At 36.2% G+C, this 72,089-nt stretch overlaps 6 protein-coding genes and 1 non-coding gene across 7 annotated transcripts; 2 read left to right on the top strand and 5 right to left on the bottom strand.

Moving 5' to 3' along the window:
- Positions 1 to 23,486: 23,486 nt before the first annotated feature.
- On the bottom strand, positions 23,487 to 26,047 carry LOC141691189 (uncharacterized). The gene is made up of 5 exons (XM_074495928.1): positions 25,591 to 26,047; positions 25,202 to 25,454; positions 25,060 to 25,070; positions 24,591 to 24,743; positions 23,487 to 23,974 (listed from the first exon to the last, which is right to left on the bottom strand). Exons 1-5 carry the CDS (start codon positions 26,045 to 26,047, stop codon positions 23,487 to 23,489), a joined length of 1,362 nt encoding a protein of 453 aa, XP_074352029.1.
- Positions 26,048 to 29,539: 3,492 nt separating this feature from the next.
- On the bottom strand, positions 29,540 to 29,611 carry TRNAP-AGG (transfer RNA proline (anticodon AGG)). The gene has a single exon. It is a non-coding gene; the product is annotated as a tRNA-Pro (tRNA).
- Positions 29,612 to 29,646: 35 nt separating this feature from the next.
- LOC141693711 (uncharacterized) lies at positions 29,647 to 32,875 on the top strand. Its single transcript, XM_074498871.1, has 2 exons — positions 29,647 to 29,802; positions 31,963 to 32,875. The coding sequence occupies exons 1-2, from the start codon at positions 29,727 to 29,729 to the stop codon at positions 32,610 to 32,612; spliced, it is 726 nt and encodes a 241-aa protein (XP_074354972.1). The 5' UTR covers positions 29,647 to 29,726; the 3' UTR covers positions 32,613 to 32,875.
- A 348-nt stretch (positions 32,876 to 33,223) lies between these two features.
- On the bottom strand, positions 33,224 to 36,351 carry LOC141692574 (elongation factor 1-alpha-like). The gene is made up of 3 exons (XM_074497456.1): positions 36,221 to 36,351; positions 34,474 to 34,956; positions 33,224 to 34,373 (listed from the first exon to the last, which is right to left on the bottom strand). The coding sequence occupies exons 2-3, from the start codon at positions 34,933 to 34,935 to the stop codon at positions 33,492 to 33,494; spliced, it is 1,344 nt and encodes a 447-aa protein (XP_074353557.1). The 5' UTR covers positions 34,936 to 34,956; positions 36,221 to 36,351; the 3' UTR covers positions 33,224 to 33,491.
- A 1,562-nt stretch (positions 36,352 to 37,913) lies between these two features.
- Positions 37,914 to 40,764, bottom strand: LOC141690161 (elongation factor 1-alpha-like). The gene is made up of 3 exons (XM_074494822.1): positions 40,625 to 40,764; positions 39,231 to 39,714; positions 37,914 to 39,098 (listed from the first exon to the last, which is right to left on the bottom strand). Exons 2-3 carry the CDS (start codon positions 39,690 to 39,692, stop codon positions 38,217 to 38,219), a joined length of 1,344 nt encoding a protein of 447 aa, XP_074350923.1. The 5' UTR covers positions 39,693 to 39,714; positions 40,625 to 40,764; the 3' UTR covers positions 37,914 to 38,216.
- A 1,480-nt stretch (positions 40,765 to 42,244) lies between these two features.
- LOC141693374 (elongation factor 1-alpha-like) lies at positions 42,245 to 45,369 on the bottom strand. Its single transcript, XM_074498455.1, has 3 exons — positions 45,216 to 45,369; positions 43,610 to 44,087; positions 42,245 to 43,411 (listed from the first exon to the last, which is right to left on the bottom strand). The coding sequence occupies exons 2-3, from the start codon at positions 44,069 to 44,071 to the stop codon at positions 42,530 to 42,532; spliced, it is 1,344 nt and encodes a 447-aa protein (XP_074354556.1). The 5' UTR covers positions 44,072 to 44,087; positions 45,216 to 45,369; the 3' UTR covers positions 42,245 to 42,529.
- Positions 45,370 to 47,820: 2,451 nt separating this feature from the next.
- Positions 47,821 to 49,426, top strand: LOC141693715 (chlorophyll a-b binding protein 6, chloroplastic-like). Its single transcript, XM_074498875.1, has 4 exons — positions 47,821 to 48,105; positions 48,409 to 48,511; positions 48,602 to 48,890; positions 49,047 to 49,426. Exons 1-4 carry the CDS (start codon positions 47,909 to 47,911, stop codon positions 49,190 to 49,192), a joined length of 735 nt encoding a protein of 244 aa, XP_074354976.1. The 5' UTR covers positions 47,821 to 47,908; the 3' UTR covers positions 49,193 to 49,426.
- Positions 49,427 to 72,089: the final 22,663 nt, after the last annotated feature.

The raw sequence follows: 72,089 nt of genomic DNA, 5'->3' as shown, positions 1-72,089 counted from the left end.
GAAACCGATGTACTCCAGGCAATGAGGATGACCCGGAATGGGGGGTCCAGGAGTAAGAACACTGATGACCGGCCGAAAGGGGGTTACCATCAGGAAAAGAAGTTCAAGCAAAACCAACAAAGCCGAGAAAGACAAAATACTCCAATTTTCCAGAGACTTGGTCCTAAGCAGGAGTTAAACAGCGATCCAGGACCCGCGAAGCAGCCCCGGGAGCCGAAGTAGGAGCCGGACTGGACTCCTCTCAACATGAGCCGGGAGGAAATCTTGAAGTAGGTAAAAGACAAACCCTTCTATTATCCTCTGAAGCTAATACAAACTCCTACGGAGAGCAGGCCTTACAATAGACAGTGCGATTATCATGAGACCCATGGTTATCATGAGACCCATGGCCACAAGACCGAGAACTGCTTATCACTCAAGTACTTCATTGAGGACCAAGTGAAGAAAGGAAATATGAACAAGTACTTAGTCCGGGACAGCAACAACAGAGGGGAAGCGCAGAAGAGAGGGAAGAATATAGTCAATGTAGTCCTAGGAGGCTCCCACTCCCCACCTCGGAGCCCAGAATTTGGCGAAGAAGTGCTCTCAATCCAATCACTCCCAGATCTGGTGATATCCTTCAGCAGTAAGGACTATGAAGGAGTCAACCCTCATCACAATGCAGCTTTGGTTGTCACTTTGGACATCTTTGATAATGAAGTAAGAAGAATGCTCATAGATAATGGTTTCTCAGTAAATATTCTCTTCAAGCACACAGTGGATCGAATGCAGTTAGGAAGCGTCTGCTCAAACGAGTACCGGGAGGACCCACTCTATAGGTTCAGCCACAACTTAGTCCCGATCCAAGGAACTTTATATCTGCCAGTCATTTTTGGAACCGCTCCTAACCAAGTGACTCATGTCATCAAGTTTTATGTGATAAATGCTCATTCGTCATACAACGGAATCATTGGCAGATCAGCTCTAACCATGATGCAAGCAATAAATTCAATCTCCCATCTCAAGATCAAGTTCCCAACCCCAACTGGATTCGGGGAAATAAAAGGAGATTATGGAGTTGCTGAAACATGCTACACCCAGGGGTTAGTCATGGCGGAAACCCACCAAGACAACAAAAGGAAAGCAACAGTCCTTTGCAAGCAACAAAGTATGAAGAAGCACAGACCCCAGACAAGGGAAGAAGCAACAAAGGAAGTACAACTTGTTGAATCAAGTCCGGAGCAAGAAGGAACCATAACAAGTCCGGAAGGACCGGCAAGCAACCAAGTCATGATAGTCGAAAAAGCAAATCAGGTCCCAGACCAAGCTAGTCCTACCATGAAAGCAACCGAAGAATCTGAACAAGTAAACTTATATCTGAAGAAGAATTTTGAAGCCCGAAATCAAATGGTTTCAAACAAAGAACATGCAAAAATTGAAGCTGCAGTAGAAACAGAGGAAGTCTAGGTTGATGAGAGCAGTCCTAACAAAAAAGTGAAAGTTGGGTCAAGACTCGAGGAGTCCTTCAACGAAAGATTAGCGTCCCTTCTCCGGGAGTACAAAGATGTTTTTGCCTGGAGCCCAAGAGACATGCTAGGACTACATGAGTCCATAGCAATACACAGCTTGAATGTCAACCCCAACAGAAAACCAGTCAAACAGAAGAGAAGAAATTTTGCCCCGGAGAGGCAAAAAGCCATTGATGAAGAAGTGGAGAAACTACTCAAAGCATGAATCATCAAAGATATCGAATATCCGAAGTGGCTAGCTAATGTTATTATGGTAAAGAAGTCTAACGACAAATGAAGAATGTGTGTGGACTACACTGATCTGAATGATGCATGCCCGAAGGACCCATACCCTCTCCCAAATATTGATCAGCTGATAGATGCCACCTCCAGACACATCATGCTTAGTTTCATGGACGCCTTCTCCGGATACAACCAAATCAAAATGAACCCGAAGGACATACCTAAAATAATATTCATAACTCACAGAGCAGTCTATGCTTATGTGATGCTACCCTTCAGACTTACAAGCGCATGATCCATTTACCAAAGAGCCATGAACAAGATATTCAAGTCCCATATTGGGAGGAACTTGGAGTGCTATGTCGATGACATGATTTCCAAATCAACAACTATACCAGGACATGTGGAAGATCTGAAGGAATACTTTGACAACCTAAGGAAGAACCAACTCAAGCTTAACCTGGAGAAATGCACCTTTGGAGTAGGAGCAGGTAAGTTCCTAGGATTCATGATCAGCAACAGAGGCATAGAAGCCAATCCGGAGAAAATAAAAGCAATCCTGGAGATGAAGGCTCCCAGGATCCAAAAAGATGTTCAAAAGCTAGCAGGATCCCTAGCAGCACTCAGGAGATTTGTCTCAAAGCTAGCAGAGAGGTGCCTACCATTCTTTGATTTACTCAAAGTAGCAAGCAACAAAAAAGAGGTCAACTGGAGTGCGGAGTGCCAAAAGGTATTTGAGGAAATTAAGTCTTACCTCTCAGCCACCAGTCCTAACCAAAGCTCATCCAGGAGAGCCTATCTACTTATACTTGTTAGCAGGAGCACAAGCCGTAGGAGCTGCCCTAATTAGGGAAGAAAATGGAAAACATCAACCAGTTTACTATGTAAGCCAAGTCCTCAAAGACGCAGAAACAAGATACCCAAGATTGGAGAATTTTGCCTTTGCCTTAGTCACAACTTCAAGAAAACTAAGGCACTACTTCCAAGGAAGATAAATCAGAGTGGTGACAAATCAGCCCCTTAGGAAAATAATTCACAAGCCAGACGTCTTGGGAAGACTTATCAATTGGGCTGTGGAGTTAAGCCAGTTCAATTTAAGCTTCATTCCCAGGACTACCATTAAAGCTCAAGCACTTGCAGACTTCATAATAGAATGCAACTTCCCAGAAGAAGAGCCAGAACCCATGGACATGGATCCGGAGCCAGAAAAATATGCAAGTCCGGGAGCCTGGACCTTAAAAGTAGATGGTTCTTCAACAAGCGAAAGGTCTGGAGCCGGACTCATACTCAAAAGTCCTGAAGGATTCATGGTTCAAACAGCTATATCTTTCGGCTTCCCCGCAACAAACAATCAAGCAGAATATGAGGCATTGATCGCAGGACTAAAGCTCTCCAGGACTCTGAGGGTCCAGGACTTAAAAATCTACAGCGACTCCCAGATAGTGGTCAAGCAAACAAATGGAGAATACATAGCAAAGGACCCTACTCTGGCGAAGTACCAAGCACTGGTTCAGAGCTACTTAGCCTCGATACCAAACCATCAAGTCCTTCAAATATGTCGAGAAGAAAATGAAGAAGCGGATATCCAATCCAAATTAATCCGGAACTCATCAGATCTGGACAGCTCAGTTTACTTCGAAGAACTCCACAAACCATCTATCGAATCCGGAGAGATCCTGGAGATCGAAAGAAGCCAGAACTGGATGACTCCCTTCATCAACTACTTGGAGAAAGGGGAGCTCCCAGAAGATAAAGGAAAAGCTCAAAGACTAAAAGCAAAAGCAGCCAAGTTCTTCCTCGAAGAAGGACTACTCTACAGCAGGACTTTCTCATCTCCTATCCTGTAATGTGTTGGCCCGGAAGAAGCAAGGTACTGTTTGTCCGAAGTGCATGAAGGGATATGCAGAGATCATATATCCACAAAGGCCCTAGCTCATAAGATAATAAGACAAGGCTACTACTGGCCAACTATTCATCAGGATGCAATGGAGTTCGTGAAAAAATGCAAGGAATGCCAACTCTTCAGCAATATGTCCCGGATCAGCCCAGCCCTACCCTCCTCAGTCCTGTCACCTATCCCCTTCGCTGTCTGGGGTATTGACATCATGGGACCCTTTTCCCGGGCCAAAGGAGATCTCAGGTACTTGTTAGTCTCAATTGACTACATGACCAAATGGGTTAAAGCGAAAGTAATGAGAACAATCAATCAGCAAGACTGCATAAAGTTTATGGATAACATTTTGATGAGGTTCGGGATACCACGAGTCCTAGTATCAGACAATGGACCCCAATTCATCGGATCAGAATTCGAGTCCTACCTTCAAGAGCGCGGGATCAAGCACAAAAAGTCATCAGTAGCATATCCCCAAGGAAACGGCCAAGTAGAAGTCACCAATAGAATCCTGCTCCGAGGTATTGAAAAAAGACTCAAAGAGAGCAAAAGCAAGTGGCCAGAAGAACTGTCGAGTGTACTTTGGTCCTACAGGACAAGCCCCAGGACAAGCACTGGAGAAACTCCATTCAAACTAGCGTATGGAACAGAAGCAATGCTTCTTATTGAAGTGGGATCTCCTTCTCATAGAGCAATAAACTTTAAAGAAGAAGCAAATGAAGAAGGACTCAGAACAAACATGGAGCTAATTGATGAAGTCCGGGACCAAGCTATAGAAAGGATGGAATAATACAAGGAGAAAACAAGAGAGCACTTCAGTAAGAAGTCTAGAGTTAAAAACTTCCAAGTTGGAGAATTAGTCCTTTGAGACACAGAAGCATCAGATCCCACAAATACTGGAAAGCTAATGGCCAAATGGGAAGGACCATACAAGGTTAAAGAAGTCCTGAGGCCAGGAACCTACAAGCTCCTGAACATGGATATCTCAGAAGTCCCAAATACTTGGCATGGACTAAGGCTAAGAAAATTCTATCAGTAGGAGAACAAACAAAGCAACCAAAAATCTTGTAGCCAATATGGCAAGCAACCAATTTGTTTCTCCTTATATTTTGTATGAATGATTAATGAAAAGCATTTCCTCTTTACATGTATCAAAGCTAACCACTAGTCCGGACAAGCCATTAGATAGGACTAGTGCAACCATTCTTACGTAGAATTAATTTTCTAACTAAAAAGCCACCACTATCCCGGACAAGCCATTAGTCAGGACTAGTGCAACCATTCTTACTTAGAATTAGTTTTCTAACTAAAAAGCCACCACTAGTTCGGACAAGCCATTAGTTAGGACTAGTGCAACCATTCTTACTTAAAATTAATTTTCTAACTAAAAAGCCACCACTAGTCCGGACAAGCCATTAGTCAGGACTAGTGCAACCATTTTTACTTAGAATTAATTTTCTAACTAAAAAGCCACCACTAGTCCGGACAAGCCATTAGTCAGGACTAGTGCAACCATTTTTACTTAGAATTAATTTTCTAACTAAAAAGCCACCACTAGTCCGGACAAGCCATTAGTCAGGACTAGTGCAACCATTTTTACTTAGAATCAATTTTCTAACTAAAAAGCAACCACTAGTCCGGACAAGCTACTAGTCAGGACTAGAGCAACCATTTGTACTTAGAATTAATTTTCTAACTAAAAAGAAACCACTAGTCCGGGCAAGCTAATAGTCAGGACTAGAACAACCATTTGTACTTAGAATTAATTTTCTAACTAAAAAGCCACCACTAGTCCGGACAAGCTACTAGTCAGGACTAGTGCAACCATTTTTACTTAGAATTAATTTTCTAACTAAAAAATTCACCACTAGTCCGGACAAGCTATCAGTCAGGACTAGAGCAAACTACAACTTAGAAAAAATTTCTAAGGCAAAAAGAAACTAAAATAGTAAAGCAGAATAACACCGATAAAGGCAAACATTCAAAACAGAACCGGACTAAAAGTCATCCCGGAGCAAAGTACGAAAATTACAAACAATAAATGGTTAAAAGTCTCATAACAACATCAAATTACAATTCAGACGAAATTAGGACTCCGGAGCATTGGGAGGAAGGAAGCTAGGGCAAGGACCATCGAAGGGCTCCGGATCACCGAGTCCAGCCTCAATGTTCTGCTTAGCCTTAATGAACTCTTCAACAAAGCTGTCCCTATTCACCTCCAGATCAGTCTTGATGTGCCTCTCCGCGATCACCCAGCAACGACCAATCTCCGGAGCACCGGCATTGGCCAGGGCCTTATCATACTCCTCAGATCTCTTAAACTTTTCGATGACCTCGGCTTCCGGCCTCACAACAGACATCTATCTCCGGAGCTCAGCTAGTTCGGCCTTAAGATCAGAAACCTCCTTCTCAGCACTCTCAGCCCGGGTAGTGACATCACTGAGGTGTTTGTTCAGTCCGGACAGAGAAGTGTCCTTCACAATAATTTGATCCCTAAGGTTACTGATTTCAGCATCCTTCTCAGTGATATCAGTCCGGACATCCTTGAGCTCATTATAAGCTAGAGAAGCAGACCCTACCATATAACAACCAAGCTGAAAAGCAATAAAGGAATTTCTTAGAGAAATAATCCAAGGCAAAAGAATAAAAGCAAAACAAAAGCAGAGGAAAAGTTTACCTGGCCCCAGACCCGGGAGAACTCTTTCATAGTTGCATCGAATCCGGCCTGGTTCATCCTCCTCCAATCAGCTTGAGTAGGAATCCCGGCCATAAAACGAGCAATTTTATCTTCAAGCTCCGGACTACCTACATCCGGACTCTCATCATTCAGAGCTTTTTCTTTACCAGGTCCAGACCCAACACCAACTTCAAAATTCTGAGCCCGGGGAGGCTTCGACCCAAGAGTACGGAGTCTTTTCTTCTTTCTTCCGGACTCAACATCCGGAACCTCCCAAAGAGGCTCCAAATCCTCCAAGTTGGCATACTCATCACCAATCTCCACATCAATATTCTGCTCCGGAGCAGCCTCATTTACATCAGCCCCGGGCCTCGAAACCGCATTGCTCTGCGAGCCCTCCTCCACCGAAGCATTCGACCCGGACCCCCCAACAGTAGCTTTCTTCGGCAGCTTAAAGGCCTTTCCCAAACCCTTAAGTGCATCACTGTATGCCGAAGATGACATATCCGGATTATAATGCGGTAAGCCTGCAAAAGAACAAAGCAAAAACACAAGTAAAAAATAATGAAGAACAACAACAGAAGAAAGCAGACGACAAGTCTGGACAAGAAAACAAATAAGCAGTCCGGAGAGGAAAAAAACCATATAACTTACACCCTATCCTATGCATAGTCCTGTGCATCATAAAAGTATCCCGGGTCATATGGAAGCCCAAACATTCACCAAAGGCAAAAATCATCCGGATAGCGTCTCCCAGGAGAATATCTCTTCGGAACCGAGTCCGGACTCCTTCAGCCGCAACATGGGGAATGTAATACAAGTCCAAACCCCTCAGCATAATAAGCTCCCCGTTCCAATGCTTTAGGGAAGACTGCTGAATAACAGGCCTATAGGATGCACCATAACCACACTCCGAAGCGCGGAACCAAATCTCATGTAGAGGCATCTGGCTGGACCGGACCAGGTGGAAAATATGATGCCATAACTTAAAGGTGGGCTGCATTTTAAACTGGTTGCAGGAAGCAATAAACCAGCTCATCCTTTTGATACCATTCAGAGTTATTTACATCGGAGACCGCCTATACTCATATTTACACAAATGTTTGAGGAACAAATGCCAGTGCGGATTCCACCCGGACCGAAGATGCTCCAACCAAACCGGAACAAACCCATCAGCCGGCCTATGATAAATCCGCTCGTCTGGCTCCGGCCACCTCCACTCGATCCGGGGGTCCAACTGAAAAGCAGCCCGGACCGACGAGTCCTGCGCCGCATGATCTAAAGCAGCATACTCATCCTTCAGCTCATAGTGCTCCTTGGCCACTATACTACCAACGAACTTCCTATCAAATTCTTCCTTATTATAAGGCCCCAGACCCGCGTTGGGTTGTCTAGCATAACCGGACCTAATACTCCTATAGTAGAAGTTATTATCTATCTCATCGCTCTTCGTGACGAAGTAGCCCGGGGTATCAACCCATAAGCCCTCCGGAGTGCAAGGTACTTTCCTAGAGGAAATCCTAGCTACAGAAAGCTTGGTTATAGCTTCAGAATCTGAGGTGGATGCCTTCTTCCCCATATCAATCCGCTCAGAATCACCGGAAGACTCTAAATCAGAACTTGACGGCCCCGGATAGCAAGCTATGTAGGCCTTGGCACGAGCTTTAGTCCGGACCATAAACCTAAAATAAGTGATAAAGGTTAGTCTAAATCCTTACAGTTTATTTAACTTCAAAGCTACATGGTCCGAACTACCCTATGTTCAATTTTATCTCAAGTCAAAACCAATTAGTCCGGAGACCCACAACTCAAAAGCCAAAACAAATACCCAAAGAATAATAACCACTCCGGACTGCAAACCCCTAAAACTAGCCTATTACTCCGAACACAAAGTCCACAATAACACAAATAACAAAAACCAAAAACATCAGTCCGGACTAGGTAACCTAATCCAGACCCAAACAAAAAACCCTAAACCCAAAAACACTATCAACCAAAATCAAAAAAGTAAATCATGCCCAAAAACCATATACATACAAATATATACAAGCATTCAACCAAAAACTAAATACAAAAACACCCAAACACTATAGCAGCAACACAAAACACAAACTAGACAGCAAACTAAAAGAAAGAAACAGCGACTTACAAAGACGAGGAATATAGAGAACTTGGGGATGACCAACAAGAGCAAGATGGAAAAACTACGAGACCTCTGCGACGAACACCGGAAAAGCTCCAGAGAAAGAGAGAAAAAGAGAAGAGAAAGTAGAGAAGCAATAAAAAGCAAAAGGAAGACCCAAGGGTGCCTTTTATAGGCACGGTGAAACAATAACACCTCGCCACGTGGCAAGATCTGGACGACCCATCAAAATCGTAATTAATAAAACTAATGATGAGGCACGTCTCTCCACATTCTTACAGCTGTAATAATTCAAATAATTGGGAGGAAATCCCCAAAACCGTTTCAACTTCCAAGTCCGGACTCCAGAACTCAAAGCAATCCGGACTGGGGGTAAGAAAATCTCAACTCCTTCTACAGACAAGCACTTTAGTCCTGATTCGCCGAACTCGACGCAATCCGGACTGGGGGGAAAGAAAAGCTCAACTCCTCCTAAAGACAACCACTTTAGTCCTGATTCGCCGAACTCGACGCAATCCAGACAGGGGGTAAGAAAAGCTCAACTCCTTCTAAAGACAAGCACTTTAGTCCTGATTCGCCGAACTCAACGCAATCCGGACTGGGGGGCAAGAAAAGCTCAACTCCTTCCAAAGACAACCACTTTAGTCCTGATTCACCGAACTCAACGCAATCCGGACTGGGAGACAAGAAAAGCTCAACTTCTTTCAAAGACAACCACTTTAGTCCTGATTCGCCGAACTCAACGCAATCCGGACTGGGGGCAAAAAAGATCAACTCCTTCCAAAGACAACCACTTTAGTCCTGATTCACCGAACTCAACGCAATTCGGACTGGGGGGCAAGAAAAGCTCAACTCCTTCCAAAGATAACCACTTTAGTCCTGATTCGCCGAACTTAATGTAATCCGGATTGGGGGGCAAGAAAAGATCAACTCCTTACAAAGACAACCACTTTAGTCCTGATTCGCCGAACTCAACGCAATCCAGACTGAGGGGCGGAAGAAAAACTCAACTCCTTCCAAAGACAACCACTTTAGTCCTGATTCACCGAACTCAACACAATCCGGACTGGGGGCAAGAAAAGCACAAATTCTTCTAAACAAAACAATCAAAAGCTCATGTTCTACAAACAAGCCCAAATTTACTCCCCCATCCAGAAAATATGTATAAGGGAGTGGGGGGCACATGATAGTACATACAGCTCCTGCAAGGCCTTGCCCCAGACTCCTAACTATATAGCTCCTGGAAGGACTAGTCCTAGACTCCTAACTCTATATAGCTCCTGAAAGGACTGGTCATAGACTCTTAACTCCATACAGCTCCTGGAAGGACTAGTCCGGGACTCCTAACTCCACACAGCTTTGGGAAGGACTAGTCCTGCACACTACCAGTCCTGGCTGGTCCAGTCCCGCAAGTCCAACCTTGATAAATCCCAGCACGTGAAATACTGGCCCAAGCACATGTTGGGGACAACTATCACACATTAATCATGGGAATAATCAGGGCACGTGTCAGAGGATCCTCAGAATATTCCTCAGCCAGTCCCGCACTGACACGTGTAAAGCATCTGCTCCAGCCAGGTGTCCTCCGCTCCCAGAACTAATGGCTACGATTTAAGAGTACCAACCCCAAAACCCTACCCTTGGGCTATAAATAGCCCAAGAAGGTGAGGTTTTGGGGTTAATCACTCTCTCACACTCATATACACACACAACAACCCTTCATTCATATTTATCTTCATCTTCCCCAAAAGCGAGTTCTTACTCTCACATCGGAGGCGCCGCGGGACCCAAACCCCCCTTCCGGTGTTGTTTTGTAGGAACCCACCATAGCTACACCTCCACAGCGGCGAAGGATCCAGGCACGGCGTCGAAGGAGCGGCCCCGCCACCAGGAGTTATAAAACAACAGTCTAGATTCTTTCATTTTTGGTACGCCCCTACTTGAGAATAGTGTATGACCATAATGAATGTGACAAATGTTAATGTAATTTTCCTGAAGTTTGTCATGTATGTCTCCGTGCATACACAACTGAACTATGGACTAATTTGTTGAAAATTGAACATATGATAAAAGCAGCAACAAAATGGACTGGCCAAAACGATACGACATAATAAATGGAATTGCTAGGGGATTTTTGTATCTTCATCAAGATTCAAAGCTAAGGATCATACATAGAGATCTCAAAGCCAGTAACATTCTACTTGATCATGAGATGAACCCAAAGATTTCAGACTTTGGAATGGCGAGAAGTTTTGGAGGAAATCAAACTGAAGCAAATACAGCAAGAGTTGTTGGGACATAGTAAGAATATCTATAACACTAAAATTTATTGTGCGTTTTCCATTACATTTGATATTGACTTCTTACACCTTATTATCTCCTACAGTGGTTACATGTCCCCCGAGTATGCTATTGACGGGCAATTCTCAGTTAAATCTGATGTATATAGCTTTGGTGTTCTACTGATAGAGATAGTTAGTGGAATGAAAAACAGATTATTCAGTCATCCTGGTCACAACTTAAACCTTCTAGGTCATGTAAGTACAGATGTATTATGATACTTATGATACTATAGCCTTATTTGCTACTGACAATTTGTACGGTTAAATATTAGGCCTGAATATGCTACAAAGAAGACAAACTTTGGCAATTAATAGATGGGATGATCTTGGAGTCAAGTAATAAGAGTGAAGCTTATCGACTCATCGAAATCGATTTATTGTGTGTTCAACATGATCCAAAGGACAGGCCAGATATTGCACAGGTGATTTTAATAGTAAGATGAAATTGCCTCAACCTAAGCAACCTGGATTTTTCATGGAGAAATATTTGCTTGAAACAGATCACATTTCAAGAAACCCAAATTTGTCATCATCCAATAAATTAACGATTACTGCTCTCCTACCTCGACTATAGTCCAATTGTTTATAGGATTGTTGGGACATAGTAAGAATCATTTGACTTTATAATTTAATGTTTCCATTTTGTAATTAGTAAGGATATTGTGGGATGTTTATATATTATAGTAGGTCATTTTTTGAGATTGAAGTGACCATACCTGGATATCCCATGGTGTCATTGTTGGCATGAGCATAAATATCCTTTGCTATTCTGATAAATATCCGAAGGCATGCAGTTGTGCATAAATACAAACTAACTTAGCCTGAAAACTTGTTGAATTTTTGCCTCAGCAGCCGCTGGTCTAGATCTGATGTGGCAGACATGTGGCAACACATGTGGAATTAATTTCTATTTCAGTAAAATAAAATTCAAACTGCAGTACATGTTCTGTTGGTTTGACCAAGTTTTTAGGATTTCCAGTTATTTCCTGATAAGGTTAGTAGCTGTTAGTAGCATTATTTTAGGATACATGTTATCCATGTAACCACGTTCATTTTAGTTGCTTCATTTTCTGAAGGGTAGTTCATATTTTTTATGTATTTAAGAACTTGTTGCTGATATAATAAATTACTTCTTCGGCCAATACATTTCTACTGTTTCTTTACCTTTACAAATATAACCAACAAATTGGTATCAGAGCTTTTATTTCTTATGGGGCCTGTGAGAAAACCTGAGTGACTTCCACACACCAAAACAATATTTATCTTCTACGAAATTATCACACAAATGGATTCTCAAACATCATTCACCGCCATTGCACCACCTGTGTTCAATGGTGATTCTTTTCACCTTTGGTCAGTGAGAATGGAAGCTTACTTGGATGCTATTGATCTATGGAGTGCTGTCGAGGAAGACTACGAAGTTCTTCCACTTGCTGACAACCCAACAATGGCATAAATTAAATTTCATTCGGAGAAGAAGGCAAGGAAGGCGAAAGAAAGAGCTTGTTATTTCACTTCCGTGTCACCGTCAATCTTTACCAGAATTATGAACCTGAAATCAGCATTGGTAATCTGGAAATTTCTCAAAGAAGAATACGAAGGAGATGAGAGGATCAAAGGAATGCAAGTGATGAACTTGGTCAGGGAGTTTGAAATACATAAGATGAAGGAGTCAGAAACAATCAAAGAGTATACTGACAGACTTTTGAGCATTGTCAACAAGGTAAGATTGCTTGGTACAGAGTTTACGGATTCTAGAATTGTACAAAAGGTTCTTGTTATAATTCCAGAACAGTTTGAAGCAACTATTTCTTCTCTGGAAAACACTAAAGATCTGTCAAAACTTGGCTTGGTGGAACTTCTAAATGCTCTACAGGCGTAAGAACAAAGGAGATTGATGAGGTCTAAAGATTCCATGGAGGGAGCATTGCAAGCAAAACTCCAAATCAACCATGTAGGAAAGGGAAGATTTGGGAAAGGCGGAAAAAAGAATCATGCAACATCAGACTCAACTAAGAGCGGCACTGCTGAAAGCAAAAGCTCAAATTATCCTCCTTGTAAATATTGTGGAAAGAAAGGACATCCTCCTTTCAAGTGTTGGAAGAGACCTGATGTGCAATGTGTTAAATGTAAGAAGATGGGACATCATGAAGGATATGCAGAAGCAACTTCCAGCAGAAATCAGAGGCACAAGTAGCAAGCCAGCACGAGGAAGAACAATTATTTGTTGCAAGTTGTTTTTCTGCTAGTGGCTCGAGTGAAAGTTGATTAATAGACAGTGGATGCACCAACCATATGACCTACGATGAGGAGCTCTTCAAGGAGTTGGATAGATCAAAGGTGTCAAAGGTCAAAATAGGCAATGGTGAACATATCGATGTCAAAGGAAAAGGTATTGTCGCGATCGAAAGTTGCACATGTACTAAATTAATCACTGATGTGTTATTTGCACCTGAGATTGACCAGAATTTACTGAGTGTGGGACAGCTAATGGAGAAGGGCTTCAAGGTGATTTTTGAAGACAATCATTGACAAATCAGAGATGCTTATGATCAGGAGGTGTTCAAAATCAGAATGAGAGGGAAAAACTTCTCTCTTAATCCCATGGAGAAAGAGCAAGCAACATATTTTGTACCGATGAAAAATGCTGAAATTTGGCACAAGAGACTTGGTCATTATCATCATGCTGCATTACAAATGATGCAAAAGAAGGAGATGGTTCTGGACTTACCACGATTAGAGACAGAATTACCAAGTTGCGGGGCTTGTCAATTTGGAAAGCAATCAAGACTTCCCTTCTCACACTCATCTTGGAGAGCAACTGAAAAATTACAACTCATACATACTGACCTTGCTGGACCTCAGAGAATTCCATCACTTAAAGGAAGTAAGTATTTTATAGCTTTCATTGATGACTTTACTCGAATGTGTTGGATCTATTGCATTAGGTTCAAATCAGAGGTTACAAGTGTGTTTTGGAAATTCAAGCAATGGATTGAAAACCAAAGTGGCTGTAAAATTCAAATTCTAAGATCCGACAATGGCAAGGAGTATAATTCCAAGCAATTTAACCAGTTCTGTGAGAAGGCTGGCATTGAGCATCAACTCACCGCACCTTATACTCCGCAACAGAACGGAGTTAGTGAAAGAAAAAATCAGACTATTGTAGAGATGGTCAGATGCATGCTACACGAGAAAGAATTGCCTAAGGAGTACTGGGCATGCAGAGGCTGCGAATACCGCAGTATACTTGCTAAACAGACTCCCTACAAAAGCACTGGACGAAATGACACCTTTCGAGGCATGGTATGGCTACAAACCTTCTTTGATGGATCTTAAAATCTTTGGTTGTTTGTGCTTTACCCATGTACCGCAGATTAAAAGAGATAAGCTTAACAAAAAGGCTGAACCTGGCATCTTTATCGGATATACCACGACTCCAAAAACTTACAGAATTTTCCAACCCAACACAAAGAAAATTCTGGTAAGCAGAGACATGCATTTTTTGGAGTGTGAACAGTGGAGCTGGAGTGATGTCGGAAGGAATCAGATTGTTGATTTCTTACAAGATCATGATGAGTCAATCGATCACTATCCCGAAAAAGGCACTAGATTGCTATCTGACATATATAACAGATGCAATGTAGCAATTTTCGAGCCTGCAGGTTATAGTGAAGCAACAAAAGACCCGAGATGGAGGGCGACAATGGAGGAGGAGCTCAGCATGATACAAAAAAATCAAACATGGGAGCTTGTTGATAGGCCTGAGCACTGAAACGTGATTGGCGTTAAGTGGGTGTTCAGGATAAAATACAATACAGATGGTTCAATTAACAAACTCAAAGCAAGGCTCGTCGTGAAAGGGTACGCCCAAATTTATGGAGTAGATTTTTCAGACACGTTTGCTCCTGTTGCAAGGCTGGATACAATCAGATTGCTTTTAGTAATTGCGGCACAAAAGGTGTAACACCCCCAAATCTGGGGTCGGGGATCCGGGTTGTCACGAGTTCCATTTCCCTTAATAACACCCAATCTTAATAAACAATCAACTACTCTGTACTATGACCCCATAATAAACACACACACCACAAGTTATAGTCTCAGAGATGAAAATCCAAAAATAACACGAGTCATTTTATTCCACATGTTGGGGTCTTCAGTTGCCGCTCCCCCAAAAGAAACAGAATTCTGCACCATCTGAATAGTGCCCGGCTTGATTTCAAAGGTGTTAGCTTGAATAGCCGGATGAAGGATGCTTGACTGAATATCATCAATTTTAGGCCGAGAAAAATCCATAAGAGCTGGATCAGCTTGAACAATACGATCTCCCATGTTTACTGGTTCTTTCTGCTCAGCGCCTGAATCCGAATCCTCAAAATCTAACTTCTCCGGAATATCAAGAACTTCGTTTGTCTCCTCAGTTGTATCTAAAGTCCTCTTGCGAGCACGAGAACGAGTTTGCATAAACGCTTGCTAAAGTACCTGAAACACAATCGAAAAGAGTAAGTAACTACTACGTCCTAATCACTGAGTCCTAATAACCAATGATGGTAAGTACATAAACTAAACAAATATGCCGAGTCCCCGGCAGCGGCGCCAAAAACTTGTTAGGGCGAAAACACGCACTAATATTCACGCAAGTATACGCGTTCGCAAGTAATATAGAATACTTTCGAGTTCGTTCCCTCAGAGACTCAGACTAAATTATTGTCTAATTAAACTTACTCACCAATGTACGATTACTTCTCAATGTTAAGATAATAACACTTTAAATTGTTAATCAAATATTAACTATAATTAACTACTTAATTAACCACTTAACTAACACTTCAAATTATCAATAATAAAACACTCATGAGATCACAACTTCATTATTACTTCCTTCTATAGCCATTATTATTACATTTAGCATGTGACAGTGATGACATTAATCGAATAACACGAAACTGATAAAAGCCAACTTTCATTGTACTAATACCATTCTACCAAGCATCCACAATTAAGATAGAAGTTGAATAGTCATCAATTATGTTGAGTTCCTATATGTCTACAGAAATTGACAACACAACGATTTAAGCACAAGTTATTCCTTTTGATTACATAGGGCAAATAAAACTGTTAGAGTTACCCACTAATCATGCACAACGTACATGAACCTATGCTAGCATGGCAAGTTCTAAATCTCAAGATCCACCGTCGCTTCACAAGAGATTAACACCCTATCTTATATGTTCGTGACGCACATAAGACGAATACGCGCAACCAATACTAGATATCATGCAATCATCACACACTAAAGTATTAAACAATTAACTAAAGAATTCCATAATAAATACGTTGTAACCCCATGATCACGATTAGCCCATAATAGAACTCATCGCCATCATGGGTTCATATGAAATCATGATAAACAAACACAAGAAAATAATAACTAAACTAATTATATTAAAACAGAGTACGTCACAAGAGTAAATAAGTCAAAGCAAGAAAACTAGCATCCAACGTTACAACGAAACAAGAATCACAAGAATATATGCTTCCTCTTCGTTGCGGTGTGCTAAATTGGTCTTCTTCCTTATCTCCTTCGCTTCTTGCATAAAACACAATCTAAAACATAATCTCCTTAATTCTCTCTATAAAAACGTCTCAAATCTACCTATATAATAGTCCCATAAAACTCAGATTACATAGAAGTTGGAAGCCACACAGAAGTAGAAGTCTAAAATAATTCAGCTTTTTCCCCGACCTTGCGCGGCCGCTCAGCATTTCTGCGCGGGCGCGCAGGCTGCTGCGCGGCCGCTCAGCATTACTGCGCGGGCGCGCAGGACCATACTGGAAAAATTCCAAGCTTGCTCCGTTTCTTCGCCGTAATCTGCCCATTCCTTTCCTCTCGCAATGGTGAACACATGCCAAGGCTTATTCTTGATGATTCCTCCCCCGAAATGCAACTAATACCCTGAAATGCATAAACACTAGAAAAACGCATTAAATACACAAAATACTTGATTTCAAGACACCAATTTAAGCCATTTTAAGACGTTCTAAGTGGTATAAAATGCCACTTATCAATATGCTCATCATCAATATGGGATACATTTTGAGAGCTTTTTTTAACTTTTCCTTTTTTCCTGACTGAGGCTTCTTCCTTTTCTGCTTAGTATTATAATTTTCCACAATACAACAATCCATGTCCTGCAAGAACAGAGTCACCAATTCCAATTATTGTACTAAAATTTAATATATAATGTGGTAATTAATAATTACAAAAAATATAATATTGAGAACTTCTTACAGCTATATTTACATTCTCCTCGCTATAAGCTTCAACATCAATATTAACTTTGCTATCACCAATAGCTTCATAGCCTTTACATATAACACATGCTTCATACACCATGCTGGCACCTATCAAATTCTCTTCCCTTAAAGACAATGTAACCGTATACTCATTTCCTTCCAGAACTCTTATAGATGAAGGTAAATTCCCCTCCAACGGTTCCTATAATAATGGAGAAAATTTTTGAAGCTAATAATAACAAACACTTAACTTCGGAATTTTGCGGAATTTATTTTTGAATTAAAATTAGCATAAGTTAAATGTAAAAAAATATTGTACATATTTCCGTTTCATCCAACATTACTTCAAAGATAATTTTTTCGGTTAATTTCTTCAATTCCGCATCTTTCAGGACTATTGCAATAACACCGGTGCAATCGGAAAATAAAGCACAAATCTGAAATCTGCAATCAAGAATGCAAGTTCATTATCATGACTGATGTAACTTTTTGTACACTAGCACTTCCCTTAACAACGGTATAACAATCTTATACCTCTTTTCAGGATACGGATAGTGTCTTTTACAATTATCATTAGGACATATATAACGTTTATCTTCACAAACCAAATCAAGATTACATTTCCAGCAAACATAAACAAACCAGTTCAATTCTTTCTGCACCCTTTTTAAGGTTACCTGACAGCTAACAAGTTTCTGCATTATAAGGTAATTAGAAAAAAAATGATAACATCAGCGCAGATCAAAATAAAAATTCCAACATCAACTTGAAAAATATATTTGAAATAATATACCCCTTTCCAACTTTTGTTCATCCTGATAATCTCTTCAATCTTCTTAAAACCAACAGTTTCAATATCTTCCAAATCTGGTGCTATATTGTCAAATTTAGTATCCATTATTCTGTTTTTTACCATAATCGTATGCAAGTGAAAATGTTAGATACTTAATAAAATTAGATCATTTTTAGTATAAAGTTATCATCATTAATTTGACATATTTCGGTAAAATTATATTATTTCTTCCTAAAATCCTTCACAGATGGGTGACTAATGTTCATATAGAACCTCGTTGCAGGATAATTAGTTATATATAATTCACCTATATATCATTACAAATGAAAAAATGTCAACAAAATTAAAAGCAAAAATGATAAATATATGTTATAAACATTACATCATATTATACCATATGACACTACCTTCGTATTTATTGACCTTAGCACTTGCAATAATAATTACAATAGATTCATCCTGTTGTGCATTCAATTGAGCATCCACGTATTTAGCAAACTTGTCAAAAAATGTCACATTCCTAAGACAACTGAGGCAAATCACATTAAGAATTAGCTAAATGGCAATTAAAAAGCAAATTCCTGATTAAGAGAGACTAAGCATTCATACCTCCCATCTGTTAAGGTAAATTTCACTTGATGTTTCTTCTCATTATTTTCTGATGTATACTCATATTTTGAATGTTTTCCATTCAACACATCGATAACATCTACATAAAGAATTATAATAGTCAAAATTAAATAAGATCTTAATAAAAAAAATTTACTAAAAAATTACATTAATTACCACAAAGATAACGTTTATCAGAATCCAATTTATCGGTATCAACTAACTTCCGAAGATCAAAACTATATTCTGGAATTTTTAGGCCATCTTCATAGTCTTTCACAAGTGTGGTGAACTCAGAGAAATAAATATGTTTCTCATTTCGAACGCATCTGTTGAATTCATCACCAATATATTCTTTAACAACAAAATTCGAAACTTTATAGATTTCACCCTCTTCCGGATCCTTTTCAAACAATTTAAAGATTTTAGCACTAACAAAGGCATGAATCCGAGTACACTGCAGTTGTAATAATTGAAGGTGATTTCAGCTCGGTGTGATGTATAACTAACGTATGCTACAATTATAAATACTTATAGATGAAGAGTATAAGTGTATCTTACACAATCATCAATGAGAATAATATTAACTCCACGAAATTCTTTAGTTTCTCTTGTAATCCAATGCCATAAAGCTTGAACATGAACTCGAATGCACCATTTGATTGTGGATGTATTGATATTCAAGATAGGGCTGTATGCCTTGAAAGTCATTATGCTCTATAAATTCGGACAGGACGGCAGACATTTACATTATATAGTTTTAAAAATCCTAAAATAATTTTACCAACATGGACGCAAGTTACATTGCAAAAATCTAATTTTGTCCTAAAAAAATAAATGTAAATATTAAAAACATTTTATATGTGAAAAAGGAACCAAAAGTAACAAAATGAAAAACCCCAAAAAATTAAAATACCTATCATGAAACATTAATTCAAATTTTATTTTGTAATTCTATATTTATTTTTGCCATTTTATCCAATAAATAATTAATACCAAATTCTTTTCAAAATCTCAATCCTATCATTTTTACCTATAGTCATTCTTTGAACGTTTTTTTAACAGTTAACCTCTTTTACATATAGCATAAAAAACAATTGTTCAAACGGTAACATGATGATCATTATTATGTATGTTTTCTTCCAAACATCATTATATCTATTATATCTATTATATGGGAACATATGCCCCTTTAATTTAAGTCAAATAAAAAAAATAAAGTTTTTGATTGGAATTGAACCCAAGACCACAAGCATTTAGATAGACTTAAGATCACATCCACAACCATTGCACCAATAAAACAATTAATGAATTTCTTAAAATCATTAACTACATTTCTAGATAGCTCCTTTAGAATTGAACTCATGACCATCCATTATGAAATGATTATATTCACATCTCCAACCATTATACCAAATATATTTATGATGCTTTTTTAAAAATCATTAACAACGTGCACAGAAAAATCACTAACTACATTCAATTTAATAAATATAAAATAATCATAATAATTTCTCCACTAATAAATAATATTCTATTTAAATGAATTATATTGCCTATATATTATATGTATTACAAGCCAACATATTTTTTATCAGCTATGAAAATACTATTATACTAGCAACTTTAATGTTCAATTTAGATAAAACGATAATAGATTATATACAATGCACAAATAATAATAATCGATAATTTAAATTTACATAGAAGTAAATTAATTGTACTTTAAAAAGATAAATTCTAAAATAACCAATTAATTTTATTTATAATTTTCAAGATTTTAGGTTAATATAAGTAAATTTTGAATCTAAGACTATATGAAATATATATTTACACACATATATATAATTATTATAGAGTTTTAGGAAAAAAGAATTATATGTAAGTTATATATAACACATAGTATTATTCATTATTATATAATAAAAAATTATATATAAGTTGAGTAATATATTTGTAAATTATTTTTTGCGAATATAGCGATATCACCACCCCTTTCACCAGGACTATCATACGATCACTACCAAGCAGCACTACCAAAATTGTCAAAATCAAATTCCAATCGTTAAATATTTTTATTAAAACGACATCAACACCACCAAAATGAAAGTAGAAGCACTAAAATCTGAACTCAAGTACCTAAAATTTGAAAAACAAATTACCACATTTTTTTATATTTGGAGGTGTTGGTTATAATGACACTGATGGTAGAGGAGGAGAAAAATAACAATCATAGGGTTTTTAACTTATATATATTATTGGAGTACGAACAATGATATAAATGTGCTTACGAAAGTGTGGTCTGGAATGAAGCTGAAATTTGGTGATAAATTTGTCCGTAAGTAGTGGTCGGAATGGTGGTCGATTCCGTGATATGAAGGAATGATTAAGGGAAGATGGTGTACACACATAATATATATAGGTGTGTATGAAGCCGAAACGATAATGACGATGAGGATGTACAAGTTGATGATATGTAATGATAATGTCACTGGTACGGAAAATGGTATAAAATTTGGAGGATGCGCGAGGATGAAGGTGAAACATATATAAGATTTGAATATGTCATTATGACTAAATATATTTATAAAGAATAAGAGCATATGATTAGTTCTTAATTCTACTTTAAACATTTAGACACACCAAGACACGTTAGTCTACTAACTAAGGATATGTCATGAGTTTTTAAAAGATTGTGTTATTTTGTCTTTATAAGTTATATTTTTTAAATGATGTATAAGATTCCTTAAAAAATCTTATATTAGAGTATATCGTTATGATTACATATAAAATTCAGATAACAAATTCAAGTTAGTATTACTTTTTATAAAAGAAATTTTTACCAAATATATCAAACTAATAACGTATAATATTTCAAAAATTACAAATCATCTATTTCAAAAATAAAAATGATCAAATTATAAGATTTAAATGGATCCCGTGCTTTGCACGGGCTATCATGCTAGTTAATATTAATATTCGTACATATAAAATTTCTGTTAATTTTATTTAAAAATAATTAAAATAACAAATAATGAAACTTAAATCACTTCTGTATGCCAAAAGTACATTTGCATACCAAACCAAAAAAGCTGGATTATCATGTCAAAGGGAGTGCACTTAACAGTACGCATAGTAGACGGCTTCCCATACTCCTTTTGGTGAAACATATAACCTACTCTGTACTCATCACATCTAACATTTTACTTTAGCCGTCTTCAACAGTTCAACTTCAAAAAGGCTGTACACCTACGAACAATAATGAGATAGTTGGCATTCATTGATTTATGTGTATACATTCACACCAAAAATAAAGAGGATGTAACTTTAACAAATGATATTTTCTAAACAGGTTGAATTTTTTTTCAACTGAAATTTTTCCCAAGTGTGATAAGATACTTGTTATATTTAAACAATTTATTCACAAAAAATTTTCAATAACAAAGATGATAGCACAAATTTATTCCCCTTAATTTTTCCGGATGAGCGTCTTTAACATTTATAATTGACTTTACCAAGAAAATATTAGAACTGTTATTAATATTTTCTATAAATGATTATGTTTTAAATAATAACGTGAAAACGTATTTCATACCTTTAAAATGTAACCATATAGCCTGTACAAAAATGTTGGTTAGTAGAGAGTTTCTTAACATCTGACTTGCATTTATAAAATCACATGAATATTGAATATTGTTTTGCTACTTAACCACATAACGTAAGATTTAACATTGGTGGAAATTGACAATTTTGAAAGGTACCGATTAACAAAATTTGAAAGTGAATTTAATTCAAATTAGTTACATTGAAGCAAAAACTATATTACATTTTACCAAAAATACATATCAGCCTTGTCAAACAGATGGCAAATTGTAGAATACTTCCTTGAATACAACATTCTGAGTAAATGTCGTGCACTCGCCACTCTCATCATCAATAAAAAATTTCAAACCACCGGGAGATGTGACTCTACTTATAGCAACATAAAGTTGGCCATGAGTAAAAACAGATTTAGGTAAGAATAATCCAACTCTGTCAAGAGATTGACCTTGAGATTTATTTATAGTCATAGCATAGCAAACTTGCAGTGGCATCTGCTTCCGGATTAACTTGAATGGTAGTTTCGAATCACTTGGAACCCATTCCATTCTAGGAATAAAATGGCGTGTACCAACAAAACTACCACTTATAACTTCGCACTACACACAAAATTTAAAGCACTTAGTCACAATCATCCTTATACCATTGCAAAAGTTTAACGTCTGATTCAAATTTCTCATAAGCATTACGACAACTCCTTCTTTAAGCTTCAAATCATGGTTGGAAATCCTGGTACTATAAGTGAATTTAAGTACTCTGTAGGGAATGCCAGATCAAGCTCTCCATCAGTTCCACCGAAATCAGCAGCTTGGTCAACACTCAAGTAATGAAATGCTTCGCCGGGAATGAGATCGACCATTTATGAATTGATTTGCGCAACCGTCTGATTAGTAGTTGTTAAAATTGCCCTCTCACTTATATACTCATGATTCTTAAATTTATCAAGGAAATCAGGAAAAATGTCAGCATTCATATTCTATACAGAATTGGAGAGTTCCAAGTTACAGAATTCAGATGGAATGTTTATACCAAAGTTAATGCATTATGCCGTACCACAATTAGATAAATGAATATTACCATTGCCAACATCAAGTACCCACGCAGCAAAATTCTTCAGAATCTCATTTTCTTCATCAGAAGTACCACTATTTAACCGCATATTCTGCTTAAGAATGAAAACATTACCAAGTTTCCACAACTTTGATCTTGTAATGCATGCCCCAGCAATATCACTTCGTGAACCATAATTAATCACAGGCAATATTTGCCTAAAATCGCCACCAAATATTACAGTAATTCCTCCAAATGGCATGTTTGCAAACTTGATATCAATTGACTTATCAGATCTTGTAAAGATCGGTCAAGACATTCAAACGCAAATCGATGTTGCATTGGGGCCTCGTCTCATATGATTAACTTAGTACTACGAAGAAGATAAGCAATATCATTGTCATGACCAATATTACAAAAGGAATGCTCATCAAGCATAATTGGAATTTTAAAATGTGAATGGGCAGTACATCCATCAGGTAGAAGAGTCGCGGCAATTCCAGAAGAGGCAACTGGAAGAACTATTTTACCTTCAAATTGCAGTTTGCAAATTAAAGTTCTCCAGAGGTAAGTCTTCCCACAACCACCACTACCATAAGCAAAAAAGACTCCACCTTGATGATTCTCAACAGAGTTCATAATAGCCTCAAAAATTTCTTTCGGCTCAAGATTACAACTACTATAAAGCACGTTGAATTCAGCCAACATTGCCTCACGAACATATGAGGTTTCTTCCAGAATTAGATTAGTGAATCCATGCTCCAAATACTCAGCCGGAGGCTGAGGAAGTTGTGGGAAATCCTTTAAGGATTTACCAATGGATCGTAACATAGTATTGATCTCTACAAAAATAAAGAAATACGACATAAAGATTAAAATTTGAAAACTTTCAGAAGTTAAGTATACAAATTAATTGAACTAACCAGCAAGGCAAAGATACTGTATGCTTTCATCATCAAGAATCAGTTCCGTATTTTATTTTTCTTTTGTCGTTGAATGTAAAGTATATCATCAGACATTTGTTTCCAATGTGCAAACCAAACATTCCTCAAGTCTGAAACCTGACAATTGACCAATATATGGACAAATAACTGACGTATTTGTCCAGGAAATCCACATTTAGAGCAATCCTCTAAAACTTCATGTCATTCCTTATCATCGTCTAACAAACCGAGCGCCCGACATGCATCCTGGAAGGTAGAATAAATGATATTGTTGACAGTACGAATATCCTCAAAAGAAGTAGGTCCAGCTACTTTCGATAGCAACATTCGGAGGTACCATAGTTCACCAGAACTATGATGGGTATATGTTAGGCAACCAATATATAATCCCCTCTTCCGTACAGACCAAATACCTTCTCGTCCATTCCAAACATAGTATTTAGGAATCACGTCATATGTGTACTTTCGAGCATGGTGGTCAACACAATTTAAGTGAAAAAAGCCTCCAACTTACTATTTCTGTTTTTTTCACGGTTAACAACTGTACACAGAGATTCATTTGAACGAAAAGTACAATTCTTCGCACCTGGAAGATGGTATGACAAACATTCAACAGAGATGGACCTATGATGCACCTCGAATCCAAAGATGCGATATGCAGCCTCAGCTGCACAGATGTAACGACAGTAAAAAAACATTGGATTTCATCAACACCTTCAAGGGTCGATCCCAATGAATTATGCCTCCTGCTTCTTACTTCAACAGTGGCTCTGTCATGCCCTTTAAGACAGTACTTAAACAGATATTTTAAACTCCTAGCATGACAACATACCTCAAGATTCATATGGCATTGATATTTTACCAACAAATTTCTATTATAAGGTACAACATACTGATTATCAAGCTCACAATTTCTGAATTTGATTGTCACGCCAGTCTTTTCCGCTTATAAATAGGGAAGTCGGATTCATCGAACAATGTACGGGAGTTATACCTGCACAACAACACATAGATTATTGAAAATTTCAAATTTTAAACCCATAACATAAATTCTGAATATAACAAAAAGGATTTATTAACAATATAAATTCTGTTTTAAAAAATTTGTATAGACGTATCATTTACTTTTTTGGAAAATATCGGCTGCACTTGTAGTCTTTCATGCAAGGAGATTTCATGTTATCAGAACCACAAGGACCATGTATCATGTAAGACTTCACGACTTCGTAACCAACTGGATCTAATAATGGGTCCAGAATTTCTGCTGAAACAAAATCATCGACATTTGTTTTCAACCTCTTCTTTGATTTCGAATCAATCCAAATAAGCATATGTACGTGGGGAAGACCACGTTTCTGAAATTCAATTACATACATAACTGCAAGAGGATGATTGAGAAAATAAAGAAAATGTCAAACATCAAACAACAGTAAAATAAAATTCAGGCTTCTAAAAAAATGCAGTCGCATAATTGGACAATTAGGACTACTTGAAATAATGCAATTAAACAGTACCCCCTAGACATGTTCCAAAGTACGATTTCTTCTTTATATCATCCACCAATTGTTGAAGCTTAAGACGGAAAACACGGGCAATAATATCCGGACTATCATGAGGATTTCCATTGGGGATTAGTTTCATCATTTCAAGAATTTCAGCACAAGTAGGATTACATGTCATTGTAAGAAAACGATCAGGATGGCCAACGTGAAGACAAACCGTAAGCGCATCTTGAAAATTTTGTTGCATATAACGCCTAGATCCAACAAAACCAGCGGGATGAATGACACTCTTACCAATATTTTCTGAATCCCGATCACCTTCACGGAAGACATCAGCGATATGATTGTACAACTCGTTACGCAATGTGGTTTGATGTGTTCTAAACCACCATAGTCTAGCTTGTTCAATTGTAGAGAATGCATCTACAATAAATTGTTGGAATAACCGTCCTCCCAATCTAAGAGTCATGCGTGAAAGAACAACAAAACAATTCTTAGTACAACTAATATCAACTTAATACTACAATTGATACATACAAATTACAGAAGAAGAGGTAAATTCAATTGCCTTCGTTGTGTCTAACATGGAGCATGTAGGAGTAGAAATCTTTCATCGAACATTTTATGACTTGATTTTTCTTTGTTTTCATCAGTTTCAACATACTCAATATTTTTATGAAATTCATCATCTCCAGTTGGGAAAAGAATCGGATACTACAGTGCCATAAGTTTGGGATGTACATTTGTAACACGCTGAAAACCACCTCCTTTAGCTTGAATAATATCACGAGACTCCTCCGTCTCTTCTTGATTACCAATCATTATTCCAGCAACCTCATCAGAAGGTCCAATATTATTTTCTCGGCCACTTTCCGAACGACACACTTTAAGAACAATCTTCAGATCAACAATACCATGGTCCTCAAAACGATCACGTGCCACACGAAATTTCTTTACCAATTCATTGTTCTCATCAAACATTGTCATTAAATTTTGAACAATCTCCGCATCAACAAAATTGTTATCATTCAGATCAACAAAGCACATCTTATTAGATAACTCATTTTCAGTGTCGTAAATGTATAATTGACAGAATTTTGGACTTGTTCCATCATCCGGAATCAATGACCCGAAAACATGACGATTTTGCCCGTTCAAGCGATAGACATAAGGACCCCGACCATTGTTAATTGAAAGATCCACCTTACCACCTGTTGACGTAAAAGCAAATAGTGAATTATAAACACGACTACATTTTTGAAAATGTTTGTTCTTATTTGGATCATTGGATAATTGCCACAAGTACGATGGGGTCTTGGGATATTTGGGCAATCAAATCTAGCCTTTTTTTGCAGCAAATTGAGAAAATTGGGATTCCTTTGGTACTAGACTTGTTAACTCTTTCCTCGTTCCATAAAAAAGCACCACAATGTCGATACTGCGCTGATGGACGCCCCAACGTAGCGTATTGTTCAGGCACTGTGTCCAAAACTATAACATGTCATGCTATAAATTTGTTAAGTTATTATGTACTTCTGATTATATGTAAAAAAAAGACCTGTACAGTTTACAATATCTGCATTTTTGTTATCCATGTCATCATCCTCATCATGTTCCAGATGGAAAGAACAGAAACATAGCAAACTAAAAAATGACCAATATTTTAACATGTACTTCTTGCATAAATATTTAATCAAAATGTGCTCACCACTTCCGTCACTATCAAGAAAATCATCGTTAAACTCATTTTCAACTATTCTCGAGTGTTCTGTTTAGTTTGGACATGTCATTCTTCATTGGTTGAGGCAGAGTAAAGCTAAAGTTATACAAACAATGACACATAGAAAGGACTGTAAACATACCAACAGATTCATAATCAGTATCATCCAATATTGCGGATCCACCAGAGGTAGATTGAAACAACTTCTTACTCAATTTAGGATGACATCTTTTGTTGGTTTCGATAAAAGAAGATCCACAACTGCTAGAATGAAACAACTTCCGACTCAATTCAGGATGGCATTTTCTGTTGGTTTCGATTTGCTTTCTGTCAGAAAAGGAACATCGACTCTTTTTCACAAAATCTGACACTTTTATTTAAAAACATATTAATATTTACCACGGTATACAAATGTTCACTGCACAGCCCAGTATGATAAGATAATTATTAGATTTACCACATAAGTCCTCAGATGTGAACTGTTGAACTTGCCGACAATCTTGGAATGTGTTTGTTACATTAGTCAGAGGTGTTCGAGACACATTATTTGAATCATCAACACCATGAACTATAACCTTAGAGCCCGTAGTATAGGTCAGCGATGACATAAATGATTAACAATGCACATTGGAATATTCAGAAAGCTTACTCCACCTTAAATTCTGGAATAATACGTCTTTTTTTTCTTGCCTTTTCTCACTAGTTAAGAAAATCTTAAATGAACTTAGCAGAGTACAGTAATATGAAAAATAACAATCAAATTGAGTTCCCTATCGTTTAAGTCTTCAGATGTAAACAGTTTGAAATGTTCTTGTGTCTACAAACCAAGAAAAGAGGGCAGCATGCAATAACATTCTCGGGATAAATTGTATAATGGTATGATAAAGTTTAAACAGAAAAATCTGTGTCAAACAACGAAATATACCGTGGGAGGCTGAATATTTTCCTCACCTGAGAAATAACTAAAAAATATAAAAAGTACAGTATCCAATTTGATATTAACCAAAAGATTAAAGAATTAAACGGGTATCTTATAAAATTTTATAACGACAACCGTAAAAGAAGAAAAAAGTGATAGAACAATACGAACCAGCTTTCCGAAACACACAAGCTTTACCGAATGATGGACGACTCATGACGGAGGACGCACGTTCGATTACAATAACAGGCACAAATTAGGGCATAATTCAATAGGATAAAGTTCTTTATCCTATTGACAGTGATATGAAATTAATAAAGAAATTCTAGAAACGAAAACAGCTTGAAGAAGGGAAAGTAGGAGTAAGTAAGACATTCTTTCCAACGTGCACGTGGGCAGACATGTACTGACGAATAATATTAATCAAAAATATATATAAAAACATGATTGCCCACATAAAAAGATGTGGTGTATAACATATTTGCATGACATAACATACCACCACATATTTAGAAATTATTAAAAACGCCGCAAGCAGCCGAAAACACTTTTACAGATTTACAGAATAAAAGAATAAAAGATGAGACTTTACTATACATTTTGGACGTAAAAGGGTAGCCATTCGGACACAAATCATAATACGAAACAGCACGAACATGTTATATATCAAAAGGAGTAATAAAAGATGAGACTTTCCTGTACATTCACATTCTAGACGTAAAAGGGCAGCCATTCGAATACAAATCATAATACGAATCAGCATGAACATGTTATATACCAAAAGGAGAATAAAGGGTATTAACGGTCAATTTACTTCGTAGGAGTCAACTTTTATATTAGATACTAACCTATAACCCGTGTGATGCACGGATTGTTTTTAACATTCGATAGTTTTTAATAATATATTTTATAATATAACTTTTAATAGTTAAAAAATAAATCGTAGAATATAATAAATTATAACAATATATGTTTTATAATAATTTGAGACTTAACTGAAAATAAATAATATAATATAATATATTATTTAAATAAATAATATAAAAGTTTAAATATAATAAGATGTTGACGGGGTTCGAACTCTAAATCCATGAGAGCAGTTTAAATATTAATATAATAATATTTTATTATTGTATCCAATGGTTCTCATTTTTCTGACTTTAGATCTGACGGTTGTTATTTGTCGTACCAAACCATACCGCAACTACCAAACAACTGTACCAAGCAATTACGAAATAAAGGGTGTTCTGCTTATAATAGTATAGATAGATAGATTAATAGTGCATGGCAGAAATGTCAAAAGAGAGGACTTAAAAATTAAGGGGGCATTCCGAGAATTGAACTCGGGACCTCTCGCACCCTAAGCGAGAATCATACCACTAGACCAAATGCCCATCTTATGTTAGATTTTAACTACCTTTTACTTAATAATATACCTGTAAAAACCCCACCAAATACTACAAAACCCTAAAGAAGTGACTACAGATCTACAAATCAAGGAAACTAAAAATGGGTAGAAGAGCAATTTTTGAGCTGATAAGATCACAAGCCACTCGCCATCTTGCTTCCAAGAATTTCCATTCAGGTTCTTCTTTTACATATATGCATATACATACAGCTTCTTGTATTTAATGTGTTTGCTGTCAAATTTTGGGTTTAGTGGAATTTGTATTTTTTGTACTGGAACAACATAAAGATTGTATTTTTTTGTGATTGGTACAAGAAATGCCTGTAATTTTTTTATGGGTGTTTTAGTTTTGATGATATTTAGGGGAAAGATTGTAACTTTCTTGTGTAAGTTGAATGTTTAGTGGTGATTTTAGGTGGGTGGGTTTGTTTTGATGATTTATTGGAGAAATGATAGTTCTTTTTTGATGTCGGATGTTTAGTAATGTAATGGGGCTAGCTCGGTGGGTTGGTTATGATGTTTGTTGGTGGAAATGAATGTAAATTTTGTGTGTGAATTGAATTTTGAGTAGTGATGTTAGCTGGGTGGTTTTGTAGACAGGAAGTTGTTAAAAAGATAATGGCTTTGGGAAGGTCTAAAAATATTTGATTTATCCCGAAAAATTATGGTTTCATGGAATCACATACATTTTTTGCCTGTAGTGAATCATCTGTTTATAGTCTCTTTCTTCTGTTTTGCGTGCTGATTAAGTAAAATTTGCAATGCATATGCCCTGTTCCTGATTTGTTTTTACAGGCTGTGAGGTTCATCTTGTACATTGCTAAAAAAGTAATGAATAAGAAAGTAAAGAATCAGATTTCATAGGTTTCTGTCCGTGCTATAATGAAAGATATTTGACATATTAACCACGTTTGGTTGGAAGGAATAGATAAGTTACGAAAGTGAAAATTTTAAAGAAAAGTAAATGATAAAACTTAAAATAGGGAAGACTGATAATGAGGAACTGCAATTTTTCTGTAATAAGGTTTGTGAAAGATATGTGTATGACGTAAGAACGAACATTAATGCCAAACTTGCTGGGATGCAATTATTTTATAAAGTATTATGATATAACGGAAAAAGGTATCAAAGTTATATGAATATATACCTGTAGAATAATATAAATTGTATCCCATTCTCGCTCTTTTCTTGTTTCTTCAAATCAAATGGATCCGAAATGATATGGAAAGTGAATATAAGTTCGGTAATATCTGAAGTGGTGATCTTTTTCTTTGATGATGTTCATAACTAATCTAGTGGGAATAAGAAAAAACTGGTATAAGAGTTAGCTCCTTGATGTTTATATTATATAACTCGGAGCCAAATATTCTACATGCGGAGGCGTTTATATTTTTAGGGTAGCTGGTCTAAAGTTGGGAACTCAGAGCAGTATCAAGCACTTGTTCTTCAATGTTGGATTACATTACTATGGTCCATGCTTAGGAACAAGCGTGTTTATCTTTATTAATTCGATTGTGGCTTTCAACTGGATATGTTGGCCCTTCTGAGATTGTCTTATTTCTATTCTTTTCATTTGTAAATATGGTGTATTTTAATTCGCTCTGTTTATTGCGTGACTATCCCCATACTTTGCATTTATATGGTTTATGATCTTCTATACATCTTATACATCATAAGAAACAAGTAAATATTTTATACTAAAAAAGTAAAGGTTCAGATTATTTACGTCATACCTGTTGGTAAACATTTTTGACATGCTAAATGAAAGGAGAAGTGGAGGTAAGTGTAGTATAGTAATATATGTAGTGATAATGTTCTTTCAATTTTGGAATTTGCTGCAGAGTCAAGCATTTGGTATTGCAGTGCCATATTAGACGATCGCTACTGCCCCTCCTTAACAATTAGCATGTCATCGTCTAATTTTTGTAGGAAGGCCTTTAAACTCGAAGTACTTGAAACCTCCCTTCTGTTATGCACCTCTCTGCGTTGTATGCTGTCTTTGAAACACTACATCAAATTAGGTTTAAAACAATATATTAGTCGGGATTTTTTTTATCATATTCTCCCTTTAGTCCTATACTGCATGACTGTGGGTATCTTGAACAGGAAATCAGTTGTAGCAAAACGTAGGAACTTTGTATTGGATTTACTGACATTTGAAGGTCACTGACCAAATATTATTTCTAACAGTCCTACCTAAAAATACCCTTTAAGTTTGAAGTTGACTTGCGTAATTACATGGCATCATTGTATCAATAACGTGGCTTAATAAACACATTAGCATCAGTCAAGCCAACATTAAACTACTTCCCTCATTGATAATAATTTCTGTTTCAGGTTATCATCCTTGTAGGATTGGCCAATGTCTGCAGACAACAAATGCCAACACAAACATCAACTTTGCAACAACTTTTGCTGCTACCCAGAGAAGGTGGGCTTCCCGATCTGCTGCCGAAGAAGAGAACAGGATCAGCATAGGACCTCGTAAAGGAAGAGATGTGGAGGAAAGTGAAAAAGACAATGCAATTGTTTATTACGGCCCAATCTCCAGTACTATCAAGAAAGTAAAACTTCTTTCTCTTTCCACCTGTTGCCTATCTGTGTCCTTGGGACCTGTAATAACCTTCATGACATCTCAAGACATGAATGTAATACTGAAGGGTGCGGTGGCATCCTCAGTTATATTCTTAAGTGCTACTACCACAGCTGCGCTTCACTGGTTTGTTAGCCCTTACATTCATAAGCTCAAATGGCAACCTGGTTCAGACACCTTTGATGTGGAAATGTTGTCATGGCTGGCTTCACATATTCCAAAAACAATTAAGTTTGCTGACATCAAATTACCGGATACAAACAGACCTTATGTGACTTTTAAGGCCAACGGAAACTACTATTTTGTGGATGCAGAACACTGTCATAACAAGGCTCTATTGGCAAGACTGACTCCACAAAAAGCTACGCAGGAGTCTGCTTTTAAGAATTTGTAGGTTTCGATGACAAAAAGCATAGAAGGTGCTTGGTGTTTGTGCTCACTTTAATGTGCTGGTGCTGTTATAAACTTGCTTTTAAACCTCTCTTTTTCGCTTACTATACATGGTGATCCAAATAATAAATTGATAATCCCAATCTGTTGGGGTTTTGATTATAGTAGCATGACCCATAACTTTGGAATTTAAATTTGGAAAGCTTTTAAAGCTGCAGGAGAATATCTATCCAGGAATGAATTTTTGTTGCTTCTTCTTTGTTTTTATATTACAAGCCACTTAAATATCTTCGGAGTTTATGAGCATTTATTTTTTTGGGACATCATATAGATTTTTTTGAACGTGAGAAAAGCCACATCAAATATGCATATTGGAAGAAGTTTATCAGGAAAAAATATAAATTTTGGGAAATATAGCTAAAATGTGATGTGACAATGAATATTTTGTAACAGTATGGTGGATTGTGGATGAAGGGATACTATTGCCTAGTTTAGAACAGTAGTATATTATAACAACACTGAAATGAAATGTAAGAACTTTCACAGGAGAACAAAGATAACATAAAAAAGCAAATTTATACAGAATAGGCAAAACATTCAAATTACTAGGAAGGCTTAAAGAATTATATATATATCTGTTGAATCCACAGGAAATTATTCAGAATATCAGAAAGATAACATACTGGTAAGACAAAGCATGATGACCACGCCACCGGCGATCAAGCACCCAGTGCTCAGACCAGGTACCAGTTGACGAAACAATCAAAGAACACAAACAGATCGAACGACAAACTAGACAGGTAACGACACTGAAAACTGTAAGCAAGCCTTTATTATATATACGGTAACAGCCCCCCAAGATAGAGGGCACATCCTGCACGATTCATTTTTTCTTGGCAGCAGCTTTTGTGATCTTTGCTCCTGTGGGCTCTTTCTTCTCGACGCTCTTAATGACTCCAACGGCCACAGTCTGTCTCATATCCCTAACAGCAAATCTTCCAAGAGGAGAATACTCAGCAAATGTTTCAACCACCATGGGCTTGGTGGGAATCATCTTAACTATCCCTGCATCGCCATTCTTTAGGAACTTGGGCTCCTTCTCAAGCTCCTTACCTGACCGCCTGTCTATCTTGGTCAAAAGCTCAGCAAACTTGACAGCAATGTGAGAAGTGTGACAGTCAAGCACAGGTGCATATCCATTTCCAATCTGTCCAGGGTGGTTCATGATGATTACTTGAGAGGTGAAGTTGGCAGCCTCCTTGGCTGGATCATCTTTAGAGTTTGAGGCTACATAACCACGCTTGAGATCCTTAACAGCAACATTCTTCACATTAAACCCAACATTGTCACCAGGAAGAGCCTCTTGAAGAGCCTCATGGTGCATCTCAACAGACTTCACTTCAGTGGTCAATCCAGAAGGGCCAAAAGTCACAACCATGCCAGGCTTAATCACACCAGTTTCAACACGCCCAACAGGCACAGTTCCAATGCCTCCAATCTTGTAGACGTCCTGAAGTGGAAGACGGAGGGGCTTATCAGTGGGTCTCTTTGGCTCAGTGATCTGATCAAGGGCTTCAAGAAGCGTAGGACCCTTGTACCAGTCAAGGTTGGTTGACCTCTCAATCATATTGTCGCCTTCAAATCCAGAGATAGGAATGAAAGAAATCTTATCAGGGTTGTACCCTACCTTCTTCAGATAAGAAGACACCTCCTTCACAATTTCATCATACCTACCCTTGGAATACTTGGGAGTAGTGGCATCCATCTACATGAACAAGAAATCAATATTCCAATGAGTAAATATCAAATTTCACTAAACCCATGCATTATCTGAGCAGCCAGTCAAGTAGCCACATTTCATTTACCTTGTTGCAGCAGCAAATCATCTGTCTTACACCAAGTGTAAAAGCAAGCAATGCGTGCTCACGAGTCTGCCCATCCTTGGAGATACCAGCTTCAAAACCTCCAGTAGTGGAGTCGATGATAAGGACAGCACAGTCAGCCTGAGAAGTTCCAGTAATCATGTTTTTAATGAAATCACGATGTCCGGGGGCATCAATGACAGTGCAGTAGTATTTGTTAGTCTCGAATTTCCACAGAGCAATATCAATAGTGATACCACGTTCACGCTCTGCCTTGAGCTTATCAAGAACCCAAGCATACTTGAATGAACGTTTATTCATCTCAGCAGCTTCTTTCTCGAACCTTTCAATCACACGCTTGTCAATACCGCCAAGCTTGTAGATGAGATGACCAGTGGTGGTTGACTTTCCAGAATCCACATGGCCAATGACCACAATGTTGATGTGAACCTTCTCTTTTCCCATAGCAATCAGCTGCTAACTTGTCTAGAAACAAAGATACATATGTATCCCATTAAAAAAAAAGTGAAAACTATTCTAAAGTTATTAAATTAGAATGCAGTATAAGGCAAATCATATTGATTATGGGTTAATTATCAAAGTAAATCACTTAGTGCTTACAAATATAACAAGTGAGTCACTGATTACAAAACTGACTCAAATGAATCACTCATTTAAATTTTTTTATAAAAAATATCACTCTATCATTGGTCAAAATTCTTAAAACTATTATATATTGAGTTTCGCACATTTTTTATGAAAGATATTACATCCAAATAAAAAATTAAGAGTTCTAGTATTTTAGATAATATTTTTAGATTTTTAAAAATTTATCTAATATTTATTTTTATTTAAATAAAATAAAACAATCAAAAAATTAAAAATATATAGTTGATAAAATTTTAAAAATCGAAAAATATTATATAAAATAGTAGAACTCGGAACCTTTCATTTAGATGTAATATCATTCATAAAAATTTTATGTGTGAAACTCAATATATAATACTTTTAAGAATTTCAACTAACGATAGAGTGATATTTTTTATACAAATTTTTAAATGAGTGCCTCATTTGAGTCAGTTTTATAATCACTGACTCACTTGATACATTTTGGATGACCTATTTAATAATTAACCCTATTGATTATTGAACATCTATAATCTCATACAGGGCAATCGAAGAGAAGAACAAAGAGTCTTGATTTTTTATCCTCTTACCCCCAAAACTCTCCGAATTTAATCTGGACAATATGATTGAGTACTGTCCGAAGACATGCATATGGTAATTTACTCAATCAAAAAATAGACTTTCAAGTGAGGGAAAGTTTTAAACATGTAAAGTCATTCAACTAAGTCGCCATCCTAACATATTAAGATTTTAGAAATACCAGGAACTTCAAAATTCTAGATTGCTGGGAGATGATCTAGTTCTGTTTTTGTACAAGTGTTTTGACCTTAAAAATTTCTTCATGCTTCTATATTAAAAACACAGTGGCACAATTCAAAACTCGCGACGAGGCTAAAATATTTAAAATCAAGATTTCCAACAAGATTTCAAAGTCTGATAAATCCGGACTAAAAAGACAAATCTCATCAAAATTTCCAGATGACAAATTGCTATAGCTACTTCAACAATATGATCATTCAAAGCATATATCAGTTACTAAAACTAAAAAACTGAACACAAACTAAATAGATGCATGCATAAAAATGAAAGATGATGACAATGACATATTTAATATAATTCTAACCAAATAGATGAACTTTGGGTTGCAAAAGCTCTTGATGGAAGAAGAGACTGCTGCTGTAAAACTTGATATGACTTGAGAAGTTGGCTCTGTTTATATATACAAGGAAAAAAAATCTTAAAATGAATGGACTATATTTTTTTTAATTACTGACCTCGTACTACAGTTCTTGGGGACCAAGCAAAGAAAGTATAACACGTCTTCCTGCACCAAATTTTGTAGATTTTTCAATTTTGCATGTTTGACAAGTTCTGTATTACTTGAAGTTCAAGGCAAAATGTGTCCTGGAACATCCTAAAATTTGCATAAATAGACAATGGATGATAAATTTCGAAGAAACTTTATCTTATTTAACAAATGTTATTATTCTTATTTCTTAAACTTTATCTAATCATAGATTAATGAGAAGACTAATAGTATACTATACAATACAAAACAACTCTCAAGTTCAAAAACGAATCGGACAGAGAATCAAAATTTAATATGTTTATGCATCGAAAACCAGACTTTCAATTCAAGATTAAACAGGCTGCTTCTAAGATTACAAATGAAGGATCAGGGTACTAATATTTTACCTGCCCTTTCATTGGAAAGTAGAAAGTTCACAACCAAACCAGTGAACTTCTTCACTTCTTCTGGATGTGCAAAACCAAACCGGTGAACTTCTTCTGAATGTGCACAACATTCAACATTCTAAAACAAAGCAATTTATTATTCTAAATTTTAAGATTAAAGAAGTTAGATAATAGAACATTTTTGTTTAAAAAAAATAGAATATATATTTTTTTATCTGATATACTACTTTTTGAAACAATCTGATGTAACACTTTTTGAACTATCTAATATTTTAGACCAATAAATTCTGTTTGATCCAAAAATTAGATCCATGTCATAATTATGTGCAATTATATGCCCCCAAATCGCAGATTTAACGAATATTGGGGTATGAATCCAAATCACGATTCAGAAGTCAAGAAAATTTGTAATGCAGTAATTTTTTTAAAATTGAACTTGCAATGACGAAATGAGGATTTTCCAGGACATCTATGAATTCCTGCTATTTTTCTGATGTGATTATGGGTTTGAAACACGTACGTCTACTATTTTTTACCCAGAAAATCGGACTCAAGGACTTCAATGTAGGTTACCTCTTGCTTCCGCTCCGTCCATGTTAACTCGTAAGCAACACAAGTGAAAGAACAAGTGACTAATTTTGTTGAATACAGTCCTCACTAAAGCCTACATCAAAATAGCAGATGTAAAGCTTACAAATAAACTTCTATTCCGTGGACGCTTAAAACCGTAACCAGAGTCTGTTTCAGAAGTTTTAATCTTACAAGTGAATACTAATATAGTGCCATCCTCATCTTACAACATGCTCTAGCTCAAGTTTCGGTCCTTAAATACCCTCTTGTGAGTGGTTACTATCATAACCATATTACATTCTCAGCCTTTGGAGTGCCGCCAAAAATACACAAGAAAATTGAAAACAGTTAGAATGTATTCGAATTGAAGTTTGTTTTAAACACAAGCAATAATGCTCTTAAACTTATAGAAGCTTTCAATCAAAATTTATCTGACAGTAAAACCCGCCCTTTAGTTTAAGTCAATTAAACCATAAAGAAGAAACCAAGAAGTTCTACAAGAATCAGATAAGCATAAAGTTGACACCTAAAATTTTAACAAGGAAAAACAATCAAAATAACTAAGCAGTCTTGAAAGATTATATAAATCCTGTTTAAGTCCACAGGTAGGCACTTCTAACCTCCACAAAGAAAACATACTAGTACGACATAGCATAATGGCCACGCCACCGCCGATCAAGTACCCAGTGCTCAGACCAGGTACCCGTTGACGGAACAACCACAGAACACAAACCTAAACAGAAACAAACTGAACGATAAACTAGACAGGTAACAACACTGCAAACAAAAACCAAGCCTTTATTAGACGTATGATAGCAGCCCCCCAAGACAGCAGAGGGCACATCCTGCCCGGTTCATTTCTTCTTCGCAGCAGCTTTGGTGATCTTCGCTCCTGTGGGCTCTTTCTTCTCCACACTCTTGATGACTCCCACAGCCACAGTCTGCCTCATGTCCCTAACAGCGAACCTCCCCAGCGGAGGATACTCAGAGAAAGTTTCAACCACCATGGGCTTGGTAGGAATCATCTTAACCATCCCTGCATCGCCATTCTTCAAAAACTTGGGCTCCTTCTCAAGCTCCTTACCAGACCGTCTGTCTATCTTCGTCAAGAGTTCAGAAAACTTGACAGCAATGTGGGAAGTGTGACAGTCAAGCACAGGTGCATATCCATTTCCGATCTGCCCAGGGTGGTTCATGATGATAACTTGAGAAGTGAAATTGGCAGCCTCCTTAGCAGGGTCATCTTTAGAGTTTGAAGCAACATAACCACGCTTGAGATCCTTAACAGCGACATTCTTCACATTGAACCCAACATTGTCACCTGGAAGGGCTTCCTGAAGAGCCTCATGGTGCATCTCAACAGATTTGACTTCAGTGGTCAAGCCAGAGGGGCCGAAAGTCACAACCATACCAGGTTTGATGGTTCCGGTCTCAACACGTCCGACGGGGACAGTTCCAATACCTCCAATCTTGTAGACATCCTGAAGTGGAAGACGGAGGGGCTTGTCAGAGGGCCTCTTTGGCTCAGTGATTTGATCAAGAGCTTCAAGAAGAGTAGGACCCTTGTACCAATCAAGATTGGTAGACCTCTCAATCATATTGTCACCTTCGAATCCAGAGATGGGGATGAACGCAATCTTATCAGGGTTGTACCCGACCTTCTTCAAATACGAAGACACCTCCTTCACAATTTCTTCAAACCTACTCTTGGAGTACTTAGGAGTAGTGGCATCCATCTACGTTAAGAATCAGTACAAGGATTAGCAATTATCAAATTTCGAGGTCAAGAGTTTAGTCCAGTATTAAAAACTACTATCCCGAAAAACAAATGTCAAAATTTATCAAGTCAAAAGTCACATAATAGTTACCTTATTGCAGCAACAAATCATCTGTTTCACACCAAGTGTGAAAGCAAGCAACGCATGCTCACGAGTCTGCCCGTCCTTAGAGATACCAGCTTCAAAACCTCCAGTAGTCGAATCAATAATAAGAACAGCACAGTCAGCCTGAGAAGTTCCAGTAATCATATTCTTGATGAAATCCCGATGTCCAGGGGCATCAATAACAGTGCAGTAGTACTTGTTAGTCTCAAACTTCCACAGAGCAATATCAATAGTAATACCACGTTCACGCTCTGCCTTGAGCTTGTCAAGCACCCAAGCATACTTGAACGAACGTTTGTTCATCTCAGCAGCTTCTTTCTCGAACCTTTCAATCACACGCTTGTCAATACCGCCAAGCTTGTAGATGAGATGACCAGTGGTGGTTGACTTTCCAGAATCGACATGGCCAATGACCACAATGTTGATGTGAACCTTTTCCTTGCCCATAGTTATAAGCTACTAACTTGTTCTGAAACAATGATAAGAGTATATCAGTAAAAATATGCTTTGAAAATTAAATCTGCCACGCATGGTGCATCAGATCAGTAACTTATATTATCAAAAATAAGAAAAACTTGTATAAAAATTTATATAAAAATTTGAAGAATTGCGCATATAAAAATCACAAAAATAAGAGGAAAATGACACAATTTAATTGATCCGTGTTGAAGAGGACTTATTCAAAGACCTAAGCAATTTTTTGTTACTCTATCAATAAAATCCACATATCATTACAAACAAATTTATCCAGTTGCGTACTTCTAGTTATGAAATTCAATTAATCTAAAAAAATTATGAAGATCTATATCCCCTTGGGTCCACCTATAAGCCCATCTATAATCTAAACATATGCATGTAAGGTCTATATCCCATTTCGGTCCCTCTACGGGCACAATTATGAAACTCAACTCATCGAATATATATTATGAAGCTAGGTGAGATCTATATCCTCATCAGCCTATAAGCACATCTATAATCTCGTATCATAACATATGCTATAAGCACATCTATAATCTCGTATCGTAACATATGCACGTGAAGTTTGTATCCCCATTCGGTCCCCCGATAGTCACATCTATGATCTCCCGATAGTCACATCTATGATCTCGAATATTAAAATACGCACAAAAAACACAGAACGAACGAAAACAAAATCGTATCAAATTACTCATAAACAAATCCATAAAAATTTCGTAAAAATCACAAATGTCCACATGAATATACACACATATCTGAACAATAAACAGCCACACACAAATCAAATTAAGCATCAAACTAAATAATCGTACATATAAACTCAAACGATCAAAACAAACCAAATCATCACAATTAAGCTAAAACTACAAAATTAAACAGTAAAAGCATACATCTATACATACGCTTTTTGTATATATTTACTAACCGAATAGAGGAACACTTTGGGAGAAAAGGTGAAAACCCCTAAAATCGAATAAGAGACTGCTAGCGAGTGTAAAATAAAAATGTGAAGTGTCTCTGTTTATATAGTGAACAATTATCAGATGTGTTTATATAGTGAACAATTATCAGATGTGAAATGACTAAATTAGACTTGGTTATCAAGTGCTTGGCGATCAAGCAAAGATTGTATGTATAGTAGGTTCTAGAATTTCCGGGAAAAAAAAAGGTTGTATAATTTTGTACATTTATATTTATTATATTTTGGCTGGCTATTTATTCAACTTCTTGTGATATCGGTTTCTAAATTATTGATGGCCCTAAATTTGCATCACAAAAAACAGATAGTTCAAAATGCTTAAATTCAGAATTATGACCCAAAACACCCACCTCACACATATGTGGTAAATGCGTATTCACATATACACATATTTAAAATGCGTATCACGGGATACGCATATCATACATACACATCTTTTCTTTTATTTCAGTAACCAAAATTTGGAAAAAAGTAAAAAATAAATAAATAATAACATACGATACATATTTGTGTAATATGTATGTTTTGTAAAAAAATTAAAAAAATAAGTTTAGACACGCATACTTGAAATGCATATCCATGGATGCGCATTTGACAAATGCGTGTCTTTTATAAAATTGGATACTCATTTTCAAAATGCGTATCCATTTAGGGTCATCTGAGTATTTTAAGTCGTTGATGCTGAAATTTGGATATTTTACACATTTTCTCATTATTTCTTTCCATAAAGATGTTAATGTTAATTCCAGTGTATGAACTATAGTATTATTTTACTAAATTTAATCAATATTATATTAATAATTATAATTATGGAATATTAATTTTTTTCTCGTGCGGTGTATGAAATATGAATTCTATTTTTTAATATGGTAGCATTTGATTTTTTTTATAATAAGATGATTTTGAATGTGTAATAACATAAATATCGTTGTTTATATACTATTTTTGTTTGGTTGTACTTATCTCGAAAGAAAAAAGGTAATTTTTAATATTTTGTAAAAAAATATAACTTTTTTTCATTTACAAAGAATAAGCTTAAACCAAGAACATGTTTGTGTTTCTAATGTTGTCACATTTATATGAACTCTTTTCAAAACTAATATACTATATTTTTTAATTTAAATAAACTATAGATTACAAGAATGGAAGGATAAATGAGCTCTTTTTAACACTACAATATTTTTCATTTCCGAATGCAAATTGACGATATATTGCAAGAATGAAATCAATAGTTTCCGAATGTTACAATACAAATGTTCTATGTAAATTTTAAAAATTGATTGATTTTTTCCAGACAAAAGAACAAAAAGAATTTGATTGATCTTATCAATACACTCGTGGCGGGCAATTTCCAACTACTAGGAGTCAGTCTTTGATGCTGTACAGTGGTTTCACTTTCAGATGCATGCTTCAAAGTTCAAATTATGTAACATAGGATTGATACTTAAAATAAAAATGTTCTTACTTTAAGGTTCAAACTATGTACTACGTAGCATAGAATTGATACTTAAATAAACACTTCTGAGCAATATCACTCTCCGAGTCTCCATAATAAACTCATAACTTTAAAATCACTTGTTATCCAATAAAGTTTTTTCTCCGAAATGGTACCATTGTTAAAACAAGAATTTAGTCTTTAATACATAAAATCAAACATGAAGAACTTGAACAACAAAAGTAGAGGGCCGGTCTGCCACCGCCTGTCAAGCACCCAATTCTGAGACCAGGTGCCTGACACAGCAAGACAGATACTACGAAACCGAACAAAAACCCCACTTAAAATGAAAAGTGCCAGATGAAAACAACCATAAACTCCAATTGACCCTGTTCACTTCTTCTTGATGGCAGCTTTGGTGACCTTGGCTCCGGTGGGATCCTTCTTCTCCACACTCTTGATGACTCCCACAGCAACAGTCTGCCTCATGTCTCGCACAGCAAATCTACCTAGTGGAGGATAAGACATAAATGTCTCCACCACCATGGGCTTGGTTGGAATCATCTTAACAAAACCGGCATCTCCGTTCTTCAAAAACTTAGGCTCCTTCTCCAGCTCCTTACCGGAACGACGATCAATCTTGGTTTGAATTTCAGCAAACTTGACAGCAATGTGGCAAGTGTGACAATCAAGCACTGGAGCATAACCGTTTCCAATCTGACCAGGGTGGTTCATGATGATAACTTGGGCAGTGAAGTTGGCAGCTTCCTTGGCGGGGTCATCCTTAGAGTTGGAAGCAACATAACCACGCTTGAGATCCTTCACAGCAACATTCTTAACATTGAACCCGACATTGTCACCAGGAAGGGCCTCCTGGAGAGCCTCGTGGTGCATCTCAACAGACTTAACTTCAGTGGTCAATCCAGAAGGGCCAAAAGTGACAACCATACCAGGCTTGATCACACCAGTCTCAACACGTCCCACAGGCACAGTTCCAATACCACCAATCTTATAAACGTCCTGAAGGGGAAGACGAAGAGGCTTGTCTGAGGGTCTCTTTGGCTCAGAGATCTGGTCAAGGGCCTCAAGTAGAGTAGGTCCCTTGTACCAATCAAGGTTGGTAGACCTATCAATCATGTTGTCACCTTCAAAACCAGAGATAGGAATGAATGCAATTTTGTCAGGGTTGTACCCAACTTTCTTCAAATATGAAGACACCTCCTTAACGATTTCCTCAAACCTAGACTTGGAGTACTTGGGGGTTGTAGCATCCATCTGTATCAATCAAATACAAAGCCAAACAGTTAAATTACAAAACAGTTTGAGCTACACATGCACAAAAAGAAGATTGAACACTTGATAAAACTTCTAAAGCATTAGCATGTTAATGAATTTCATAAAGTTGGGGGATAATTTATTTTATACCAGGTAAACCAAAGCACAATTAACATTTGCAAGAAACTACATCGTTACCTTGTTGCAACAACAGATCATCTGCTTGACACCAAGTGTAAATGCAAGCAACGCGTGTTCACGAGTTTGCCCATCCTTAGAGATACCAGCTTCAAAACCTCCAGTGGTGGAGTCGATGATAAGGACAGCACAATCAGCCTGTGAAGTTCCAGTAATCATGTTCTTGATGAAATCACGATGTCCGGGAGCATCAATGACTGTGCAGTAGTACTTGGTGGTCTCAAACTTCCACAAAGCAATATCAATGGTGATACCACGTTCACGCTCTGCCTTAAGCTTGTCAAGAACCCATGCATACTTGAATGAACGTTTGTTCATCTCAGCAGCCTCCTTCTCGAACCTTTCGATCACACGCTTGTCAATACCACCTAGCTTGTAGATAAGATGACCGGTAGTGGTTGATTTTCCAGAGTCGACATGGCCAATGACCACAATGCTGATATGAATCTTTTCCTTACCCATACTGATTAGCTAAAAGCTGCATAGCAGAAAATGAACACAGTTAATAGAAATTTAATAACAATTCACAGTAACATAATAAAAACATAGCTTGCCCATTAACATTTCATACAATTATCCCAATAAATTACTCTGTTGTTTTCAAATAATTATGAACTAGCTGTTAGCCTTTTTGAAAAAAAATAGCTATCCGTGTGGAATTAACTGAAGGAAAACTACTCCAATTGCAATACCAAAACAAAGACCAGTACCTTGGTCGAATATAGACATCACAAAGTTATATCAACAATTCAACATTAAACTCTTAACAGAGTATTGAGAAAATAAATCTATGTAAAACCAAGAATAACTACAAAACTTTATAGCCTTGAGTGGAAAAGTGTGACCAAAAAATTTTAGCACGAAAACACAACTATTTTTAACTTTTAATGTTCAAAAGAAAGATATGTTAATTCAATTTCTTAAACGATACCAAACACATTCCATATAAACAACTCTAACAATTAACAATAAATGGACCTGGATCTCGCAAATTTGAAGTAAAACTGTTACAATAGAGCAACAGATTACCAAGTTGCAAGAAGTCGGCAACTAAAAATCAATACATCCTATTCTCGAAAAATAACTACAAGTAATCGCAAATTGATAGCAAAGACCTTCACCTAACATCTATAACCAGACAAAGTCATAAGGTGTCTAAACACACACACACACACATTCTATGTCTAGACAAGTTTTACAAATTGGTAATTAGTTAAAATAAACCGATTCACATTAGCTACCTATAATTTTGCTATTTTAATTACAAAAGAACAACTAACAGTAGCTTACTTAACAGCAAACAAACCAGTGAGTTGACTTGCAATTTTATTACATAACACATCTAACAGAACATCATAAACCATAACACAATAATTTACTACATAGTAACATCAACTAACTCAGATCTAACATTAACTGAACAAACATAATCAAGCTTAATGAAGTAAAGATCTAATACATAAACGTAAAGCAGAGCAAAAAAACATGCTAAAACAGCAGTTATTACAAGAGCATGCAATGAAACACGTAGCTAAACATACATAAACAGGATATAAACACAAGTAAAAAGAGAGGGATATAGAAGCAGAGGAGAGAGAGTTCTTACAAGAGAAGCGTCTAGTGTAATAGAGAGAGAGGTAGGGCTTTGGAGACAATATGTTTGTATTTATAAACAAATTCATCAAACCCTAGTTTTGTAGTGTGTGTAATGTGTACTTTACGCAAATGGCCTTCCTTTTATTTTAGACATTATTTAATTCACGTAGTGTATTATTATGTATAGGACTTGCCTTTTTTATGTTTGTGCCTTGTCTAGGCGGCAAGTCGGCTACTAAAATGAAGCAAAATGTTTACTTTTATTTTGTGTGGTATATTAGGGTTTCATGGGATTGGGCTTTATAATTTGGGTTAACCCGGCCCAATAATTAATGTGGTATTGGTGTTTCTGATTATACAATGAAAAATGGAAGTCCAGTTGGTGATAAAAGAGGGGCAACGGTAGCAAGGCCTCGATGGATTTTCAGTTAAATTGTATTTAGCCTGTTGGGAAATAGTGAGACACTTCTGTACTATTTTGGAAATAATTATGTCACAATGCAAATCTTTAGGTTAAGTACATGTTGGTTCAACTTTACAAAGTACAATCGTTATAAAACAAATTTCTCAATTTTGTCCATTATTTTTGTTTAACACTGTCAAATAATGGATGTCTAATACAAATGTCAATTCTAAGAAAGTTGTGAACGGTGTTAAAATTTTTTTATTGAAAATACGGTTATTTTATACCTTAATTCTTTTAATTTAATATTGTGTAATTTCACATTAAGCTCGTTTGGTATTGTTGTTGCATATAGGTATAACAATTTTTTGCTGAAAAGCTGTCAGTAAGGTGTTTGGTAAATTCTAAAAAAATCGCTTTTGATCTAAAAATTGTCGTTAGCAAAAGCATGTCCCTCGTACTTTTGGAAAAAGCTGTTTTCAGCTTTTTGTAAGAAATAACTATCAATTTTATCATCAGACATTCTCAAAACATTATTTTTATATATCATATCTCAAAATATGAATAAATTAAAAAAAATTACCAAACAGTCATCTAATTTTCCTGACAGCCCTTTTTCCAACAACACTTTTCTCACAGTACAGCAGTTTTCAACGATACTCTCAAACGAACACTTTTCTCACAGTACATCAGTTTTCAATGACACTCTCAAACGGAGCCTAAGATTGTTTCTCTATATATGCTATTAGGAGCCAACAAAGCATTGATGTAATGGTTGAAATCGTGTCCCCATGCGGGAGGCACGAATATTGAACACGAATCGTAACATGCACAATTTTGTTTATTTAAATTACAATCATCATTTGATTTGTACTTTTAGTTCAGATCATAGAAATACAATTAAATATAAAGTGACCTCCAGATGATAGGTTCGATTTCAGTTGAATTCACAAATTTAAGCAGGGGATCGCATTAGAAAGAGGAAAGGAATTGAAGCTCTTGCCTAGTCTTAGCAAAAGAAGAAAGTTCGAGCTCTTGGGGCCCAAAGCAAATTTGATCGCAAGTAGTCATTTATTTGGTACCTCCCAAGGAGCTAAAAATGGCCGGCAGATTGGCAGTACCTTCCCGGCCATGGGACAAACTCTCTTCACATGAGCTACGGTAGCCAACTAATTTTGGTTTCCAATTTTAATAAGCTTATTTCTGTTGATATTTTTTATTTAAAAAATAGTCTACCCATGCTAATTGAGAACTGAGATATAACCGTTGCCTCTAAAGTCGGTATGGATGATTAATGGGTTAAAAATATTTGATAAATTTTAATAATTTATTTAAATTTTTAAAAATTATTGTTAAATTGTAAATCAGTAACTCAATCGACTAGTTTTAGGATTCAACTAAAATTTTAAAGGATTTTGAAAATTATTGAGTATTTAATTTGGATTTTAAATAATCCTTTAACATCTGAGGATATTTAACAAGAATTAGAAAAAGTCTTTTTAAAATATAAGTGTATTCAATCTAGATTTTAAAAAGTCAATCAAAATTTGGTGGTATTCGAGTTTGATTTTAAAAAATCCATCAAATTTGATGGTATTCAAAAGTTCATGGATTTTCATTTATTTAAAAAAGTTGTGAATTTTGATGGATTTTGTAGTATATTTTTAATATTTTGAAATATCTTCAAAATACATGAGATTTTGATAGATCTCTGAAAAAACTTCACGAAATCTGCAAGATTTTTGAATCAACTCCATCAATATCTGCGAACAATTAAAATTAACAAATTTTTTTTAAAATTTATAAATTATTATTAATTTTTTAAAATGTGAAATGAATACACCCCTATTAATTTTGGAAATCTGTACTACGAATATAAGATGTTAATTATTATTCTGAATATTTAGTATTTTCTTTATATAGCCATAGAGGAGAATGAGATAAAACACTGACAATCCTACTTTCATTTTCATAAATTTTTGCAATTGAGACAGTCAACCTACACCACAAGATAATGGTACAAAATTGTTGACCACGCATAACTCATCCACTGGATTAGGATATTCCAGATGGGTCCCCACACATTGTTACATTCCACGTGGACCAATCATAAGCTATGTACTATCACCCTTAGCCCACAAAAATCAACATTAGGATCTTACCTACAGCCTACTCTTCTTGTATATATACTTGCACTCCCTTGCTACTCTTTTCTTCATTCTTACCTTTCCTGCTCTCCTCCTCTTCAATTTCAAAACTGTTTTTGTTAAAATACTATCTTTAAAGTTATAAACATAGAAATGGCGTCTAAGGCTTTGATGAGCTGCAACATGGCAGCAGTGCATCCGTCTGTTCTTTCGTCTTCCAAGTCGAAATTTGCAACTGCATTGCCAATGCCATTGGTTAGTGCCAATGGTACAACATCCCGGTTCATGATGAGTGCTGAGTGGATGCCTGGACAGCCCCGACCTGCCCACCTCGACGGATCTGCACCTGGGTACGTGCATTTTGTAATTGCAACATATATGCTTTCAAGGTTTAGGCACATGAATTGTACAATGTTAGACATAGAATGTGGTTTGTGTCACAAGATATACTAAGTTGGCCAACCAAGTGTTGGTGGTAGTTGAGTTTTTGTACCCTTGCGGGCAATTAACAAAAAAATATATATACTAAGTTGACAAGTACTTGCAAGTTGTAAGATTAGAGAAACAGTGTATCAACATTAACCAGAACAATAAATGACCCAACTAAACATATTTGTTAGCTAACATACATGTGATGTTCTTTTAATTTACAGAGATTTCGGATTTGACCCACTAGGACTAGGAGAAGTCCCAGAAAATCTTGAGAGATTCAAGGAGTCTGAGCTCTACCACTGCAGATGGGCCATGCTTGCTGTTGTAAGTTCATTTTTATCTTGATTAACATTATTTACTTGATTAGTTTGTGATTAAATTTGTTAATAACATGAAGTAATGTTTATAATTCAGCCAGGGATTTTGGTGCCCGAGGCATTAGGATTGGGTAATTGGGTACAGGCTCAACAATGGGCTGCAATCCCCGGAGGACAAGCATCGTACTTGGGCAACCCTGTTCCCTGGGGTACTCTCCCCACCATATTGGCAATTGAATTTCTTGCCATTGCTTTTGTTGAACACCAAAGAAGCATGGAGAAAGACCCTGAAAAGAAAAAGTACCCCGGTGGTGCTTTCGACCCTTTAGGCTACTCCAGGGACCCCAAAAAGTTCGAGGAAATGAAGCTCAAGGAAGTCAAAAATGGTAAGCAAAACTCAATTGATCAGCCTGTTCATTCCTCTTGCTTAAATAAATTACATTTTCCTTATGAGAAAATATTTACTGAGAAGAAGAAGAAGAAGAAGAGCTAACTAAATATTTTCTGCTACGATGTTTACTGATGTTGGGATAACGTAACAGGACGTCTTGCTATGTTAGCCTTTGTGGGATTCTGCGTTCAACAATCAGCATATCCAGGGACAGGACCATTGGAGAACTTAGCAGCTCACTTGGCTGACCCATGGCACAACACCATCGGAGATATCGTTATCCCCAGAGGACTGTAAAAGCATTTATTACTTCTGTTTTGTATCTCATGAAACTTCAACTTGTAACAATTGTGTATCTAGCTCATGTGTGTTGTTTACAACTTTCAAGTAGCCCCTCGTCCTTTTGCTGATGCCTGATACATTAGACTAGTTGTTTGAAAACTGATTTCTTCTTTATTGTTTGGTTACTTTGTGTTGTAATTTTGTATTTTTTTAAATCAAAAAGAGCTCATAGAATCTTTGTTTATGGAATTTACAGATTATATATATCTTGTCATAAGTATAAGCAATGAGCATGAATAAATTTCTCTACAAAAGAAGAGAGTAAACCTGATGATTTGGAATTCGGAAATCCAATTTCTAATCTCAGTAAACACCTGTAGTTTTTTTTTCCAAGAAACTAAACTAAATCTCAGAAGTTATTACTTTGATTTCTTAAAATAAAAGTTCTTTTTTTAATATTGATAGACACACAAAAATAATTACGAAAAATTGTTACAAAATTACATTACATGCAATATGAAATAATTTAATTGGTTATATTATTGTGAATGTTTAGGTTTCATTTATATTTAACCAATAAATATATGACATTTGTAATTATTTTGGATACAAATTTTGTGCCCCTAGCATTTTTTTAATTATAAAAGGGTTTTTTTTATTATAATGCCCCATTTTAAAAAGTGGTTTACAAATATATTCTATTTATAGCTATATTTTTAAATACATCCCATATTTAGAAAAATTTACAAATTTAAGTTAATGATAACTAACTTTGTTATTTTACATTTGTAAAACACATATATAACCTCTTTCATGTAACTGGATGGTGATACCTTAATAAAAATCTTGCTACCAAAAGATAAACCATATTAACTTCACCTCAAAAATTAGTATCTATGTTCCTTAACCTCTGTTTTATAATTTCATTCCTGAAAATATTTTTAGTAATTAAAAATATTATTGTAAATACAGTAAAACCTCGATAAATTAATAACCTCGTTAAATTAATAATTTCTTGTAACCCCGAGCCTGGCCCTTTATGCTAAATTAATAATTCGCTAAATTTATAAGATAATATTTTTTTATTAATGCATATAAGTCCCATATGTTGTGCATATGTTGTATACTTGATGATTTCACAAACAAAACACCTAAGTACATTTTACTTACTGAAATAATGTAGCACTCGACGGATAAGAATTTTAGTACCGACGGATAAATCTATAGTCCCGAAGGATAATGATTTATTATCCATCGAGTGAGTAGCTTATGTAATAGTGAGTCTGTAGCACATTTCCGCATACACCTTTGTATAGATTCTGTAGTAGCATATAAGTCATGTTGACTTTAACTAGATATGCAGAATAGGTTGATTAATTGTACATAGATGATGTCTTGTAATTCTGCATAAATGAATTGAAGTCAAGTGCCAAAATAGCTACCGACGGATGATTAACAAAGCCATCGACGGATGATCAAATGGCTATCAACGGATGTTTTATATAGCAGTCGACGGATGATCAATAAAGCCATCAACGGATGATCATAAAGTCGACGGATGATCATGTACCCAACGGATAAAGAATTCAAACATCAGTTGACAGTGACAACTGGTCACATGCGTCGGGATGTATGCAAATGGAATGAGAAAGCCTATTAACTGGGTAATAGAAGAAAAACTAGCAAAGCATAAAAACTGATAGTTTTTATAATGATTCTATCTTTTGACTTTGTAATCTTGGTAATATATAAACCAAGAAGTAACAAATAGAAACTAAGATCTGAGATACAAAAAGTGAGAAACATTTGTAAGCAGAATTATTAGCATTTCTCTGTATTCTCAGTAGTTCAAATTTGTAAGCAGCTGTGAGCATTCTTGCACACAGAGTTCTCTCAATATAATATATATCTCTGGCGGAATTATTTAAATCCACCAGAAAGTTTTTAAAAACTCTTGTTCTAATTACTTATGTTTTGATTCACTTAAGTTTTTATTCCGCATTGTGATAATCAAAACACTTATATTTGTATTCGAGTTTGAACATTTTTATTTTAAGAAACAAGTTCAAGAATTTCATTCAACCCCCCTTCTGTAATTCTTGCTATATTGTTAAGGGACTAACACCATATAATATATAAATTAATAATTGCATATTACATCAAAATTATAGATTTCTGAGATGCAATTTTATAGTAAGCCTCAATTGTAATCTGTTTTTTTTTTAAAAATAGATGTCGTCTTGTAATTCATCTTGAATCTTTCTTAATGCATTATGGAGTTCTAGCATACTATGTTCATATTGCAAGAGGAAATTACGTAATGTAATTGTTGCTTTAAGGACATCTTTTGGTGAGACTGGCTCCAATGTGTACTATCAACTTCATCTTCTTTCTTAATAATTTGTTCATCATCCAACAATTTACTTAAATTTATAAATATTTCTTAATGTTATTTTAAGTATTCAATAGATGAAAATAAATTATTATTCTGAGAATTGTATATGTTATAAATTTTTTAAATAATATATCTCTATAAATTAATAAATTATTAATATATCGATAAATAAATAAATTATTAATTTAGCGATATATTAATATTTCGATTAATTAATAATTTTTCATGGTCCCACAGGTAATAATTTATCGAGGTTTTACTGTATTCATAAAATAGAACATCAATTTGGGACATATCATATAAATACCCATTATAAAAAGCCAGTGTTTTTTACCTTACAATTTTGAGTATCCGTTCTAATAAATTTTGATATGAAGTGTGAACCTTGATTTAAAAATCTATTATATCTTAATGAGCACTAGTGAAGAGCACATCAAATTAGTACTAAGAACGACATTTTTGTAAATATTTTGACCCATATTTTTGAAATTTGACCGGTGGGTCGGCTCATATTCAAAAATCAACTAATTCCTATACAAATATGCAAAGATCCACGGACTATCCACATCTTAAATGGTATTTAAAATTATTAAAAAAATAATTATCAATATTAAAAAGATCAAACATATTATTAAAAATAGATTTTTTTATACCAAATCAATTACAGATTCACAATTCATGTCTTCAGTAATTCAAATTCAAAAATTATTACTACTTTCCTTAATAATCATTATCTTCTTCTTATTTCTTTGTTAGAGGCCAAATCATTCAGTATCAAATTCAAAAATCAGAATCAATCTTAAATAATTTTGAATTGCTTTGTTATTGAATATCTGACATCTATTTCAAAATTGAATTCATAATTTTATTCTAATCTTCTTCTCATTATTATATGTATATGTATAAAAGCCATGTATTTTCTTAAATCGTTAGCATTACTCATTTAATTAGTATGTTGCTCGGATTTATCTCAATCTTGATTTAATCGATTTAATTTTTTGATGTTTCAGGAAGATAGACAATGGGTGATTTTTGTTGTTGGTGATATATTCTTCATTTTTGAATCTACTGAACATAATGAGTAAGTTTTTTTTACATACTTTATATAATTTACAATTTCAATTTTATGCACTCTAAGTGTCTGATATTTTGTTTAATATGGCTGCTTTAGTATACAATGCGACAGACGAAGGCTCCTAATACAACTTCAAAGGATGGTTATGATACACATACACAATATCTATCTACTAATACTGATATACTCTAATCACATACAATACATACACATAAATAGGATGGGTGAATCGGTGGAGCTTCCGAGTGGACTCGGTATTGCCAGGCGATATTATTCGTATCCGATGCACTTATCCTAGCATGTTTTTTTATCTTCAATTTTTCGATTTTATATCTTCATTCGATCATCCCGTAGATTACTTCTTTTTCTAATTTGATTTGATTGTGAAGTTATATGCAACTGCTCACTTTGTAATATCTGGTAATTATCTTTTATTGCTTATGTTCATCAAATTATTAGCTGAAAACACTATAATTCCTGTTAAATTATATGTGTTTTACTATCTGATTCAAATACTGTTTTCACCTTTTAGTTCAATTTTGTGCAGTACTAGGCCTGGGAACTATGTAACCATCATCCGCCTTTCCTTTCTAATTAAACTGTGTTATGTTTAGAATTAATTTAGAGCCTCCCGTTGTACACCTTGAGTTTTTTAGTTTTCTTAAGTTCTGTATATGACAACCTTTAAGGCTATATCATAATTAACTATTTTCTGAAGTGCTACAAAGTTCTGATTTGGAGAAGAAGAATCACTGTTATAAAATAAATGTCTTTACAAATGATAGACACTTCCAAGATTCGATTATGAGGCTTGTTAGGCACAAAGCATGCACTAATAATTTACACAAGTATACGCGTTCACAAGTAATATAGAATAATTTCTAGTTCGTTCCCACAGAGACTCTGATTAATTATATTTAATTAACACTTACTCACCAATGTATGATTACTTCTCAATGTCAAGACAATAACACTTTGTTAGGAATATGTGTATTAGTTTGATGATGAGTTAAGCAAAACACTTAAGTAGAAATCTAGTGTTTGTAGCCTCAACGGATAAGACCATCTTGGCTATCCGTTGAAGGAGTAGTTGTACTTAGCAATAAGTTTAGTATTGTAGCACATTTCACTCTCTGGTTTCAAGCTGTAATTCTTAGATGTTGTTAGGAAATAATCAATCATGTTGACTACTAATGGATGTACAAATAGGAGGGCTAATTGTAAATATTTCATGCCTTGTAATTTTGTATAAGTGAAGAAGTGTCAACGGATATTGAAGACCTTCAACGGATAAGAAAAAAAGCTTCAACGGATGTCTCTATTGCTTCAACGGATAATATCCATCAACGGATAAGTGCTTCAACGGATAAAGACTTCAACTGATAATGCATCAACGGATAAAGCTTCAACGGATAAAGCATCAACGGATAAGGCATCAACGGATGAAAGCTTCAACGGATGCTTAGTTCATTAGCAGTTGATAGTGACAATTCACAAGCTGACAGAGGCACATGGGTTGACAGAGACATACTGGAATGTGGAAGCCTCTAGGAGGAATCGAGAAAATGCAGCATTTCCATTCTGATGCAAACAAGGAAGTATTCAAAGATTTACGGATTATCCTAGATTGCATTGGATAGAGAAATGAAGAAGAAACATGTGAAGAATCTTTTCAATTGTATTTTACAGTTTGTCTTCACTTGTAAACTTGGTGATATATAAACCAAGTAGCAGCTAGTAATTAGATATGAATTTTCCTGAGCTGTTTAGAAATATCAAAAGAGAAAATCATCTAGTTTGTACTAGGAAGCAGCTGTGATTTAATTCTTTGAATCACAGATTTTCTGAAATAACACATCTCTGGTGGAACAACAAATCCACCAGAAAAGTTTATAAGTTCTTTGTGCTCATTACATTTGTGTTTGAATATATATCTGTCTGCATCAGCTTCAAGCAATTCACACACATTTGATCACTCAAACACTTAGCCTTAGAAACTGCTCAAAACTTGAAAAAGTTTTGAGATTTACATTCAACCCCCCTTCTGTAAATCTCATTGTTAGTCCACTGGGAATAACAATTGGTATCAGAGCAAGCTCTTAACATACAAAGAGTTTAAAGATCTATTCTGCTAACATCATGAGTGCACAGAAGAATCCTCCTGCTACCATCATGAGTAGGAAGGATATTGGTGTAAAGATCCCAGTCCTGGAAAAAGATAATTATCATCACTGGAAAGTGAAGATGCATTTACATCTTCTTTCTCAAGATGAAAGCTACATCAATTGTATTGAAAATGGTCCTCACATCCCTCACAAAGTAGCCACAGCTGCTACTGCAACAGTTGCTGTTGGACAGTCCATTCCCAAGCCAAAAGCAGAATGGACTATTGAAGACATGGAAGAAATCCACAAGGATAAGAGAGCTATGAACATTTTGTTTAATGGCTTAGATCAAGATATGTTTGACAATGTCATCAATAGCCAAACTGCAAAGGAAGTTTGGGATACTGTACAAATCATCTGTGAAGGTACTGAGCAGGTCAGAGAGAACAAGATGCAGCTTCTTATTCAACAGTATGAATATTTTCACTTTGAAGAAGGTGAATCATTAAATGATACCTTCAACAGGTTTCAGAAACTGTTGAATGGATTGAAGCTGTATGGTAGAGTGTACCAAGTCAAGGATTCCAACTTAAAATTTCTTAGGTCTCTGCCAAAGGAATGGAAGCCCATGACTGTCTCTTTGAGAAATTCTCAAGATTATAAGAACTTCACACTTGAAAGACTATATGGAATTCTGAAGACTTATGAACTTGAAATGGAGCAGGATGAGCTGTTGGAAAAGGGAAAGAGAAAAGGAGGAACAGTTGCTCTTGTAGCTGACAGTGAGAAGATGGAAGCCAGGAATGAGGAGAAGACAATGCCAAGTCTCAAAATTGGCACAAGCAAATCAGAATCAAGCAAGGGTAAAGAGCAAGTTGTTGAGGATGAAGACAATTCCAGTCAGGATGAATCTGATGATATTGAAGAACATTTGGCCTTTCTGTCCAAGAGGTTTGCAAAAATGAAGTTCAGGAAAAACACAAAGTTCACTAAGCCAAACAAAAACATGGTGGACAAATCAAAGTTCAAATGTTACAATTGTGGCATTAGTGGACACTTTGCAAGTGAGTGTAGGAAGCCAAATTCTGAGAAAAAGAAATTTGAGCAAGTTGATTACAAAAAGAAGTATTTTGATTTGCTCAAACAAAAGAAAAGAGTTTTTCTCACTCAAGATGATTGGGCAGCAGATGGGGTAAATGAAGATGATGATGTGGAATATGTCAACCTAGCCCTGATGGCTAATTCTGATGAAAATGAAACTAGTTCATCAAGCAACCAGGTAATTACTACTGATCTCTCTCAGCTTTCTAAACATGAATACAATGAAGCCATAAATGATATGACCAATGAATTATATCATTTGCGTGTTTCCCTTAAATCACTAGCAAAAGAAAACACTAGGATCAAGGAGAATAATGTGTTTTTAAGTGATAGGAATGCTGTGTTAGAGGATCAGGTAATTGAGCTTGAAAAGATAAAACTTAAATGCTTGACTGTTGAGAGTGAACTAGCAGAAGCTGTTAAGAAAGTAGAAATTCTTTCTACACAGTTAGAAAGTGAGCAAGAGGTAATCAAGGCCTGGAAAACATCTAGGGATGTTAGTGTTCAGATTGCAAAGGTTTAGGGAATTGAATCATTCTGTGAGGATGCCTGGAAGAAAAAACAAAAAGGAGTTAGAATTAATTGATGGATTGTCAACGGATGTGGAATCAACGGATGATGAAAGTTATCCGTTGAAGGAAGAAAAGGAGCATCCGTTGAAGGCTCATCAATTAAAACATGCAAGTTCTTTTAAAAATAAAAGTCTCAATAAAAAGAATGATTCAACTCTCAAGAACTTTGTCAAAGAAGGAGCTAGCACATCCAGAGATGTCAGTAAGGTGAATATAGGACACATGACTTTAGATCAGCTAAAAGATAGGCTTAAGTTGGTTGAGGATAAGAAGGAAACTAAAAGAAAATCTAAAAGAAATGGGAAGGTAGGGATTAATAAACATAACAATTACACACCTTATAGGTATGCTCCTAGAAAAAGCTGTGTGCATTGTAAAAGTGTTAATCACCTATCTGATAATTGCAAATCTGTTAAAAATGCTCCCATGCCTTCAAATCCCTCCATGCCTAACATGTCTATGTCACCTCTGCATGCTATGCCTGTTATGTCTCACCAGAATCCCCATGCACATTTTGCAAACATGCCATATATTAATAATCCTTATTTTACTGCATTTAGTATGCCTCAAATGCCATACAATATGCCTATGTGGAATAACATGTTTGCACAACCTATGCCTTAGTCCACTGGGAATAACACACTTAAGGTTGATTAACTAATTATTAACTACGAGAATTAAACACTTAAATTAACACTTGAATTCACAATATTAAACACACATGAGATCATAACTTCATTACTACTTCATTCAATAGTCATTGTTATTACCCTTAGCATGTAACGGTGATGATATTAATCGAACAACATGAAACTGATAAAAGCAAACTTTCGTTGCACAAGTACCATTCTACCAAGCATCCACAAATAAGATAGAAGTTGAATAGGCATCAATTATGTTGAGAGCCTATATGTCTACAGAATTTGACAACATAACGATTTAAGCACAAGTTATTCATTATGATTACACGGGGCAAGTAAAACAGTTAGATTTACCCACTAAATCTCAAGATTCACTGTCGCTTCACAAGAGATTAACAGACTATCTTATATATTCGCGACGCACATAAGACGAATAAGCACAACCTATGCTAGATATAATACAATCATCACATACCAAGGTATTAAACAATTAACTAAAGAAATCCATAGTAAATCTGCTACGACCCCATGATCACGATTAGCCCATGATAGAACTCATCGTCACCATGGGTTCATATGAAAACATGATAATAACACAACGATATAAACCAATAAAAATACTTAATAAAAACAAAGTATGTCACAAGAGTATTAAGGTTCAAAGTAAAGAAAACTAGCATCCACTGTTACAACGAATTAAAAGAATCACAAAATAACGTATGCTTCATCTTCTTCATTGTGGTGTGCTAAAACGGTCTTATTAATCTTCTCTCCTTGCTCCTTACTTGCTACTTGTTGTTGTGAAATGTCTCCCAAGATTGCTTATATAAGAGTCCACAAAAGACAGCGCCGTCAGAAGCCCAATAAGAAGTCAAATTAGAAAATCCAGATTCTAAAATTACGACCCCAGGCGGCCGCCTACATTCCCATGCGGGCACCTGCTCTCCAGGAGGTCACCTGCAAGCTCCAGGTGGGCGCCTGCACAGTTTCTGGAGACTGTGGAATGACAGTCTCGTAATACCCCTTCCGTCTCACAGAATGGGATACATCCCCTGATGATCTGGTCAGCTCCTTGTCTAAACAAATATGGTTCATCCCACATGTACCACTTCACCTCATGCAAAAACTTTTTTTTAGCCGCATCCATATTATGAGGCATTATATTGCCGACAAGATAATTCGCAATGTTTGTAAACCATGGCTCTTTCTCTTGAACTGCGAACAACTGCTCATCTGGAAAAGATTCGTTGATCAATGTCTTATCATGTGAAGTAGAATCGGGATTCTCCAATCTAGAGAGATGGTCAGCTACTTGATTTGCAGTACCTTTTCGGTCCTTGATCTCTAACTCAAATTCCTGTAGTAAGAGCACCTAACGAATAAGTCTAGGTTTCGAATCCTTCTTTGAGGCCAGATAGCGAATTGCAGCGTGATCAGTGAACACTGTCACCTTTGTCCCAAGTAGATAAGATCGAAATTTTTTGAAACCAAAAACTATAGCCAAGAGCTCCTTCTCAGTAGCGGTGTAGTTCATTTGAGCTCCATTTAACGTCTTACTAGCATAGTAGACCACATGAAAGATATTATTCTTGCGCTGCCCAAGAACTGCTCTCACTGTATAATCACTTACATCGCACATCATCTCAAAAGGTTTTGTCCAATCAGGTGCCGTAATAACTGGTACAGTTATTAAACTCTTCTTGAGAGTCTCGAATGCTGCCAAGCATTCATTATCAAATTTGAAAGACACATCTTTCTCGAGCAAGTTGCACAACGGCTTAAATATCTTAGAGAAGCCCTAGATGAAATGCCGATAAAAATCCGCATGACCAAGAAAACTACGGATTCCTTTAACAGAAATAGGTGGCGGAAGATTTTCAATGACCCCCACCTTGGCTTTATCCACCTCAAGGCCTTTCCTAGAGACTTTATGCCCAAGAATGATGCCTTGTTGCACCATGAAGTGACATTTTTCCCAATTGAGCACCAAATTAGTTTCCACACACCTTTTGAGCACCAAACGGAGATTATTCAAACATTCATCAAATGAATGTCCAAAGACGGAGAAGTTATCCATGAACACTTCGATATTATTTCCAATCATATAAGAGAATATAGCCATCATGCATCTCTGAAAAGTGGCAGGTGCACCACATAAGCCAAAAGAAACTCTGCGAAAAGCAAACGTGCCAAATGGACAAGTGAAAGTAGTCTTTTCTTGATCTTCTGGTGCAATACAAATCTGATTATAACCCGAATAGCCATCCAGAAGACAATAATACTCATGACCAGCCAACCTGTCAAGCATCTGATCAATAAATGGAAGAGGGAAGTGATCCTTCCTCGTGGCTTTATTCAACTTTCTGTAGTCCATGCATACCATCCATCATGTGACTGTTCGAGTGGGGATGAGCTCGTTCTTCTCATTTGCTATCACAGTAATACCCCATTTCTTAGGTACACATTGCACGGGGCTCACCCAAGAACTGTCAGAAATAGGATATATGATTCCTGCATCCAGCCACTTTAGAATTTCTTTCTTCACCACTTCTTTCATGATAGGATTAAGTCTTCGTTATTGCTCAACAGTCGGCTTGCTACCTTCCTCTAGCAGAATTTTATGCATGCAGTACGAAGGGCTGATCCCTTTTATATCTGTTATAGTCCATCCGATGGCCGATTTGAATTCTCTCAAGATCCTCAAGAGCTTGTCCTCTTCACTACCTGAAAGGTTAGATGCAATAATAACAGGCAAAGTAGATGCATCTCCTAAAAAAACATACCTCAAGTGTTCATGCAATGGTTTAAGCTCCAAAGTAGGTGCTTCCTCAATAGATGGTTTGAGATTTCCCTCAGCATTCTTGAGATCAGTATTACCAAGAGATTCAAATGGCATGTCTAGCTTTTGCTTACAAGGAGAAGCATTTAGATATTGTAGTTGCTCATTGCCTTCCTCATCTTCACTGTCAAATTCCCCCAATAAGGTTTTTTCTAAGGCATCAGACCTTAGCACATGATCAAGTTCTGAAGTTACTGTAGAATCAATCAAATCCACCTTGAAGCACTCCTCATCTTCTGTAGGGAATTTCATTGCATTGAATACATTGGATGTTACATCATGATCTTGCACCCGCATAGTAAGTTCACATTTTTGCACATCGATCAAGGTACGGCCTGTAGCCAAGAAAGGTTTTCTCAAGATTATGGGAATCTTCTTATCTTCCTCGAAATCCAGAATGACAAAGTCTGCAGGAAAGATGAGTTTATCCACCTTTACTAACACGTCCTCCACGATGCCTCGTGGGTATGTAATAGAACGATCAGCCAATTGTAGAGACATGTAGGTGGGCTTTGGATCAGGCAAATTCAGCTTTTTGAAGATAGACAACGGCATCAGATTGATGCTTGCTCCCAAATCGCAAAAGCACTTGTCGAATGACTACTTGCCAATAGTGCAAGGAATGGTGAAGCTACCTGGATCCTTAAGCTTTGGAGGTAATTTTTGTTGCAGCACAGCACTGCACTCTTCCGTTAGAGCAACGACATCAAGATCATCCAGTTTCACCTTCCTTGAAAGAATACCTTTCATAAATTTAGCATAACTAGGCATTTGCTCTAGAGCCTCAGCGAAAGGTATGTTGATGTGAAGTTTCTTGAACACCTCCAGAAACTTACCAAATTGCTTATCCAACTTTTGTTTTTGCAATCTCTTAGGAAAAGGTGGTGGAGGATAGAGGTGTTTCTCCCCTGTATTACCCTCAGGCAGAGTGTGTTCAACAGTAGTCTTCCTTGGTTCCCCTCTTTCTCCTTTTGCTTTTCTTCTTCATCTACAACTTCAGCTTCTCCATCTTTTACTTTTTCAGCTTCAGCAACTTTTCCAGACCTTAAGGTAACAGCTTTGACTTGCTCCTTAGCTTCCTTCCTGCCTGGCACTTCAGTATCACTGGGAAGTATGCCAGATTGATGATTGAGCAAGGCATTGGCCATTTGACCGATTTGATTCTCCAAGGTCTTGATAGAAATAGCCTGAATTTTGCACAACAGCTTTAGCTCCTCGAAATCAGCACTAGAAGGTGGAGCAGCACCTCCTTGTTGAGGATATGATTGCCTTTGAGTATATTGTTGAGGTTGCTGGAATCCAAGTGGATTAAACTGTTTACTTATAGCTTGCTGATATGGTTGCTGAACAACATTCTGATTGTTGCTCCAGCTGAAATTGGGATGATTTCTGTTATTAGGATGATAAGTAGCTGGCACAGGCTGTTGTGGTAGCTGATAATTGTTCACATACTGAACAGATTCATTAACAGGAGAACACTGATCCGTAGCATGAGAGCCTACACAAAGCTCACAAACAATAGCTATTTGATTGACTCCATAGTTGGCTAAAGAATCGACCTTCATAGATAGCGCTTGGAGCTGCGCTGCGATAGCTGTAGCTACATCAACTTCCAGAATACCTGCTACCTTCCCAGGCATCATCCTTTGAGTTGGGTTTTGATACTCATTTGCAGCATAGTTTCAATGAGATTATAGGCCTCAGTATAGCTTTTGGCCCACAAGGTGCCTCCAGAAGCTGCATCGAGCATGGGCCGAGATTGGGCCCCCAAACCATTGTAGAACCCAGTGATCACCATCCATTCAGGCATACTATGATGTGGACACTTTCTCAACATCTCCTTATAGTGCTCCCAAGCTTCGCACATAGATTCTGTTGGTTGCTGTGCAAACTGAGTAAGAGCACTCCTTATAGCTGAAGTCTTGGCCATTGGATAGAACTTCACCAGAAACTTTTACGCAAGATCTTCCCAAGTAGTGATGGACCCAGCTGGTAAAGAATGTAACCAGTCCTTAGCTTTATCCCTCAGAGAGAATGGAAAAAGTCTCAGCTTGATAGCCTCATCAGTAACACCATTATATTTGAAAGTACTGCAGATCTCGACAAAATTCCTAATGTGCATGTTGGGATCTTCAGTCGCAGCACCTCCGAAAGAAACAGAATTCTGCACCATCTGAATAGTGCCCGGCTTGATTTCGAAAGTATTGGCCTAAATAGCCGGATGAATGATGCTTGACTGAATATCATCAATTTTAGGCCGAGAAAAGTCCATAAGAGCTGGATCTGCTGGAACTATACGATCACCCATTATTATCGGTTCTTTCTTTTCACTCTCTTTATCCGAATCTTCAAAATTTATCTTCTCCGGAATGTCAAGAACTGAATCTGTCTCCTCAGCCGTATCTAGAGTCCTCTTGCGAGTGCGAGAACGTGTTTGCATATACGCTCGCTAGAGTACCTGAAACACAACCGAAAACAGTAAGTAACAAGTCTTAATCAATGAGTCCTAATGACCACCGATGGCAAGTACATAAACTAAACAAATTAACACCGAGTCCCCGGCAGCGGCGCCAAAAACTTGTTAGGCACAAAGCATGCGCTAATAATTCACGCAAGTATACGCGTTCACAAGTAATATAGAATAATTTCTAGTTCGTTACCATAGAGACCTGATTAATTATATTTAATTAACACTTACTCACCAATGTATGATTACTTCTCAATGTCAAGACAATAACACTTAAGGTTGATTAACTAATTATTAACTATGAGAATTAAACACTTAAGTTAACACTTGAATTCACAATATTAAACACGCATGAGATCATAACTTCATTACTACTTCATTCAATAGTCATTGTTATTACCCTTAGCATGTAACTGTGATGATATTAATCGAACAACACGAAACTGATAAAAGCCAACTTTCATTGCACAAGTACCATTCTACCAAGCATCCACAATTAAGATAGAAGTTGAATAGACATCAATTATGTTGAGACCCTATATGTCTACAAAATTTTACAACTTAACGATTTAAGCACAACTTATTCATTATTATTACACAGGGCAAGTAAAACGGTTACAGTTACCCACTAATCATGCATACAATACATGAACCTATGCTAGCATGGCAAGTTCTAAATCTCAAGATTCATTGTCGCTTCACAAGAGATTAACAGGCTATCTTATATGTTCGCGACGCATATAAGACGAATAAGCACAACCTATGCTAGATATCATACAATCATCACATACCAAGGTATTAAACAATTAACTAAAGAAATCTATAGTAAATCCGCTACGACCCCATGATCACGATTAGCCCATGATAGAACTCATCGTCACCATGGGTTCATATGAAAATATGATAATAACACAACGATGTAACTAATAAAAATACTTAATAAAAATATAGTACGTCACAAGAGTATTAAGGTTCAAAGTAAAGAAAACTAGCATCCACTGTTACAATGAATTAAAAGAATCACAAAATAACGTATGCTTCCTCTTCTTTGTTGTGGTGTGCTAAAACGGTCTTCTTAATCTTCTCTCCTTACTCCTTGCTTGCTACTTGTTGTTGTGAAACGTCTCCCAAGATTGCTTATATAAGAGTCCACAAAAGACAGCGCCGTCAGAAGCCCAATAGAAGTCAAATTAGAAAATCCAGATTCTAAAATTACGACCCCAGGCGGCCGCCTCCATTCCCACGCGGGCGCCTGCTCTCCAGGCGGTCGCCTGCAAGCTCCAGGAGGGCGCCTGCACAGTTTCTGGAAAATTCCACTTCTTCTCTTCTGATTTTGTTGATTTCTTCGCACAATTCCCCGCAACTGATTCCAAGTACTTCCCTAGGCTTATTATGATGAAATCTCCCTAATTACGCAAGTTATACCCTGAAATGCAAAAATACTAGAAAAATGCATCAAATACTCAAAATACTTGATTTCAAGACATCAATTCAAGCCATTACAAGATGTTCTAAGTGGTATAAAATGCCACTTATCAAGGCTGTTGCTGACTTGCATTCTGCAAAAGAAAAGATTCTCAAGATAAAAGAAGAAGTGCAGATTAGCTAAGATCCCATAGGTGAATGAATCTGCTCTTAACAGATTGAAGAACATATCACTCCAGTAAAGGATCAATGAACTTGAAGTTGAGTATAGTATAAAGGAAAAGAAGCCGCATCTGCAAAAAGGTAAGAGGAATTTGATACTTCTGCTTAAATATTATTTATTGTTTTCTTTAAATTTTATGTTTTCAGTACATAGTCAAAATTAAGTCATTATTTTCGACCTTAAGAAAGTTTATGATATTGCGGAGGTCTGATGCTTCCTTTTGCAGTGATGCTAGAGCTTGCGATATTTTAAACTTACTCTCTTTTAAATGATAATTACTATTGTACACTCTTTTCAAGAGTAATAGTAGTTGGGTACAGAATCAGATGACCTGAACCAAAAGCAGCTATCAAAACTCCTGACCTCTGAGAGAGCATACCAACTTAAGACATAAATGACATGGAAATCAGGTTGATACCTAGCACAATAGAATTAACACTGACAGATACTGAAGCTGAGACATGCAATAGGACTTCCATCAAATAAATTATTAACCTAATACCGGACTTCCATCATATAAATTGTTTTGGCTTGGACAATTCTTCATACATTGCTATCTCCGGTAAGACTTGCTCAATGTCCATAAATCCCATCAAGTCCAATAAATCATTTGATACAAGATGGCATCAATAACATGAGATATTATAATCAAAAACATCTTTTTTAGTGGCCTGCAGGATTGAATCAGGGATAAAAACATGCTTTGCTTTGTACGTATTAGGGTGGGAAGAGAGGAATTTAACATATTAGCATTAGGCATCAAAGTGTAGTTGTGGAAGACATTAGGGGCAGGACAAGCAACCATGTAACAATACCTCTTTTCAATCTCATAAAACTTAAAGAATTTAAATTTCATTGGGCATCATGTATGCAATATGATTGGATTTACTGTCTTCTCATTCTCTAAATGTTAAAACTCTCTAATTCTGTACATTTGATGTGCCTATACCTCAATTAAAATTATGTAAAACTCGATTCGTGTCTTATTTAACAGGCTTATTATGATGCATTTCCCTGCTTCCTCTTATAGTCTATCAGAAGAATCATTTAAGCAAGATTTGCCTGCCAGTTTTGAAAGCATGATAAGGAAATATGTTGAGGCTATTATTTAGTATTTAATATTTGAAATATTTCAAAGTTTTTAGATTTTTCGGGTTTATTAATTTGAATTTCTTTCAAGTGAATTCTTGTGTTGTATATATGATTATTAAATAAAATGATTTTTTCTTGCTTTTTCAGATGAATGTCATCTAATTCCTTCAGGTGAACATCACTAATTATAAATGTTGTACTTGTTGATACGTAACTTATTGTCAATGTTGTTTCAAGATGGTCAACACATTCCTCCTATAAGAGATATGTCCTAAGTCCAATCATGTATGAGGATTTAGGAATAACTTTTATGTAATCTGTTTTGATTTCATTGATATTAATAAAAGACTTGTTTTGTTTTTATTGTGGGCTCTATCTATTTAAATATTTAAATAAGATATACCACAGTTTAGAGTAAAGCTTTTTATGGATTGTGATGAGATCATAATAATGAGACCTAAAAGATGATAACTCTAAACTTAAATAGTTCCTGGTCGTAGGATTACTAACTGGTAATTAATAATCCGCAAAGATCGGTACATACTATGCTTGCTTCATTATGAAGGATGTCTGTTCTCATAGACATTTGTGTGGTGACACTATAGCTAGTATGTAGGTGCTTATTATAGAATAAGTTCACTGAACATGACTCACACAGCTGAATAACTGATGGAGTTCACTCACGTGTCAGTAGTTGTTCACATAGTGATAGTTGTACAAGTATCCTTAGACTTGAGGTCATCACAGTCATCTTGTGTACACTGAACTATGCTTTGGTTTAGTTCTTAGTCTCAAGGGACAATTATAAGGGCTCTAATGGGTATAGGAATTTGTACACGAAGATAGTGTATGATCAATAAAGGATCTACCCCTTCTAGTGTAGGAAGAGAATGTTCAATGCTGATCCACTTATGTTAGTTCAGGAATCTCTGGCCAGAGTGAATGAAATTAGAAAGGTGTTTCTAATTTACATTAAATAGAACTAAGCATAGTGAATGGGAAAGCAAGTGATTAAATAAGATAGGCTTGACACACGTTCCATGCCTTATATTTAATCGTGTCATTGCAGGGTAGAATGAATTAATTGTACGGTAACTACTCACTGAATATGTTCTTGGTATTCTAAGCAGTGAATTCGTATTATCTGGATAGTCGCGATATGCTGAGAAGTATCCCTCACGATGTAGAATAAATATGATTAATTAATTAATCATATTTAATGAATTAGAGAATTTATATAAATAATGATAAAATAGTATTATTATTATTTATTTCTACTACCGGCTTAATATTGAACCTACAGGGTCACACCATAAAAGAGAATGATTTAATGGTGGAGGAATTAATTAATAATGGCTGATAATTATTTATTTATAAAATAAATAATTAATTGGAAATTTTAATAATTGATTAAATGAGATTTAATTGATTATAAATTAATTAAGAAAAGGTTCTTAATATTATTAATTAAGAATTTAATTTTTAGAAATTAAATCAAGTGAGAGAATTATTTCTAAAGAGTTTAGAAAAATGATTAATAATTAAAAGGTGTTTTAATTATTAGTGAGAATAATAAAGGGTTAATAATAATAATATTTTATGGGAAAATTTTCAGCTGAAAATTCTGCCTATAAATATACTATTATAGACCCTATTTTTGCCTCAACCAAAAAGATTTACAAAACCCTAATTCTCTCCATCTTCTCCTCCTTCCTTACATCGTTTTCTTGGTGGATACCGGTGGAGTGCTTCACACTTGAGGAGCAGCTGCTAAGGATCTCCGTTCATCATTTTTGGGTCGCCATTAAAGACCTCCATCTTTCCATTAACGTAAAGTTTCTTAAGGTAAACATACTGAACTACGAATTAAATATTATTTTTCGCATGGATCCTGCGGAGGGTTTCGGTTTTTTAAGATTTAAATTTATGTTTTCGTTGTGTTTATGTGCTAAAAACCCTTCAATGGCATCAGAGCTACTTGCGAAAAGTTTTTAATTCGTTTATGTGTTTAACTGTTTTCGATATATGAGCATGTACGTGATTCACCATGATTTGATGTTGATTTAATATGCTTATATATGTATGGTTTTGAATATATGATATTCATGTGAGTTGTATAATCATAAGATGATTATGTAATCTGTATATATACTGATATATACATGATTTATGTTTGTTCTAATTATGAGAATCATATTAGATACGGATTCTGAATTGGCTCCTGCAGATTTGCTGAAATCTGGCTCTGGTGTCCGATTTACGCAAACGAATACCCTATTCCATAGGTAAACGAGCGTCTGAACAAAATGATAGCAAAAGCTATCAACGACTCGTCTGTAAGGCGTTTGACGTCGTTTACTGCCCGTAAATAGTGATTTTTGTTTTTCTGATTTGATTATGATTTTTCTGATTTTTGTCATATTTTCTTTTTATGATTAGATCATGGATAATATGATATGTTAAGATCATATTATGTGTTTTAACATGTTTTTATGTGTTGTATGAGCATGGTGGATGGTTATGGCATTTCGACCTAAGTGTAATGGTTTTGGTTTTGGTTTTAAATACGACTTGCATGTCGTCAATCTTTGTAATCATAAATCTCGAATATAACTCGAGTTATTATTGTAAGTTCATTAATGTAATTAAAGACTCAAGAAGGTTATCCAATGGAGGTGATACAAAGAAGAAGACGAGGCATACAAGAAGACTTATGTAATAAGTAGTTGTATTTATTTCCATCACCATATTAGATTGACCTTGATCTTTATCATGAGCTTGATAAAGATCACATAGGATGGGGCCATAACCAAATACATTTACTTTATTGTACTTTACATTTACTTGTTTATTTAATTTTATATATGAGATATATGCCTATGTTTACCATGAGATGATAGATTTAGGTGAACTTAAATCAATATAAGGCGTGCTCTAGAAAATCTAGAATAGGAAGCGTTTCTTGCCTTAACAATAAATATTATGAATACGATCATGAGATTCTTGTGTTTATGAAACACATAATTGAATATGAATTTTCAATATTGAGAGAAAGGATGATTCTGTCAACAACAGATTTTTATCTGTAAGAAAGGGTTATTAAGTGACGCCTCTTGACAATGCTCCACTCGATCTGGGAATAATCTGATTATCGATTATTGATTTGAAATATTTAATTTAAAAGGAAGAATCTATTTATAATATGATTATGATTGTAACGTAATATAATCCCTCTAAAATTAAATAATATCAAGTAGTAATTGGCCAATGACACAACAAGCTTGTGTCGGTCATAACCTTCCAACATGGTAGAAAGTGGTTCTTATTTTTAAATCATTGTCGTTTCCTGCTACAGCCGAGGGCTTTGATTTCGAAATAAGAAATACTTGTCTATTATATAGAGATGTGTACATTGAATTAGAATCTAAAGGTCGGTACGTGCCACATCCATGGGCCGTTGGAGACTGATTCAATTGTACGAAATGTTGGGTTAGACTTGACTTAGAATATTGAGTTTGTCGTGCCACAGCCGTGACTCAATTATTCCAGAGGCTAAACTTATATTAGGGAATAACATAAGATGTAATTGACAAGAGTTGTCTGCCTATTGAACATCACATGACGTTTCGTGCCACAACCGAGGTTTTGTGATGGAATGTAGGATCCCTATTCCCACTAGCATTATGAATGCTTAATTTTCACTTAGGGGGTTAAAAAAAATTAGATAAACTAGTGGGAGACACTTATGAATAAAGACCCGATTCATATAGTATTTTGAAATGAAATTGAATATTTGCTAAGTATTGTTATGTGTTTATCATTTACAGATTTACTATATTCGTCATGTCTTCTACACTATCACTCCAAAGCATACTAGATGCTCACAAGTTGACTGGTCCTAATTTAGCTGTTTGTTTTCACTGTAACAAGTTGGGGTACTGGAAGATGAACTGCAAGGTTTACCTTGCAGAATTGAAGAAGAAGAAGGGTAGTAAGACTACCGCTTCTGATTCAGGAATGTTCATGATCGAAGTTAATACGTCACTAGGTCAAATTTCTACTTGGGTATTAGATACCGCCTGTGGTTCTCATATTTGCAATTCGTTGCAAGGACTAATGGGAAGTCGGACTCTTGAAAAAGATGAGGTGATTCTACGTATGGGCAATGGAGCAAGGGTTGCGGCCATATATGTAGGATCATTTAGTTTACATATGCCTACGGGCAAGACTATTATTTTGAATAATTGTTATTACGTTCCCTCTATTGTGAGGAATATTGTTTCTATTCCTATGTTGGATGTGGATGGTTTTTCATTTATTATTAAGAATAATGAATGTTCTATCCTTAGAGATAATGTTCTTTTTGGACGTGGAATTTTAAATAATGGTCTGTATGTATGTGATGTAGAGCATGATTTACTTCAGATTGAACAAACTAATAAAAGAAAACGAGATGATGAAAATCTGACCTATTTATGGCACTGTAGGCTAGGTCATATTTGTGAAAATAGACTGCGGACATTGAATAAGGAAGGGTTACTTGACCCCTTTGATTTTGAATCATATCCTACATGCGAGTCTTATCTATTGGGTAAAATGACCAAATCTCCATTTAGTGGACATGGAGAGAGGGCTGCAGATTTACTAGGATTGGTACACACAGATGTATGTGGACCAATGTCTACGCAAGCCATGGGTGGATTTTCGTACTTCATTACTTTCATAGATGATAGATCTAGATTCAGATATGTGTATTTGATGAAACACAAGTCTGAAGCCTTTGAAAAGTTCAAAGAATATAAACATGAAGTGGAGAAACAAACCAAACACAGTATTATAACTCTTCGATCAGATCGAGGTGGTGAATACTTGAATGGAGAGTTTCTAGATTATCTCAAAGAAAATGGTATAGTCTCCCAGTGGACTCTTCCATATACTCCACAGTTAAATGGGGTATCTGAAAGGAGAAATCGAACTTTGTTAGACATGGTTCGGTCCATGATGAGATATGCGAATCTTCCAGTATTCATATGGGGTTATGCATTGGAAACCTCAGCATATTTACTGAATAAGGTGCCTTCCAAATCTGTTCCTCAAACACCATATGAGATATGGAAAGAAAGGAAACCGAGTCTTAAACACGTTAAGATTTGGGGATGTCTAGCTTATGTCAAGAAAGTTGACCCATATAAGCTGGAATCTCGATCCGTAAAATGTAATTTTGTGGGATATCCTAAAGAGACTTTGGGGTATTACTTTTACACCGATCATCGGGTGTTTGTCTCCAGACATGCTACCTTCTTGGAAAAGGAGTTTATCCTTGAAGGAAACAGTGGGAGAAAAATTGAACTTGATGAAGTTCAAGAAGCACAAACTACTACGGATCAAGTGGAAACACCTGTTCAGACTGAACAACCTTCTGTGGAACAACCCATTCGTAGGACAAGGAGAGTGTATCACCAACCTGAGAGATATTATGGCCTTGTCATTGAGAATGACAATGAGTTGTCAATCATTGATGATGACGACCCTGTGACCTATAATGAGGCTATGAGTAGTGTTGACTCATAGAAATGGCATAGTGCGATAAAATTCGAAATGGAATCTATGTATACCAACCAAGTATGGACTATGGTTGAGGAGCCTGAAGGTGTTAAGCCTATTGGGTGCAAGTGGGTATACAAAAGAAAGATTGGAGCAGATGGCCAGGTGGAGACCTATAAGGCCAGGCTCGTGGCAAAAGGATTCAAACAAAGGCAAGGGATTGACTTTGATGAAGCTTTTTCGCCTGTAGCCCTGTTAAAATCAATTCGGATTTTGCTTACGATTGCTGCTTACTATGACTATGAGATCTGGCAAATGGACGTGAAAACGGCCTTCCTCAATGGGGAACTTGAGGAGGAAGTGTATATGACACAGCCAGAGGGTTTTCTTTCTAAGGGAAATGAACACCTAGTGTGTAAGCTGCTGCGAACCATATATCGTTTAAGGCAAGCTTCTCGTAGATGGAACATCCGTTTTGATGAGACAATCAAAGAGTTTGGTTTTATCAAAAACATAGATGAACCATGTGTCTACAAGAAGGTTAGTGGGAGTGCGGTAACATTTCTTGTATTGTATGTGGATGACATACTTCTTATAGGAAATGATATACCGATGCTACAATCAGTCAAAGTATGGCTATCAAAGAACTTCACCATACAGGACTTGGGAGAATCATCCTACATTCTCTGTATGAAGAACTATAGAGATAGATCTAGAAGAATGATAGGTCTTACCCAGGGTATATACATCCAGAAAGTGCTTAAAAGGTTTAGCATGGAAAACTCCAAAAGAGGTCTCATACCGATGAGCCATGGAGTGCCCCTTTCCGAAAAAATGTCTCCTAAGACACCTGAGGAAAGAGCGCGTATGAGTAAGATTCCTTATGCTTCAATAATAGGATCTATCATGTACGCGATGTTGTGTACAAGACCTGATGTTGCTTATTCAATTAATGTGACGAGCAGATATCAGTCCAATCCAGGTGAAGACCACTGGAAAGCAGTGAAAAACATCCTTAAGTACTTGCGAAGGACTCAGGGCATTTTTCTTGTTTTTGGTGGTGAATCTGAGTTGAAAATAGAGGGTTATACTGACTCTAGTTTTCAATCGGAAAGTGATAGCAAATCCATGTCAGGGTACGTGTTTACTCTGAATGGTGGTGCGATTAGTTGGAAGAGTTCCAAACAGTCTACAACGGCTGACTCCACAGCGGACGCAGAATATATAGCTGCAAGTGAGGCTGCAAAAGAAGCCGTTTGGATGAGGAAATTTGTTTCTGAGTTGGGAGTTGTTCCTAGCATTGAAGAGCCTATTGTGTTGTATTGTGATAACAACGCAGCAATAGCACAAGCCAAGGAACCTAGGTCTCATAGAAATTCCAAACATGTCATGCGGCGCTTTCATCTGATTAGGGAGATTGTTGAAAGAGGAGA

Source organism: Apium graveolens, chromosome 10 (assembly GCF_009905375.1).
Source record: "Apium graveolens cultivar Ventura chromosome 10, ASM990537v1, whole genome shotgun sequence".
Classification (NCBI taxonomy): Eukaryota; Viridiplantae; Streptophyta; class Magnoliopsida; order Apiales; family Apiaceae; genus Apium; species Apium graveolens.
This window is presented reverse-complemented; position numbering and strand designations above follow the sequence as displayed.

What these genes read in the sequence shown, in the direction of transcription:
- LOC141691189 (XM_074495928.1), bottom strand. Translation starts at nt 26,047, where the DNA reads ATGACTCTTAGATTGGGAGGACGGTTATTCCAACAATTTATTGTAGAT. An exon ending in CTTTGGAACATGTCTAGGGG is followed by an intron (nt 25,455 to 25,590) that starts GTACTGTTTAAT and finishes ATCCTCTTGCAG; the next exon opens with TTATGTATGTAATTGAATTT. An exon ending in CCGTGAAAAAAACAGAAATA is followed by an intron (nt 23,975 to 24,590) that starts GTAAGTTGGAGG and finishes TTATTTTTGTAG; the next exon opens with AGATCAATACTATGTTACGA.
- LOC141693711 (XM_074498871.1), top strand. Translation starts at nt 29,727, where the DNA reads ATGGGTAGAAGAGCAATTTTTGAGCTGATAAGATCACAAGCCACTCGC. An exon ending in TTCCAAGAATTTCCATTCAG is followed by an intron (nt 29,803 to 31,962) that starts GTTCTTCTTTTA and finishes TTTCTGTTTCAG; the next exon opens with GTTATCATCCTTGTAGGATT.
- LOC141692574 (XM_074497456.1), bottom strand. Translation starts at nt 34,935, where the DNA reads ATGGGAAAAGAGAAGGTTCACATCAACATTGTGGTCATTGGCCATGTG. An exon ending in TGATTTGCTGCTGCAACAAG is followed by an intron (nt 34,374 to 34,473) that starts GTAAATGAAATG and finishes TTGTTCATGTAG; the next exon opens with ATGGATGCCACTACTCCCAA.
- LOC141690161 (XM_074494822.1), bottom strand. Translation starts at nt 39,692, where the DNA reads ATGGGCAAGGAAAAGGTTCACATCAACATTGTGGTCATTGGCCATGTC. An exon ending in TGATTTGTTGCTGCAATAAG is followed by an intron (nt 39,099 to 39,230) that starts GTAACTATTATG and finishes TTCTTAACGTAG; the next exon opens with ATGGATGCCACTACTCCTAA.
- LOC141693374 (XM_074498455.1), bottom strand. Translation starts at nt 44,071, where the DNA reads ATGGGTAAGGAAAAGATTCATATCAGCATTGTGGTCATTGGCCATGTC. An exon ending in TGATCTGTTGTTGCAACAAG is followed by an intron (nt 43,412 to 43,609) that starts GTAACGATGTAG and finishes TGATTGATACAG; the next exon opens with ATGGATGCTACAACCCCCAA.
- LOC141693715 (XM_074498875.1), top strand. Translation starts at nt 47,909, where the DNA reads ATGGCGTCTAAGGCTTTGATGAGCTGCAACATGGCAGCAGTGCATCCG. An exon ending in CTCGACGGATCTGCACCTGG is followed by an intron (nt 48,106 to 48,408) that starts GTACGTGCATTT and finishes TTTAATTTACAG; the next exon opens with AGATTTCGGATTTGACCCAC. An exon ending in GCTCAAGGAAGTCAAAAATG is followed by an intron (nt 48,891 to 49,046) that starts GTAAGCAAAACT and finishes ATAACGTAACAG; the next exon opens with GACGTCTTGCTATGTTAGCC.